At 48.6% G+C, this 72,089-nt stretch overlaps 1 long non-coding RNA gene across 1 annotated transcript; it reads left to right on the forward strand.

The window, feature by feature from the left end:
- The first annotated feature begins 9,368 nt into the window (after window positions 1-9,368).
- Window positions 9,369-23,359, forward strand: LOC132598392 (uncharacterized). The gene is made up of 3 exons (XR_009566525.1): window positions 9,369-9,450; window positions 16,148-16,205; window positions 22,474-23,359. It is a non-coding gene; the product is annotated as an uncharacterized lncRNA (long non-coding RNA).
- Window positions 23,360-72,089: the final 48,730 nt, after the last annotated feature.

Raw genomic sequence — 72,089 nt, forward strand, 5'->3', positions numbered from 1 at the left:
CTTGGCTGTTAGAGTCTCCCAGATCTGTGTGGCTTTGCTTTTTCACAACAGCTAGTTATGCCTCAAAAACTTGTGCCTTGGTTTCTCCATCTGCAGAATGAGGGCAATAATATCTATGAAAGGAAGATAGTTGGATTGTAAAAAAAAAAAAAAAAGGCACGTTAAGTGTTTCAGAGATAATTTAACTATCTTCCTTTAGGTTTTAGGAAGACAGAAGATGATTAATTTATGCCTGTTCCCATCTGCCCCTCAACCCCCTACTCCCTGCTCACCAAGAGGATTCTAGCTTAGGAAGGTGATGGTCCTCTCCTCCCCCAGGGGTGCCTTTGGGCAGAGCTTCTCCAGATGTGTTCAGCTCTGCGACCGAGCCCCGTAGGTACCTGTGCCTCCTGTGTGCACAGACTGGACCCACACAAGAAGGTGGCAGCTCACTGGCACGAGTCCTGGTAGGGACCATGGGCCCTGGTTTTAGATATAGGATGACAGTGTTAGATACAGATAATAATTTCTTGCCCCCATTTTGCAGATAGGGAGACTGAGGCTTGAGGTCTTATAGTTGTTCAAAAGATGCAAAGCCATATCGATCTGCGATGTAGGAAAACTCCAGTTTGGAAAACAGCTTTGACGGTGACTGTCTTTCTTTTCAAAAACACAGCTGCCTTTGAGAAAAGTTTCATCACGGTCCACGATGAAGTCTTTCCAAGCTCTGCCCTCCCTGGAGCAGAGCATTGGACTGGGGTTGGCAGATGGGACAGGGTGTGAGGAAGCCAGAAGTGGGTTGCAGGCTGCTTCCCAAAAGGTCCTGCTGGGCACTATACATGGGAGAACACAGCCTGTCCAGGTCCTGGGATGCTCATGGACCCTGTAAGATAGAGGTCATTTAGTCCAGCTCTCCCCTCTGAAACCCTCCTTCTCAGCCATTTTACAGATGATGAAAGAGACTGGCCAGGGCCATCCATTCAATGAGATCAGACAGCCAGGGCTCCCACCTCTCTGCCTCTTCTGATATCCTCATGATGACACAATACAGGGGGTGGATTTCGGCCCTATTCATGTATTTATTCAATAAGCACAGATAGAACATTTATCTTTTGCTAGTTCTGGTGCTTTCCAGACATTAGTTCATTTTATCCCAGTCAGATCAATCCTTAAAAGTAGGTACTATTATCATCCCCATTTCACAGATGTGTTAACCACGGCCTAGAGAGTTAAGTCCTTGGCCAAGGTCGTACATGGCTAGTGAGCCACAAGCAGCTGGGCCCCCAGGTCTCCATCCCAACTACCAGATGCTATTCTGTGTGGCTTCTCACGAACAGAAAGAAACTCATTCCATCTTGACTTCTCATTCATTTTCTTCTGACTTCGTCAAGGAGAAAGCTTCAACTTGATGTCACTCTGTCTTTAGCACCTCTCCAATGCTTACTAATATTTTTTAACAAAGAGAGAGTGAGCCTCGGGCTTAGTGCCTTCCTGACAACCGTGTTTAAAAGGAAGCGCTATTAAGGTGGTTACGTCTGGGATGAAATTTGCAAAATGCTACCCTTTGTAGAAACGGATTCCGAGGGATTCTGAGACCTGCTCGAGACCTCAGAAAAGGCAGGTCACTCCGCAAGAACTGAAAGAATTGGTCTTTTGACCCCCTGCCATCTTGAGCTTTTTCAATCCAATTCAGTTCAAAAACGATTTGACGAACAGCTTGAGAGCAGCAAGCAGGAGCCACAAAGATGTGAGAATCCGGTGAGGATCCTAAACGTGACACAAATGGAACGTATCGTGGTTTTATTTTATTTTTACTGGGGGAATGATTCCTTGCGCTATCCTTCCTTTTCCTTCAGTCACTTGATCCCGAAAGGGTTACAATCTGAAGAAGGGCTTTTTCGTAAGCACAAAGAACTAATATTAGATTGGGGTTTCTGTAAATATTCATTGTAATCTGTGGCTTGGTGAGCATCAAATTCCACCCTCCCGAAAGCTGCACGTTTATAACTTGTGAATTCATAAATATTTACGAATTCACACAATCATCACTGACAAATTATTTCATCTGACAGCTCCACACAGGCTCTGCCTGGTTTCGTGAAATTCTGAACAAATCTCGCGTAAACTTTGCGGGTGACAAGCAAAGACCAAGCACAGGGAAAATCACAACCAGATCCTACAGATTCCAGTGGGTCAGTAGCTGATATTTACAACAATCACCACCACCACCTGGACGAGAGGGATTTTGTTGTCTGATGGGCCGCCAGATGTTCTCAACAACTGTACATATATTTATAGCAATGCATCTTCAAAGGTGTCAAAAAATGGGACCTTGTCGGTAGGGATATAAGAGTGGAAGGAGGCCAGGTTGGGAGCTGGACAGGCTGGGTTTGAATCCAGAGTCGGCTGTTGGGATCCGTGTGATCTTTAACAAGTTTGCAATCCTTGCTGAACTCAATTTCTTAGCTTCGAATTGGGGATAATAAAAGCAGCAACACAACAGGGCTGTTGTCGTAATTGTAGGTGCTGCTGGTGAAACCCCAGGTCCAGGGTCTGCCCCAGAGCAGGAGATTCAATAAATCCTGGTTTTAGTATTACTGTTGCAAAGAGTCGTTTGAATAATCACTGTTTCTGGCATGACCACATTTTCAGTGATTTCTGAACACAAAAGCGGTCCTGCTCCCAAATCCTTTTCCTCTGTTGTTACCTAAGCACGCTTGACAGGGACATTTCCATGTGTGGTTTTAATTTTTGAGCCTCCCCAAAAAGAAATCACGTGCCTGCCACACCCAGACTGCAGGTCACCCTAAGAATCCACTTACCCATTGGAGTTTTTCTTCCATCCATCCCCCTTCCGCATGAACGAGAAATAACTCGCTTTTTTTCCTCCCTCTCTCTCTGATTTGCTGATTGAATGGCACCCTGGTAAAAATGAGTTTACCTCCAGACGAGTGGGAATAAATCCCCGCCATCATTCCGTGGGTCTGAGTCAGGGTGCTTCGAGCCCTGTATGGACAAGAAAAGCTGATTTTTATGACGGGAGCTGGGCCTGCCTTCTGCTCCATCGTACGCAGGCCAGTCTATTAACAGTGATTACGGGTTTCACTGACTCAATGCCGGATACAGGGTTCCAGCAGGGGCAGCTATACAGGCTAAATGCTATTCCCTGGCTTAAGACTCCCTGTCAGCTTCCCACAGCACCCCACCAAGCCCTGCCCCCCACAGTGCCCTCCAGCTGCCCTGGATGCCTTCTATTCGTTGAACAAACCCAAGCTCATGACCACCCCAGGGATTTTGCACTTCCCATTCCCTCTGCCTGAATGCCCTTCACCCACCCCCTGGAATCTTCAGGGAGCTGCCCCCTTCTTGTCACCTAGGTTTCCTCCTCTGCCACCTTCTCAGAGAGCCCTTCCTGACCCCTTACCTAGAGTCATCACTCTTCATCAAATCACCCTCTTTTTATTCCCCGTATCTAGTTTCCTTCATAGCACTTATTAATGGAAGCTAGCTAATACCTTTTCTTTTTTCTTCATTTCCAGAGCCTTCCACACACTAGGAGGTCCACCCGGGCAGAAGCTTGTCTGTTACCCATAGCTGTATCCCTACGACCTAGAGCAGCATCTGGCATATATTAAACGTTCAATAAATATTTGTTCGGCTGAACAAGTAAATGAATGTAGTTACAGACAGGACAGGCGCAAGATGAAAACAGATGGTGGGTGAGCGCTAGGCTTAACCACAGGGTAGTTTTGTGATCTTGGGCAACTTAAACCTGGATGAGCCTCAGTCTCTTCAACTGTAAAATGGGTATAGTAACTTGCCATCTTTCACAGCATGGTGGGATTCTGAGATCCCAGATACATAAAGGGTCGAGCTGTTCCCATGGGGAAGTCATGTATGGCTGACTCTTGGTTAAAATGAATACTATGTACCTGATGGAGTCCTGGGTTTGAAGAAGTGTGGGGACTTAAAGACTGCATTTCTTTTAGCCCCTCTGACCTTTCCTTCCATGTCAGACTTCCAGCACCTGCCAAGTGTGTTTCTGGGGAAACCCTGTCCTATTTTGAGAAAACAAGCTTGCACCTTAACTGCAGGAGCAGTAAGGGCAGAGGGACGTCACCAGAGAGATGCTGACAATAGGACTGAAGACGACATTCCGTGGGAAAATCGACTGAGTTGAAGTTTTGCAAGGTGAATTTTCCAATTGCAAAGTCTCCGCCCTGGGTGTGTTCAGCATTGCACTAAAGTACATACGCATGTGAGCATGTATACATGCTTGCACACACACACGCATACACATTTTTCATAGTTGCTTTCAGCAGAAGTTAAGGAGCAAAAAAGATTTGTTTCTTTCTAAACTTACGCAATTTCAACATCTGCCTGTTTGGGTAAATTTGACAAGGACGATCTCTTTTGTCTTCTCTCTCGTTTATGATTTTTTTCCCCTCCCGAACGCAGAAATTCCATGAGAAGTGTTTTTAAGAGTACTCACTGACAAGTGTACACATGCCGTCCGTAGCCAGGGAGCAAGCGGCTCAGTCGCTAACTTGCGAGACAGGAGCTAGATTACAATCATAAATAAATGATTTGCTGTCTCCTCGCATTCAGACTTGTAGCTTTTAAAGTGTGCCTGTCATCGTGGAATCAGATTTAGTCAAATGCTGTGTAACTACAAAATTATCCTATCCTTACCTTTTTATTCTCCCTATAATGGACAGTTAAATTGGATTTTCAAATTTGAAGTGCATATGTTTTTCAAATCCCCAGAGGCTGTCTATTTTTTCATTTCTAAAGCAACTCGCTAATGTTTATCATTACCACACAGAAATATTACAATTCTTAAGGGGCGCCTTACAAAATCAGCACGGGAGAAATGTGCTTTATCGTCTCAAAATGAAACCAATTTCTCAGCTGATTTGCAATTTATTTACATGTTAGCATTTGATTTCCAGTTGATTTATAACCCCATACAGCTCCGTCTCAGGGTTTATTTAGAAAGCAGATGACGGTGGTCGGGGGAGGATGTGGCATGGGATGTCTCCTTCCTCCTTGGGGAGTTGGAAATGCTAGTCCTGAGTCTCTTGTTTTCGTTCCATCTTCAGAGAATTCAATGCCCCAGCCAGTGCAAATACACAGGGTGCTAGGCCCAGCCACTGCATGGAGATGAGATGCTGAAAGACGGCCTTTCCAAAAGAATACATTACCTCCTCTGCAGTGAGCAGGGAGCTGGATGGAGGAAGGGGAGAAGATGGCTGGAATATAGCGGGCTTGCATCCCTGGGCTCATTCACAAAGCTCTAATGGCAAGTGTGGTACCCAGATTCAGAGAAGTATTGGAATGGACAGTGGGGAGGGAGTTTACTGCTTCATCTGTCTGACCATTCGTCCACTGATTCATTCTTCCATCCATCCATCCAGCCAGCCAGCCAGCTAGCCAGCTAACCCTTCATCCTTCTAACCATTCTCACATCCATTCCTCCATAACTCTCACCCCCAATCCATCCCTTCATTCATCCATCCATCCAGCCAGCCATCCACCTTATCATCTACCTATCCACCCATCCACCTACCAATCCATTCACTGTCCCTTCATGCATTCATCCATCCATCTGTGCGTCCCTCCATCCATCCGTCTACCCATCTACCCACCCAGGCATTACCCATCCACCTATCCACCCATCCACCCACCCACCCACCCATCTATCCATCCATCCATCCATCCATCCATCCAACACCTTAAAGATGAATGCTAAGGTTACAAATGACTAAGAAACTGACATGGTCCTCATAAAGCTCATGGTTAAGTGAAGGAGACTAACATATACCTCTCTGGGTCATCGTGAAACTCAAATAACTTAATACATGTAAAAATGCTTAATAAACTGTAAATCATCTTAAAAATACAACCTACAGGTGGAATGATGTAACGGGTTAGAGCAGGGGCTCTGCTTCCTTCTAGCTGTGGAGCCATGGGCAAACAACTTTATCTCACCAAGTGATGATTTCCTTGTCTATAAAACGGCAGAAGAGGGTAATTATTATGATGACATCTACTTTGAAGGGATATTGGGAGTATTTGATGAGGTAGATATCAAATGCTTAGCATGGTGCTGGGGCCATAGTTAGCGCTCCTTACTATTATGATTATTACATACTATTGAATTATTACATGTTATTGTACATTATTACATACAGGAAGACAGAGTAATTATGTCTGAGAAGATAAGAAAAGATGTTACAGAAGAAATGACTTCTAAACTGGGTTTATGGAGGAGGGAAGCTTTTCTCAGATGCCAAAGGAATGGCATTTCCAGCAGGGAGAACGGCATGCACGAAAGTCTTGTGGCATGAGGTGCACCCAAAGGTTCAACAAAAGGAGCGGGGTGTGTGGCTGGAGCTCAGGACCCGTGGGGCAGAAAGGAGGAAGTGCCTTTGCATATTAGGATATGGAACTTGGGTTTGTCCTGGGGATGACAGGCAGCCATTGGAAGCTCTTAAGCAAGGACATGGCCCCATCCAATTGGCACCTTAGGAAGCTCTACTGTGCAGAGGACAAATCTGGAGACAGGAAGCCCAGGGCAGGGACTGGAGAAATAGCTCCCTGGAGAACACATGAGACAGGACCCAGTGCACTGGTGCAGGGCTGGTGAGAAGGGGCGGATTCGAGAGACGGGTGTTCAGGTAGAATCAGCCAGGACTTGGGGGCCAGTTGGAGAAAAGAAGAGGAATAATGAGGGTTTCACAGGCATCTCGAGGAGCACCCTATCAGAGGTAAAATCCCTGGGACTGAGATGAATTTTCCTCCTTACTTTGCTTATATCTGCCCATGCCATGCAGAGTTTCTCTGAATAAATTTGCATGTATTTATGCTACAGGCAGCCAGCACTCACTCCTGCAAAAGGAGCATCCCTCTCTCTCTGTCTCTCTCTGTCTCTCTTTTCCACTCCCTCCCTCCCTGTCTCTCCAAATATGTGCGCACATCCAGCACGATTCCCCTTCTGGGCAGTCAGGAGCCAGGAACTTCCTGGGACTTCCTGATTGAACTTGGAGGAGTCCCTTATCTCTCCTGGCTTCAGACAGGATAATCTCATGTCTCTGGGGTCTCTAACTCTAGGATACTGACAGAGGTCTAGTCCCCTGATGTATAAGTGGTGTACCAATGAGGACAATTTATGTCATGAGTAATAGAAAATCTGATTCCAATTAGCTTAAAAATGAAGGGTCTTAGGTTCATGAAACAGAAATGTTGGAGATTTCAGCTATCCGGTGAAATCTGGTCCAGCAGTTCAAGGACGTCACCCATGAAGAACACCATTATCTTCTGTCATCTGTTTCCCACAGTGTCAACTTCATTCTCAGTCTGGTTACCCCCAGGCTCTTTGCAGGGCCCATAAGCACATGTTCTTGTGTTCCCACCCAGCAAGGAGGAGAGGGAGTGTCTTAGTCTGGGCACTGCCCCCAAAGCCCTGAGATCCACCCTGATTGAACAGCTCAGTTCCCATGCCCACCTCTGAGTCAATCTCTGTGGTCAGAAGGAGGGGCGTGCTGATAGGCTCCTCCTGGGTCACGTGCTCGTGCTCCTACTTATGGCTGCCTGTGTATCTCCACACAGAACCCAGGGCTTTCAGGGAAAGGGCAGAATGCTGGGACAGAACCAGCACATGCCCAGGACACGTGCCATTGGAGAAAACTTTCTACTGTCTTCCTTCATTCCAAGGAGAGAGGAGATAGCTTCAAAAACAGACATGGTCTCTGGAAAACTTCCTTGTTATCTACATAAAGTGCATCAAAAAAGTCAAATAATAGTGCTTGACCCAGCAAGTTTAAGTGTCCAAGAGCTAGCTGCTTATGAGGAGATAAAGAGAGTCAGCGTCCTTTCCAGGGGCCTAGGCTTTGTAACGTACACTTGATGGCCCAGTCCAGACCTCCTGGGACCCTCTACTGACCACAAGCATCAGCCCTCCTATGCTGGAGATTTGAAGTGCCAGGTGGGAGCACCCTGGGGCTTAGGGAGGATGAAGGGGATTCAAAGTTGGTTGTATTAGACAGGATAGGTCAGACTGTGCTGCAGTAACAGGAAGTCCCCCAAACCTTAGTGACCTAACAAAGCAATGATTATTTCTTTTTTAAAAAAAATGTATTTATTTATTTTGGGCTGTGTTGGGTCTTTGTTGCTGTGCGTGGGCTTTCTCTAGTTGCGGTGAGCGGGGGCTACTCTTCGTTGCGGTGCGCGAGCTTCTCACTGCGGTGGCTTCTCTTGTTGAGGAGCATGGGCTCTAGGGTGCACAGGCTTCAGTAGTCGTGGCGCACGGGCTCAGTTGCTCTACAGCATGTGGGATCTTCCCGGACCAGGGCTCAAACCCGTGTCCCCTGCATTGGCGGGCACATTCTTAACCACTGCACCACCAGGGAAGTCCCTAATGCCTACTTCTTGTTCTCACAAAGTCCATGGTGAGCTCGGGTGTCTCTCCAGGAGCTGTCCTTTACACAGCAAGTCAATAATCCAGGGACCTTCAATCTTATGGTACCTCCACAGCACATGTGCCCAGCAGTGGGGCAAAAAAAGAATGGATAATTGGGCCTAGCTCTTAATTTCTCCTGCCCGGAGGTCACACACGTTCCATCTGCTTGTATGACCATACCCATCCTCAAGTAATCTTCCCATGTTCCCTAAAGGAGACATGAATTGGAAATAACCAGGGAGAAGTAAAACTATCTGCCTTGCAAGCGGGAAATGACTCACCTTCACGTTCTCCCCAAAAGTGAGAAAGAGAAACCGTTATTATCTGCTCTCTACCAGGTGCTCTGGATTAAAAGACGAACTGCCTTCTAGCAGTTCACATTCCACGTGGGGAGACAGGGCCAATCGTTAAAAAAAAGGCGGGGGGTGGGAGAGAGACAGGGAGAAAAGTAATTTTAGAACTGCTTTCTGAGTTTATTGTGAGGATAAAAAAGGAGATGAAGCGTATGACATCCTTGGCAAGTCGCCTGGCAGGAATAAGGGCTCTATAAATACAAGCTATTATTGCCATTTTACAGATGAGGCAATCAAGGCTCATGGTGGTTGAGTAACTCTCTTGAGGTCATCCAGTGACGGTCACCCAGTGATCGGCTGGCTGCAGGGTCTTCTGTTAGTTATCTTGCCCTTGACCTCACTCACATGAGAAACTCTCTTCCTCCTGCATTGCTCCTTCAAAGCCTGTTAAGGGTTTCCTGACCAACGCTGGGCACCAGGTCCTCTAGTTAACATGGATGGAGGCTGATCCTGATGGGTCCAAAGGTGAGATGCTCTGCCACTTGCTTGCCTCTTTCTCCAGGTTTGGATACTTCTGTGACCCCCAATCCCCACCTTGTAGGTAGCCATGATTTAATGGTAACGTTTGTCATTTCAAGGTGATGGGAGAAGTGCTGTTCCACTTCCTGACCAAGACTATCTTGGGAGTCCATCGTACTAAGATGCCAACATTCTGAGGTGACGTATCCCACCTTTCTAAGACTCCACTATTTCTCAGCTCTAAGATGGATTCAACTTCTAAGACTTTAGCCCCGTACTGTCCATGAGAACTTTCTACAACAATGGAAATATTCTATATCAGTGTTACCCAACATGGTAGCCATTAGCTTTGAAATTGTGGCTCATGTAAAGGAAGAACTGAATTTTAATTTTATTTAATTGTAATTCATTTGAATCAGAGTAGTCACATGTGGCTAGTGGCTACTGTAACGGGAACCAGAACTTGAAACCCTCTTATTCCAATTTTGTATGGTGCTTTGGTTCCTACTTGCCCATGAGAAGCACAGCTGAAGAAGTTCTCAGCAGCACCACGACCCCAGTTTGGGTAACTTAATCTGAAATTCAGTAAAAGAAACGTGAAGCTTATGTGTACCATTCAAAGAAAAGATGTTACACTGCAGTAACAAGCAACCTCCAGCTCTCAGTGGCTTGAAACAGCAAAGGTTTGTTTCTCACTCATACTGTGTTCATCTCAAGTTGGCAAGAAGCTCTGCTCCTCACAGCCATTTGGGCACCCAGGCTAATGGGAAGTTACCTTCTCAAAAGTTGCTGGTCAGAGGGCCAGAGGGAAAAGTGAGCTGTGAAAGGTCCTGCATTGGTTATTATATCACCCAGAATTGATACCCATCCATTCTTCCCCCTAGTTCACTGGCCAGAACTATTCACATGTCCTTACCCCAGTGCAGGGATGCAGAAAGTTCAACACTGAGTATTCTGGAAGGGAGGAAAACCAGAACTATTTGGTCATCTACACTAATGATTACATTGCATGCAAGGTCAAAAACTGGGATAGAAGTGGAAGGAAAGTACCAAGTCTGGGGGGAAAAAAACAGCCTGAGATACTTGAAAGAGCACTGGACTTGGAGTCCAGAGACAGAGACCCAATTCCTGGGGTTGCTGCTTATTTATTTACTCTGTGATCTTCAATCTGTAACTCCTTTTCCCTGGGCTTCTAACATTTATATTTTGAATAATAATTGAATGTATGTACATAATAGTTCAATATTTATATAATATCTATTGTATATCTCTATTATATATACACACACACAGGACCATAGGAGTTATTGTGACTTTATAGTTACTATCCTTTTCTACGCCTAATCAAACAAGAACCCTGGATCCCTGGGTTAATATTTGTGCTTTGGGATACTGTTGGCCATACATATCTATTTACCTGTTCTATCTAGAGAACATTTATTTTTCAGAGGATGAGTAATAATTTTCCCAATTAAAAAACTACATTTTTCCACCTTACTTGCATGTAGGATGGCCATGTGACAACTTCTGTCTAAAAACTTGTAAGTAGAAGAAATTGTTGTTGGGTGTATCTTCCAGAAAATCTCCCTTTGTAAAGAAGGCAATCTGAGCTATCGCTTGTCTCTTCATCATCGGACTCCCCCTTTCTTCTAGTCTGGATGGAGGGTGTGATGGCTGGAGCTCCAACAGTCATTTTGAGAACATTAGGATGCAGGTCACACTTTAAAGGTGGTAGCACAACAGCTAGAAAGAGCCTGGATCTCTCACGGCATCATGGACACCATTCTTCTGACTTTTTTTACATGAGGAAAAAGTAATTCCCTACCACGATAGTGAGATTTATATTTGGATTTTTAATTACGTGTGATCAATCCCTGATGATAAAACATTGCACAAGTTGATTGCTTTGCTGATGACCAAGAAGTGACTCTCTTCCAGGGGTAATAAGGAGAATATGGGCATTGGAACCACATAGACCTGAGTTCTCACTCTACTGTTCACGAGCTGTGTGACCTCAGGCAGGGGACTCAGCCTCTCTGAGTTCAAGTTTCCTCATCTGTAAAATGGGTATGAAAACAAAGCACCCATCCCCCAAATGCACAGGATGCTTATATGGATTCAGCGAGATGACATCCACAGAGTTCTTATTGTCTGGAACGTAGTAGGTGTTCAGAAAGCAGCGACCACAATAATAGCTCACATTATTTTGCACTGACTCTGTGCCTTGTGCTGTTCTAAGGGCTTTACATCCACCAACTCATTTAATCCTCACTAAACCCCAGGAGCGGGTATTTCATCGCCCCTGTTTTACAGATAAGAGAACTACAACAATAAAGTATGTGTTGAATAATGAGTTGAATATCATGTTGAATAAATGAGTCGGGACTCCAGAGGCCCCTGAATATCAGCCACTGGGCACGCTGCCTCCATGGTCTTTGTCACATCCCACTGTTACCTTGTCGCCAGTACTATTATAGACTTCATGGTTTTCTTTAACTTAATTTTAGATAGAATCACTTTTAAAAATATATTCTCACTCTAAGCAATAAAATATGCCTGGAGTCACTGCAGATATAGACAGACAGATAGATAGATAGATAGATAGACAGATAGATAGATAGATAGATAGACAGATAGATAGATAGATAGATAGATAGATAGATAGATAGACAGATAGATAGATAGATATAGACAGATAGATAGATAGATAGATAGATAGATAGACAGATAGACAGATAGATAGACAGATAGATAGACAGATAGATAGATAGATAGATAGATAGATAGACAGATAGACAGATAGATAGACAGATAGATAGACAGATAGATAGATAGATAGATAGACAGATAGATAGATAGATAGATAGATAGATAGACAGATAGATAGATAGATATAGACAGATAGATAGATAGATAGATAGATAGATAGATAGATAGACAGATAGACAGATAGACAGATAGATGATCGATCTATATATATCCTCACAAAACATACGGCACCACCTACCAGAGCTAAACACACATTTATGCTATATGCTCATGTGCTATACTTTGGCCCAGCAATTCCAGTCTTGGATATATAAACTACAGGAAAAAAAAAATTCTTGTAACCACCGAAGACACAAGATAGAATTTTATAGCAGCTCTTTATTTGGACAACTCAAATGCCCATCAGTAGTGGAATGGAGATATAAATTGTGATATATTCATTCAATGGAATACTACTCAACAGTAAAAAGTATAAACTACTGATTCATGAAACAACAAGATGAAGACATAACATTAGGGGAAAGTGTGATACCAAGGAGTGTACACTGGATAAATCTATTCATACGACATTCAGAGGCAGGTGAGAAGTGATAGAGGTCAGGATAGTGGTTATGTCAGGGCAGGTGTTAACAGGGAGGGACACGAGGGTGCTGCCTGGGGGTCTGGAAATGGGCTACATCTTGACCTGGGTGGTGGGTATGCCCATGCAAAACTTAACTGAGTTCTTCACTTCATATTGGGACCCTTTATGATAATTAAGTTACATCTGAATAAAAAATGTTTATTAGAATGTATTTAAAAGGATCAAGTAAGTCATGGAACCACATGGAGTCATCCTACACAAGGGGAGGCAGAGTGTTCCCCACAGGAAGCAGGGTGTTCCTGGTAAATACCAACCGAACGGGAGACGTGGTGGCCCCAGGGACCAATACCCTGTAGGAGAACCAGCCAATTCTGTGCCGCATCCCTGGTCTGGCCAGGTTCTGTGGGGAGGGCTGCGCTCCCCAGCTACTGAATCCTTTGTCCCGAGGCTCTGCCAGTTACAGCCAAGCTCTCGGCCTACTGGCTGCCAGCTCCTCGCTTCTTTCTTCTTGACGACGGCTCTGGCTGGATCTGCCTCTTTCTCCCTCCCCGGCTCCTTCTGACGAGGGTGTTTGTCTTGGCCACATGCTAAGACTGAAGCAGATCTTGGTACTCGGGGGGAATTCTCTCCTTTACTGAGCCCAGTGGGTGGAAAAGCAAAGGGAAGGAAGGGAAGATGGAAGGTGGGGAGGCAGGATCCCGATGGATGTATGCCACTTTAGGGAGGATGGAGAAAGTTGTCGAGAAGGGACAGTGTCGGGAGCAAAGTCATGTACATCATTCACTTTTAAAGTCTCAATGTGTGTGTGTGTGTGCGTGCGTGTGTAGATGGACAAATAGACACAGACAGTAAGACAGAAATAGGAGACAGTGACAGAGAGAGGCAGAGAGAAGGAGAAGCACAGAGAGAAGGTACAAAGAGGGAGACAGCGCACACATCTTCTCTAATGCATGACCTCTTTCCTAACACTTTTCAAGGATTCACAAAAATATTTGAGACTACTCCTCCCGCCCCAGCAAATTCATTGGCTACAAAATATTAAAAGACAACTGCAGAATTAAAATCAAGAAAAGTTTAACCAATGGTCTATAACTCTCCTGTGTCAATTTGTCCCCACCTTCCTGCTCAGCATCAGCTTCGAGACGCTGAGAGCTGGTGACAGAGCCAATGAGGAGGGTGACCAGTATGGCATCCCCCGCCTGTGCCCCCAGGGCTCTGGAACCCCCTACACACAGCCAGGTCACCTCTAAGTCTAAGCTTGGGCTGAATGCCAGACATCAGGCCCAGAGAGGGGCTGAGGTTGCCCAGAGACACATAGCAAATCATTCCTTCCTTCATTCATAAACCTTTACTGGATCTCTTCCAGCTGTCAACCTCTATGTTGGCTGCTGGGAACAGAGAGGTGACGAAATCTCCCAACCTATCCCCTGGACCTCCAATCTAGTAAGAAAGGGAGAGAACAGATTAAATTGGTCATTCATTTCTGAACATGCACAGCAAATGTAAAAATATGGTAGAGGATGTGTGAATGGAGGGGGTGTAATTTACCCTGCATGGACTTGAGATGGTTCGCTCCTGAAAGCCCCAAGGGGGAGGCGGCATTCGGCCTGGGTAGGTGTTAGCAAGGGAAGAAGGAATGCTCCAGGCTGCAGGAATGACATGTGCAAAGGAGTCTAGAGTCTGAAAGGGTGAGACGGGTTGAGGGAGCTTGTATGGCACAGAGCTCTGTGTTTGGCATGCATCTCATTGGATCCTGCTCAATGAGTTAGTATTATACCCATTTCCTGGATATCAAAACTGAGGCCCTGGTCCTGGAGAAATGTGCCTGAGATCACACAGCTACTAAGTTCCCACTGGGGTTCACACTCTCGTTTCTCTAATCCAGAATTCATGATCTTTTTGAGCAAGGCTTAACTCCATTCCTTTTGACATTCTGCCTTCCTCCCTTAAGGATCCACCCTTTCCCACACCCAGGCATGTTGATAAAAGTTCTCATGGCTCCAGTTCCAGTGGTAACTCTGACTGCATGCTAAGTGACTGCCTGGGGTACTTAGATGGCTGCCCTGGGTCGAGTGTTCTAGGATTGATTAGCAATGTCTGCCCTGGGCACTGGGTAAAGGAGGAGAGGTACACACGCCATGGACTTACTAAATCTGGGGTAGTGGCTTCATGAAAGAATTTCATTTTTCTCTGGGCTTTCAGGACCAAATCTTCCATCCCCGAGTGTCCCCCATTACACAGTAAGGAAGCTGAGATTTTTATGAGGAAGGGTGACTTAATAGTTGGGAGTCCTACAAGGACAACCTTGCCTCCTACTGGGTCCTAATTTTGGAAAGTCCCTCAGTATCATCTAGCCTTATACCCTTTCTCAAGCCCTGCTTCCTCCTACGACCTCTTTCTGGCTCCACTTATTCAAAGAATTTCCATTCCATCCTCTTGAGTTTCACACACTCCAAACTGCAGAAAGCAACGATCCTACTCAAAGATAACCAGCTCATTTCTAACGGGAAGCAGAGGCATGAATCAAACAAGCAAATATTTGTGACACAACACCCCCCACCCCGCCCCACCCTTTCTGCTATTCTTCCAAGGGAAAAGGCAGGGGAAGGCGTTGAGAAAACGGCCTCGCCATCAACACATTTCAGACCCTTACTCGTCTGGCTCAACACCACGAGTGGCAAACCAACCGGCACACACCACCAAAAAAAAAAAAAAAAAACAAATTCTAACAAGACATTAATAGATCAATAAAAATAGCTTCCACAAGAAACGATGAGGAATCACGCAACAAAATGATTTCTTTCTGTGAGCGTAAACTCATGAATAATCAAATTCACAGTCCCCAAACGAGCCAAGCGCAGGTCTTGTCAACCTCATCCCAGTGTCCTCGTGGAAGGTCACCTCAAACCTTTGCAGGCCTGGGTGGCTCTGCCCCTCACGTCTCCTCCCCACCCCCTGCCCCCTCCCAGCACCACCACCTCTTCCTTAGACGGGAGAAATTAATTCCCAGTGCTATGGAAACGTGCAGCAAATCTGACTGGAAGGCTGGGGCAGCACTCATGAATCATCAAGCAGAAAGGGGAGTTCGATAAAATATTGGGGGGAGGTCCTCAGGCCACGGCTTTTGTGAGCTGAACCCGAGCCCTTGCTTCAAGCTCCTTTAGTGTCACATTTTAACCTACCAGCTGCCTCGAGAAGCAAGATGATCTTCCCTGTCTTTTTTCTTCTCCCTTTAAAAAAAAATTATTTAAAAAATTTTTTTATTTTCCCTCATGTGTTAAGGGAGGAAACAGTGACAGGGACAAGTGACAGCTCGCTAATTATTCCCTTACTGCCACTGCTGTTCTGGCTTTGGACGCATTGCTCATTTCTCCCCGTCTTCGCACTGAATAATGCATGGGTCCCTATCTGTATTCAAGCGGCACCTCCAGGGACCGCCAGCCTAACTAGCTGATAACTGATTCAGTTTGTAAGCAGGGCCTCTGGGAGTTGCAAGGAAAAGTAGCCAAGAACAAATTTAACACTTCTTTCTCATTTCTTCAGAACATCAAGGAGAGGCCAGTTGGGAAGCAGGTGGAGATGCGTGCTAGGTCCTTGAAAGGTACGTGACCTCGAGTTAGGGGAAGGGAACCTTGGCTCTAGCTGTGGGGAGAGGGTCTACTGATGAAGATGATGAGAATGTGATGAAAATAGTTAAGGTTAGTTGAAGGTTTACTATGTATCTACCGTTATACTAAACACTTTGCATGCATTCTTTCTTATAATCATCACCAGAATCCTTTGCTGGCAATGCCTTGTCAGATGTATCAGTTAGCTATTACCATGATAATGCTGTGTAAAGAATGGCCTCCACATTTCAGTAGCTGTCAGCAATACATAGAAGGGCAAGCACATTTCCAGCCTCTGCCTGCATCATGTCTGCTAATAGTCCATTAGCCAGAGAAAATTACGTGGCATGTTCAGTGTCTAGAAGAGAGGAAGCAAGTGTTGCCCACATGAGTCCATGGCCAAGGTGTGGTGTCTGATGCTGTTACAGGGGAGTGAAGAGTTAAGTACCAAGAGGGAGCCTCCAGCACAATCTCTTCTGGGAATCAGGACCTCTCATCCCACTGCCCCAACTTTTGCAAAAAGACTTATACCCGTGTTGATCTCCAGACTGGGCTCTTCATTAAATAATGCCAGAAGTCTATGACTCAAATGATAATGATCGTCAAAAATGGCAAATTCTTACCCACTGTCTACAGTACCAAGTACTATTCTAAGTGCTTTACATGTATCAACTCATTTTCTCCTCCTAATAACCCAATAAGGTAGATGCTATTATTATCCCTGTTTTACAGATGAAGCAAGAACAGAGAGGCTAAGCAATTTGCCTGAGGTCACACAGTCGGTAGGGAGCAAAGCCAGGATTTGAACCTAGGTTGGTGGCAGGGAGCAAGCTCTGATCCATTATAGGTGAAAATGGGTTGTCACAGACAAGGTTGAATTTTGGATGCATATGTTATATTTGCAATGGCAGAGTGCAGTTGGCTTTGAGAGATATAATTGGGCAGGGTTAGGTTGGTACCTGAGCCAGGGCCAACCAGTCTCTGAGGATCTGGACACACACACTGCTCCCTGCCAAGGGGTGACACGTTCAGGAACCTACTGGTGGAATTGATGACCTTCTCCCAACTGGCCAGGTGGACCCTGGCTTCTCAAGGAACCACGGGCACTGGGACCACACGTGGCTCTCCACCACCAAATGCTCCCTTCATGCTGCTTGGACTAGGGACCACCATACTCCTTTATCCCCCCTTCTTCCCCAACTAGATCTGGCGATGGCTGGCCATGGCAACAAGGCTGGCTCTTGTTTTATGAATGGTGATGAGACTGGGTATAGATCCACCTGTTTGGAGGTCAAATAATCTCTAATTTTGTCCACTTTTAGAATTAGTAATTTAATCCTTAATCGGATGAAAACAGACCCAGTCTGGACATTGTGGGCCATTCACGTTTGCACAGTTTTGGTTCTTAGAGCCTCGCACAGTGCTTGGGGCATAGTAGGAGCTCAGTGACTCATGGGTGAATGAATGGATGAATGAAGGCTTTACAGATGAGAAACGAAGTCTTAGAGAGGTGAAACTATATAACAAGGACCATTCTTTTCATTCATGATCTACTTACGAGCACCTCCTATAGTGTCAGGCACTGTTAGACGCTAAGGATCCAGAGTCTCTGCTGTCACAGTCCAAGGAATATCCAACATAATGTCAGGTTGGGAGGAATAAGGCAGGGTAAGTGGGGGGAGCGTGCTGGTGGTTGGTACAGATGCTCTCACCTCCTAACATGTGCCAGGCACAGTGCTGGTCCCTTACATATCTGATCGCCTGAAGAGCTCCCCCGGCATCCTGTGAGGCAGCATGATTATTTCATCATTATACCCATTTTACAGATGAGGAAAAACAGAGGCTCTGAGAAGAGAGACGTCTTACCACATATGTAAGACCAGAGGTTAGCCCCCAGGTCTGCCTGCCTTGTCTGAGCGGGGCAGGATGTGGGTTCCCCCCAGCCCCACCCCCAGGCTAGTGGGTCAAGGATGCTGGGCGCTAGGGGTAGGAAGGTGCTTGGGGTCCCCACAGCTGTCACCTGCCCAGGTGTGCATCTGCATCCAGCCGCCCAGCGCTGTCTGCTGGGGTGACACTGGGTTCGCTGCCAGGAGCCGCGTGTCAAGACAGCAGTGGGGGAGGCAGGCGGGCTGTTGGCAGGTGGCTTAAAATAGCAGTGTCCTCATGGCTGCAGGAGCGCTGTTCTCCCGGCTGAGAACACCCAGGGAGAAGATATCTCAGCCCTGCAGCTGCCCCCTCGCTGGTGGCTCCATGCAGAGAAATGGTGCTCAAATGCAAGGTGCCCCCTTGCTCCTAGGGCCTGTGGGATGAAAGCCAAACTCTACTCCAGAACCCTTGTGAGCTGCTTCCCCTGCCCCCAGCTCTGTTCTCCTCATACTCCTTTCTCTTGTCACCCTTGCTACACTGCATTCAAGATGTCCCTTGTACCTTGCTGCCTGAAAGGTCCTCCCTGACATCTTCTCCATCTGAAAAATATACGGAATACACTAAGTGTTCAGGATATGTCAATGGGAATCACTTATAAGATACTGAAATCTTATCCGTCAAGCTCAGCTCACTTGTCAGTACTTCTGGGAGCCTTCTAGACTCTCCCAGGAGCAGAAATCCTACCTTCCTCCAAGGCATGTAGACCGTGCTCAGATCAGGATTGCAAAAATCCTGTTTATGGCTTCCTTCAACCTTTCTGACTGGGCAGGCTGTCACACCTACAAAGAGTAGCATTGCTCAACCGGGGGTAGCAGGTAATTGGCACACAGAGCAGAACTCTCCTAGCCGTGCACACGGCAGACATTGCTAATCAATCATAGCATCCTTTCTTTCCAAGCCCTTGAGCTTCGAGGAGGCCATGAGCAATTGACTGGAGTTGACACCAAGATGATGCCTTAATGGCTTCTCACTTCCAAGTGTCATTAACTACAGCCTTTAGATAAATGGCCTCCAGAAGCTTGTCTTCAGGGCTCCCTCAGCCATCAGACTGGTAGGCTCTTGAGGGCATAACAATGACATTTGTTTCAGCATCTCCTCCTCTTGGCACAGAGCCTGGCGAACACTAGGCACTGAAGAATGTCTGTCAAACAGGGGGAACTGGGGAGAACGCATCAGGTGGTGCTGACAAATGCAGAAGTACCTCACTGAGGCTACTCCAAGCCCTAGGAGCTCTCCTGGACCCTGCTTCCCACTCTCTCTCCTTTGGTCTCCAGGGAGCAGAGAGTCTGGAGCCCAGGAAACCCAAGCCATAGGCTCACTGAGATCAGCCCCAAATCAAACAATGGTTTCCCCACGACTAACTGCACAGAGATACAAGGTCAAAGATAAAAGATCCTCAGACCAAGAAGAGAACAATGAGAAGGAGAGAAATCATCTCACCAGGTCCTAGCACCTCCCCAAGGCTCCGTGTTTTTATTTTAAAATGGGGATAATAGGAGTCTCTACCCGGCAGGACTGTTGAGAGATAATGAACGGAAAGTCCTCATTGGTGTCTGATAAATAGGAGTTGATGTGGATGATGAAGATGATGATGATGGTGTCACGCTGCTCACAGAGACTCCCTACGGAGAGAAAAGTACCTTCAGAGAAGCCTGAGCTCCAGCCTCTCCCTGATTCCCAACCTCCTGAGACCTCCCACCCCTGGGAGAGGTGCCAGGAAGAAGGCCAAAGAGGCAGCCTTCCCCTCAGAAGAGGAGGACTGAGTCCCTTGGCAGGGAGAAGGGAAGGAGCCTTTTCTCTGGAGATAGTATGTCCTGCCATGATCACTCTTGGTCCCATTTTATAGCTGGGAAAACTAAGACCCATGAAACAATGGAATTAGCCTAGTCTCATGGAGTAACAATCCTCTGCATCTGAACCCAGGATCTGTTGATTGCAGTGCCCATGGCATTTGCACAGAACCATTCTACCTTGTTGGAAAGGTACCCACACCGGTCACTCACTCACCCATTTACCCTCTTTGGTGTTATTGAGCATGCTCTGGAGGAGTTCACAGTCTACTCGGGGAAATGGGGTGTGATCTGACATGCCATTAAATTATTTCAGTATCACAAGGAAGAGCTTTCTAGCTCAGTTTGGGGAAAATTTCATAGAAGGGCTATGTTGGTTGGGTTTTGCAGTATGAGTAGGGGTTCATTGGGGGCTAAATGGAGGAAGGGCATTTTGGGCAGAGGAGATGGTAGGAGCAAAGGCAGGGATCCATGAAAAAGCATGATGTGTTTGGAGACCATTGAGCAGAATTGAGTGTCCCATCTTAGGCAGTTATGGTGGTGTAGCTGCAGGAGACAAGACCAGGAGATAGATCAAACCAGAGCCTGGAGGTCCTCCCATAGCATTTAGGCTTTTCCCTGTGGGCAGAGGAGTCATGAAGATGTGTCCCAGTTCAACTGTTTCCACTTCCCCTTACACTCAGCTGCCTGGCACCGGGATGCTCTCACCAAGGTCAAATGGAAACGTGGGATGGGGCAAAGATCAGCATGGACCTTTCTGCACGGATCATGCTGCTCTCCTGGAGAGATCGTGCCCAGCTTCTACTCCAGGAATTTAAACCACAGAGACTCAGAAGCACAGAATCCCACCATTAAGACCTCTCCAACTCATGGACCCAACGATTTAGAGAACTGTAGCATTCATCTACTCATTTAGTCATTTGGTTAATAAAGTTGAAAAGCCCCCAGCAGATAGTGTATCAGTCAGTTACTGCTGTGAAACAAACCACCCCAAATCAGTGAGTTATATCAACAATCACTTATTGATTGGTTATTTGCCTGGGACTCATCTTGGCTGGACTCATTCATGCCAAGATGAGGGAGTGTACATGACCCTCTCAAGAAATCTGGCTCTGAGGACACAGAATCTGTGAACCATAGCCACTGCGATCACTCGCGGCTTCCTAAGGGGTGAGCTGGGGCTTGTGCCAGTGGGGTCCCCAGCCCTGGTTGGGGTGGGGAGAATCAGGAACACCCAGACATGGTCATGTCTGGATGGGAGAAATCCTCATTCGGATTGGGGGATCCAATTGTTGCTTGAGGCTGGCTCCATCTCATCCAGTGGTCAAGACCCCACCCCAGGTCCACATTGCTCAGCAGTCCCACCCTCAGAACACCCCCCCAATGGCTGCCCACCCAGCTGCGACAGCACGCAGGCTCCCCCTCTATCTTCAGCGGCAACCCCCTTGGGGAGGAGAGAGCAGATAGCAAAACCGTGCTATTTACAAGCTTTCAAATGGGTTATTGAATCATAAACCGAAATCACAGGCTGTAACCAAATCAGCAAGGACCAGATTCAATAAAGTGAAAAAGGAGGGGGAATAAAAATCCCACCTAGAAGCTTGTTAAAGCCTTCTCTGCCTCTCCTGGCCTTGTTTCTGAACATCTCACTCTTTCTGGTGAATAAACCCAGCCGGGTCTGGTTTGATGCTGGTGCTATTAATTCCATATGTGGTTTATGAGTGGAGGAAAAGGCTGTCATTACATGCCGCTGGAACTTGAAAAGAACCCAGTGGGCACTTCATTGCCGCCTTGCTGGAGCGGCCGATGCCTCTGCTGAGTTGGGAGTGTCTCAAATTCTAACACAAGAAAACTTTTAGGGTGGGGGGCGTGCACGCCACCGTCTTGTGGTGACTGTGACATCTCCATGTATGGGGGCTCTCTGCTCCTAAGGAGGTCCTGGGGTCATCCAATGACCTTCCTCTGGTGCCATATATGTGTGCACCGGACTTTACAGTTTACAAAGCACCTTTGTGTGGTTTATCTGAATTATGATACAAGCTCAGAAGGCACAGTGCCCGGCCTGAAGGAGTCACCCCAGACTATCAGCTGGGATGTTATCATCATTATTTCCTATTAACTGCGTGTCTACTCTGCATGAGATGCTAAATGTATGTTACCTATAATTCTTCAATCAAATTCTGTAAAACCGGAATTATCGTGCCCATTTTACAGATGAAGACTCAGACTCAGACTTGCACAAAGGCATCTTCGGGGCAGATTTAGGAATCAAGCTCCGGCTGCAGTGCTCCAAAGCCACATTCCCGGCACACGCGATAACTCTGAGAGGGAGGCAGAGCCCCACTTGGATTTATTCTGCCTGTTTATTAGGCGAGTAAACTGAGTCTCAGTAAGTTTAGGTGGCCACAGGGCACAGTCCAACGGGTCCCGGGGAGACATCATTTCCTTTTTCTGAGCTAGCTGCACGGACACTTATTACTTAAGAGGTTACATTGGTGCTGGAAATTTCCTTTCACTTAGGCTAACCAGACGTCTCATTTCACAGGTGGGAAAACCGAGGCTTGGAGATGTTTGTGCCTCGTCCAAGGTCACTCGGCCCGGAGGTGGTCAGAGCTAGGATCTGCACCTACAGCTGTCTGTCTCCAGAGTTTATACTCCTGCCATAGCTATTCCATTTCTGGAAAAGCAATTGTCGTGGCTCAGATGCCAAGCCCTGCCTCCCTGGATGGGCCTGCCAAAACCAGCCCTGCTTTGATGAAGGCCAAGTACACCCTTTGCCAGCCTGAAATTGGATTCCCCGGCCTAGAATCACCTGCATGTATCCCTGACTTTCAGGTTCAGATCAGACATTGTGTAGCACAACAGATAAGAACTCAGGATCTGGCTTCAAATCCCAGCTCTACCAACTTCCATCTGAACCTTTTTCAAGCCTCAACTTTCTTACCTTTAAAGTAGAGATGATAATAACAGCATCTTTCTTATAGGGTTGCTGTGAAATCTACACGCATAGCTAATATCTAATGAGTACCAGACACTCTTTTAAGCCCTGTACGTGTGTTAGTCCTAATCCTAGATGTATCACCATTTTAGAGATGAGAAAACCAAGACAGTGATTTGCCCAAGGTCTCGTGGAGTTGGAGTCTGTACCCAGGTAGGCTTGCTCCAGGGCCCCGTTGTTTGCAGTGACCCTAAGCTGCCTCTTGGTTTAATGAAGCAATGTGGTAGTCAGACATGGGAAAACCTAATGACCATCACATCTTTTTGTATTCTGGAGGATGTTAATGTTTTATCATGCAAAAGGAGGATTCCAGTTAACAATGACAAAAGCCATCCCCTGCAGGGCTGGAATGTTTGCCAGAGAACTGAGATCCACTCCCACAGAAGGTCCAACTGACCCAGGCCTCTAGGCCAGCCCTGCTCCCTGCACTTAACTCTCCACTCAAACCAACACTTCTTCAATTCGTGAGTATGCCCAACGCAGTTTCATGCCCCTGGTCCTTTGCACATGCCTCTCCTGATGCCTGATTTTCTTTCCTTCCTTTGTACTACCAGCAAACACATACCTAAGAGATTCAGCTCAAAAACTACCTCCTTCTTAAAGCCTCTCAAAACCGCCCAAGCAGAATGAATTCTCCTTTCTCTGTGCTTCCTACAGCTGTAGTGAATTCCCCTCGGATCCTTACCAATCCTGGGTTCTCATGGCAGGTCTGTGTGTCTGTCTCCTTCACCAAGGAGTCCTTGAGGGCAGGAACTGGGATATATTCATTTCTGTGGGATCAAACAATGCTGATTGAGTGAATGAATGAATGAAGTTTCTGCCCTGGCTGGACTGTAGCTGACATCTCATCATCGGTCCTATGAGAACTGAATTCTGGTCCCGGCTTCGCCACGGCCTCCCTGTGTTCTCTTGGAAAAGGCATGTTGCTTTTAAGCGCCTCAGTTTCCCCATCTGTAAGATGACAGGTGCGGACCAGCTGGCCTCCAAGAGCTTTCTGTGACTGCAGCTTTTTCATCACCCCACTCCGCCCCGTGCCTCCAGGGACCCCATCACAGTAGTGGGGCTTCCCTGCACCCTTGTCTCCCTTACCCCTCCCCCCCGCACCACCCAGCAGGTCCTGGAGGTTTTCCTGCCAAAATCTCTCTCGAATCTGTCTTCTTCTCGCCGTTTCCCGCTGCCTTCCTGATGCCGGCAGCCCTCATCTCTCGCCTGGATGCCTGCAGTAGCCTTAACACATCTCTGCCAGCTCCCTCCAGCCATTGCACACTCAGCAATACGTGTGATCTTTTCAAAACACAAACTCAGCCATGTCTCAGCCCTGATGAGCCCCTCCCATGCCTCCTCCGGGCCCCAGGCTGTGGACCAGAGACCTTCCAGAAGGGGATGGCTAGCCCTCTCCACCACGCATGCCCCTTCCATGACTCTGGTCATGTTGACCTTCCCGTGATTTGCACTGACTTGCTTGGTCCACACGCCAGCCTTCGCACATGGCTTTCCCTCTGTCTAGAAAGTTCTCTTCCCCCTCCCGGTGATCAGATTTCAGCCTGATTTTCAGAAGCGTTAATCTGAGGAAGCTCAGAGACGCCTTGCAGGACCTCCCCAGACCAGACCAATCGTTCCTACTATATCAGCTCTCCGAGCTCCCTTTCCTCTCTTTCACAGCCCTTATCCCGGTTTCCAGTTTAATTTTACTTGAGAGATTTTGCTGAACTCTTTTCTCCACCCCTGTACTGTGAGCCAGATAAAGGTAGGACACGCTTGCCGGATCCCTCCCACCCCACCCGCCTCATTATATCTGCAGCATCCAGCCCTGTGCCTGGCAAGAACTCACAAATATTTACAAAATGAATGAATGTGTCCTCCAGCTCCGGGAAATGGGCTGAAGGAGCAGTCACATCATCTGTCTGGTGCAGACCTCAGTTTCACTAACTCTGAAATGGGCTCGTGATCGCCCATCTCTCTGCACTTGTCACTGCTCTGCTGGAGGCTCCAAAACCGCCCAGAGCAGAGTGAGATGCTCCGAGGCCTAGAAGGCACAAAAGCCAAGGGCTGGAGTTGGGAGGGACCCCGGGCATCGTCAGGATGACCGGGCCACCACCGGTTTTTGTGACCATCTGCTCACCTCACTGAGAGCTGGGCAGTGGAGCCAGGACTCCAAGTCCTGAGAAGGACTGGAGAAATGTATGTTCAGTTTGCAGACCTGCCGAAGGGACAGAGTCAGTCACTGCGTCCTGGTCGCTGTGCTCATTGCTCTGCAGAGTCAAGGTCAGGAGGAGATGTCAAGGGGCTTCTCCGGGACTTTCAGAAGAAACTGCGGGGTCTGTGCTTCATTCCCCAGATGAGAACCACAGGGCTTTCAGCCTTGGGCTTGTCCAGTGTGGTTCAGCGAACCAGATTTTCAAATGCCCCGGGGAAACTCTCTTTTCTAATCATTTACGTTTAAACAGACGGCATTCTGGTTTATCTGTAGCTGGTGTCATTCATTCAGAATGATCTCCTGAATGCGGGTGCTGGGCTGGCCCTGGGGGGTGGGGCACCCTGGGGGGTGCTGGGCTGGCCCTCAGGGGTGGAGGCAGGCAAGGCCACTGTCTTTTCCGGGCCCAGAGGTGAAGCCCGTGTTTTCCGGGTGCAGAGGTGGGCAAGAGGAAGCAGGGGCCTCTGTGGGAGCAGGCTTGTTTGGGGGTGAGTGGGGAGTCGCAAATATCTCCATGAAGAAGTGATTTTTTTAAATTATGGTGAAACAGAGGTAACGAAATTTACCCTTTTAACCATTTTTAAGTGTACAGCTCAGTTGCACTTGGTTGTGCAAACATCACCACAATCCATGTCCAGAACTTTGTCATCACACCAAGCCGAAACTCTGTATCCACTAAATTATAACTGTTTATTATGCCCTCCCCTCACCCCTGACAACCTCCTCTCTACTTTCTGTCTCTATGAATTTGACTGCTTTCTGTACCCCATATAAATGCACTCATACAGTGTCTGGTTTATTTCACTCAGCATCATGTCTTCAAGGTTCATCCCTGTTGTAGCACATGTCCTAATTTCCTTCCTTGCTGAGGCTGAATAATATTCCATTGTATGGACAGACCGAATTTTATTTAGCCATTTACCCATCAGTGGACACCTGGATGCTTTTTACTGTTTGGTTCTTGTGAACTGTGTTGCTGTGAACGTTAGCGGGAAATAGTAACATTCATGGTAATAAGGCTACGAGGGGTTACAGAAAGGGCTTTAGGATTAGACCTGTGTTCCAATCCTCATGCTGCCATTAACCAGCTGTGTGACCTCAGGCAAGTTACTTAACCTCTCTGAGCCTCCATTTTCTCTTCTCTAAGAAGAGGGAAATAACACACGTCTCCTAGTGTCAATGGGCGTGGAGGGTGGTGACGGACTCAGAGCAGGTGCTCAGTAATGTACTAGGAATCACCCCCTTCATGCTCCTGCCCAGGACTGCCAAGTGTGAATACGCGTGTTGCTCACTGCCCAAGGGCACCTGGCCCAAGTACTTGACTTGCTGGTTTGAATCCAGGGGACAGTTTCTGCCTGGAAGGGGCACCTGTGTCCCACCCACCCAAAGGCACATATATGCTTGCTCAGCCCCCAGTCTCAATCAACATAGGCACCCAGGTTTACACCTGCTTGACAAGTGAGGGGTGGTAAAAAAAAAAAAGCACAGAGAGGCTAATTAATCAGCCCAAGGCCACACAGTGGCACTTGGACCCCTTCAGGTATGAGAACCTGGCTCCAGGCCCGGAGAACAGAGCGATATGTGCAGCCCTGAACCTCATGCAGGCGAGCAGAGAGGAGGGACCCGGGCTGCCCCTCAGCCTCCCACCCCCTCCCCCTCTCCTATTAAGAAGCGGAAACTGAAATGAAAAATTCAAACCTCCGTCTGGTTCATGGTTAGGCCCCACCTTAGGGAGGTGGCCTCGGAGTGGCTGCTGATACAGGGCTCCGTGTTGTTAAATGTGCCCCCCTCTCAGCCCCTCCCCGACGGGTTCTTTCCATCCTGGGATCATTTTCCAGACAGCCCAGAGCCTGGCTCGCCAGACTATTTAGTCTGGGTTTGGTGACCCCCGTCTGACTGCAGGCAGGACGTGCTCAGGTTTCTGGCCTCCTTGGTACAATCACTGCGGCCCCCCTCCTGCCCCCGCCCTGACTTCTTACACAAACACTTACCTTCAGGCCCAGGACTTCCTGGCACGCTTGCATCAGACCCGGCCACCGGCTTCCAGAAGGGCGCTCCATCCAATGCCCGACAACGCAGCCCTCTGTCCAGAGTTCTGTAGGCCCAAGCATCATTCTCAAACACAGAAACTTAGCTGGATGGCATTCCCATCGCTGCTATCCCTCCTCGAGTCTCTCCGACCCTGCCCACTGGATAGATAAGTTCATTCAAAGAAAAATAAGTGATGGGAATTCAAAATATCTTTCCATCTGTTCACGGGTGCTAGATTAGCTATTTGTCTTGCTCCATGTCTCAGGTGGGGAAACTGAGGCCCCAGAGGGCGAGAGAAAGGAAAGAGTCAAGCCCCTGAGGTGGGAAGGGGCAAAACCAGGAACCGGAAGTCAGATCTTCGGGCTCCCAGGTCATGTCAATGTCAACGCAATTCAGCTTTTGTCTGTACTCCCTCTGGGTTCTGCACTGCCTTTCAACGATGCTTTCTGAGAATCTTCTGACACTTCCTGAGACACTTGGGTATCCTGGAAGTAGAACTACCTTATTTATGGCATCTTACTTGGGTGCACCGAAGTAGGAGAGGGAGATGTTGGTGGCCTCTGCATCCTATGGGGTTTTGATGCCAGAAGTCAAGCTCCTTTAAAAACCTGCATGCTTGGCACCCTGCCAGAAGTGTGGACAGTAACCAGTACTAATGACTCCCATTTGATAAGCGCTCACCATGCGCCGGGCATTGTGGGAAGTTCTCTACGTGCAATTCTCTCAGTAGGTTGAGGTAAGGATTATGTCTACAACCCATTTTACAGGTAAAGAAACTGAGGCCCTGCATGGGAAAATGACTTGGAGAAGGTCACACAGCCGGCAAGCAGAAGAGCCTGCATTCAGGTGTATTTGACATCTTTCTGTATTTCTTTCTTTACCATGAACGTGTTTGATTTTTATCGTACAAAAACAAAACAATATAATCCACAGTAACAATAGCAGGGAGCAATGTTATCCATCTTGGTGCCCAAATACATTACATGTTATCTAGCCTCCTTCAATTCTCCCTTTCACACACACACACTGGGGCTAACTGCTGTGGACAGTTTGGTGTCTATTCCTGCTGATTCCCCCCACCCCATCAGATACTAATTTATATGCAGATGTATAATTTTATAGGGCTTTCTAAGCCATACATATTTGCAAGATTTGATTTTTAAAAATCAATAGGAAATGTATTGCTTTTGCTATTGGGGAGAGAATAAAGATATTAAAAATTAAATCAAATTTCAAAACAGGACTGGGTTGGGCATTTCAAAGCTGCCAAGGCAAAGTTCTATTCCAGAAAGTTCCGCACCAGCGAAGCTGGAGTCCCCCACAGAGATGCTCAGATCCCAGTGGCTAACCAGTTGTATTTGGCTGGGGTGGGGAGGGAGGGATGTCTCTAATTCCCACCAGCTCGCCTAGCCATCCCCTCCCCACTGCCCCTGGTCGATGAGCATTGTGTTCAGTTTGTGGACTCAGCAAAACACGCCCGCCCCGCTCGCTCCCTCCTCGGATAGGAAGGTGGTTGCCTACTAGCCCATTAATTCTGCTTTAATTGCTCCAGCTCTCAAGTGGAGGCCTGAGCCCTAATCGGGCTGAGGCGGGTTCGCCTGGCAGCCGCTGTTCTACCAGCTCTGGGGAGATGCTCAAAGAGTCTGAGAAAAAGGAGTGATTCTCCGCGGGTCCCTCTGGGTGGTCTGGAGGGGAGGGGCCACTGACCAGTGGGGATGTAGCCCAGAAAATGGACCCAAGAAGCGGCCACCAGCAAGAGAAGCCAAAGGGAGCAGTGGAAGGTAGAGTGGTAGTCTAGGCACCGTCCACCGCCACTCCTCTGGCATTTATCGCTGACATCATCTTTGTTCTTTTCTTCCGGGGGCCTGCCTTCCCCATCCAAATGTCAGCTGTATCAATGTTCACCTGGTGCCCAGTGTAGAGTAGGTGCCCAATAAATCGAGGTTAATTTAATAAACATATTCTGCCCTTTCCACATCGTCTCCTGCCTGCAACTGCCAGGGAAGTCTTGGGAGAATCTCAAGAGATGGATAGGGAAACTGAGACCTGGAGAAGGGGCTTAGTTTCTTCAGGCCAGTGCCTGGCTCGGGCTGCCTTTCAACTTCGCTCGTATGAATGGCCCTCGCTTATCTTTGCGGGAGTGGTGTGACTCATCACCAGCTGCACAGAACAGGAGGGGCTGGGGAGCGTCCACGCTACTTTCTTTTGAAAGTAGCTTCTGTATGGAACCCCTCCCTGCCCTGAAAACAGCCTCATTATGCTCGAAGAACAGAATTCTCCTCCCCTCTGTCTGGGAGGTGGCTAAGAACCTGCTCTCCAGGGGACCAGCAGGGCAGGCCCTGGAGAGGAAAATGATAGGTATCTAATCTCTGACCTTCAAATGAAGGCAGGGATTCATCAAGGATTTCAGATGGAGGAGTGGGGTGGCTGCACAAGTGGGGGGCCTTGCCTAATTCGGTCCTCACCTCAAGTCGCTGCTGCAGATGCTCTCCAGGGTGTTGGGCCGGGGAAGAAAGGGGGTCCAGAATGAGAAAGGAGGAGGTGAGGCGGGAGCGGAAGGGACAAGCAAAGCAGGGTGGGAACAAAGGGGGCAGGAAGCAGAGGAAGAAAAAAAGACAATAGACAAGGATGCCAGCCCATTTGGGGTGGTGGGAAGCACGGGAGGAAACCTGCAAAGGAAACATAAAGAGGAAGAAATAAAGGGTAAGAAGAAACTCAACAGGGCTTGAAACAAAGCCACGGAGAAAACAAAGGGAAAGAAAAAATGCAAGCAGAGTAAGAAGCAGCAGCACAAACAAGGAGAGAAGCCTGCGGAGGCCTCCAGAATGTCATGTGTCTATCCTGGGTGGGGGGGGGGGTGCATGCATCTGAGCCAACAGCGTGGCCCCAGCCTCGCTCTGGTCCCTCACCTCAGCCCTCGTACCCACCAGCTCCCAGGAGCCTCTGGGGGCAGACAGCTGGGCCTCCTCCTGCCTCTTCAGCCCAGCCTACTCCGACTGGCCAGTCTCCTAGGGCAGGGAGGCAGGCCACGCCCACCCATCTTTGCTCCACCGAGGTAGAAGCCCCAGAGACCCACGGGCTTCCTGAAGTGTTCTGAGCCACCCCAAGCCCTCCCTCTCCCTCCTTCCCCACCACCTAGAAAGCTGTCCAAGTGGAACAGCCTGCAGCTATTACAATAAACACCTCAGCCACAACCTGTCTCTGTTTTGCATATTAGCAGCCTTAATTCTGATGAAATATGCAAATGTATGCAAAATGAAATTCATCTCATAATGACACAAGGCGATTAAACAATTTTTATGCTTAAATATTCTGTTTAATGAAATCAAACAGACCTGCGCGTGTGACAAATTCTCCACAGCATGGAGAAATTAGCGGGGATATAAAAAAAGAATACCAAACCAGTAGCACCCTCCAGCACGGCCCAGATCTCCTTCACCTTTCTGGTGCGAAGAAAGGGGGGAAGCGTGCATTTTTGATAACCAAATGAACTGAAAATTATATTACTGAAAACTGCTAAAATAAGTTAGAAGCAACATGCCTTTGTTTCTGGCTTTTGAGAGGAACCCCCAAGCCCCACCCCATACCTCCACAGTATGGCCATAATATATTTATACTCCAAGCTGATGGAAGAAGAGGAGGTATGTGTGGACAGCAGGGAGGCCAATTCAGCCATCGTCTCGGTGCCCAGGAAATGGAGTGAGGAGCCCTTTGCCCACTTACCACCAGGAGGCTGGCTAGCAGCATCTCTCAGCCAAACTTTCTTGTTTTGCTTACCTGGGCAGAACGAGTTCTTGCTTTGGCCACTGGGAGATAGTTTGAGGGCACTGATGTTCTTAGCCCTGCTCGGGTAGAATCTATTTTGATATTTACCTGGAGGAGGAGAAGATGAAGAATCAAGAAAGAGGAGTAGGAGGAGGAAGAAAAAAGGGAATAAATAGCAGAGAAAAGAAAAGGATGAAAAGAAAGCAGTATAAGATGGGGGATAGAGTGAAGGAGGTATATAAAAAAGAGGGGTGAAAGGAGAAGGAGGTGGAAAGGTAAAGAAAAAGAATAAATAATGGCTAACATTTTTGAACCACAGGTGTGTGTTTTCTTATATATGATCTCCTTGAATTCTCCTATCCTCTCTGAGTTTGGTATTATTATCATAACCACGTTGCATTAGTGATGAGGAAGCCAAGCTTCAGAGAGGTTAAGTAAGCTGTCCAAAATCACACGGCAGAGATGAGGGAAGGAGGATTCAGGATTTGAAGGCAGATGCGTTGAAGCATTCTCCAAGGGGGTTGGGGATGGGCTGCTGGTCTACAAATTCCCCTTAAGAACTCTGGGATATTTGGGCAAATCTCCAAGTGCTAATTTGCATATGAACCCTTAGGGCTCCTGGGAAAAAGCCTTTTGGAGATTGAATGGAGGCCTGGGCATTGCATGTGCGCAGTCAACAGCATTGCTTTCTCTGATCTCCTCATCTAGAGGGCCCAGCACCCAACCGGCTCTACTTCATCGTCATTTTACTATTGACTTGTTTGTTGCCATATTCCAATAGAATGTGCTTTCCAGGAGGGCAGGTGCCCTGTGTGGCCTACACTCAGCAAGTGTGCATTCTTCACTTCCCTTCCAGAGGCAAAAGCACCTTGAAATTGTCTGGGGGTGTTCCTCCAGGACCCCTAAAAATCCCCCCACTCATGGCTATGATTTATCAGGCACTGCTTACATGCCTGCCACTATTCTAAGACCTAGTTCACATTATTATCTCATTTAATCCTCACAACAACCCTGTGAGGTAGGAACTAATATTACCCTCTTGGGCAAATGAGGAAAGAGAGACTCAGGTTACCTGTCTGAGGTTACCCAGCTTGGCAAGGCCAAGATTGAAACCCAGGCAGTCAGGCTCCAACTGCCCTACTAATAACAACAACAATAATATTGATAATAACTTCTGTGACTTGCCACGTGCTTAGCACTGCCTGGAGCCCTCTCATAGCAGCCTTGTAAGGCAAGTAGTATATTTATTTCCATGTTATCAGCGGGGAGATGGAGGCTCAGAGGAGGTCATTGATATGTCCAAGTTCATACAGCAAATTGCTGGCTATGGAGACAAGTACTCAGCCTTGAGGCCAACATCTGTGGTGGTAAGGAAGCCACCTTGAATCCTCCAAGGGATTTCTAGAGAGTCTTGGCCATTTATCATTTCTATCTCCTGGTTCTAAGGTTGATGGACTTTGAGACAAGGACATTTCATTAGAAAATGAGAAGTAGTTATAATTAATATTTCAATTATAAAACAGATCACGGATGAGCTATCAGCTTCATCACACTGCTGGTGACAGTCAAAGAAAGAGGGCATATTGCTTTCCTGGAAGTGAGAGACACGGAGGGCTAGCCCCTTCCTATCTGCTTAGTGAGGAGGGGTCACAGGCATTGGAATAGAAAAGTTAGCACTGTTATCTTCAGGTGAGCACCATTATGATAAGATTGGCAGTCAGATGTCTCTGTTTCTAAGCTTGGTGCTGAAGGAGGCAGCTTAATATGATGGTTGTCATTTCAGCATAAAGTTATGAGAATATCCACAAATTCAAATTCATTTAACAAATATTTATCTATGTGAAGCTCTAGGGAAGCACAGCTAAATAGGACATAGCTACTGCCTTCAAGCACGCCAGTGTAGTTGGGGAGACACATTAAAAGATTACAACAATAAACGTAAATGGCACAAATGCAGTGCAGGAACAAGGCAGGCATTTCTTCACCATGGGGTATCAGGGAAGGCAGCCTGGAGGACATCTGAACTGTCTCCCAATACAACTTGGAACTTGCCAGAAAGGACAGAGAACTTCCAAAGAGAGGAAAGCACATAAGCAACAGTGTGGAAATGAGGAACAGTAGAGTGGAAGGCATGCATGATTCACAACTGGTACTGGACAAAGCCCTGGGGTAGAATAGTGGGAAATGCAGTTAGAGAAATAAGAGCAAAGACCAGACGTGAGAAAGTCTGTGTACTTATCCTTCGTCTATCACTGAATAAACTTGTGACCTTGAGGCAGTCACTTCCAATCCCAGAGCCTCAGTTTTCTCCATTTTGAGAAGGAGGAAGGATTAAACCCTCAGCTTTGGTGAATATCAAGCACTCCTGAGAGTGCTGTGCCATTGGACACTCTCCCTCTGTATAACCGAACATCTCAAATTCTAATTAGGAGGTTATTATCAGAGACAAAAAATGGAGGAGAAAATTATTCCCTATTTAGGCTTCCAGATGCTGCTTACCTTTCCATGTACCAGAAACAAGTGGCACCAGCTTGCCTAGGGCACGAATGAAAATCAAAGCCCTGTGTCCCCATTTCCCACCCCTGCCCTTCTCCTCCTGCAAGTTTCTTCTATGAATCACAGATACTATACTCTGCCTGCTTTCTCCCTCCATGGAAGCTCCCAAGGCTATGTAGGAAGTGGACCCAGGCACTACGAGCCACCTTCAGGGAATAGCACCAGATCTGGGAGTGTGGGCACACTTGGTTTCCAAACCAATTGGATGTGAATGGCCCTCCTAGGAAAATCCTGAGCTCACCATGTTTTTCCCTACAGGACCATCTTCCCCCTTAATGAAGATCCTGGGGGTACAAGTGGGAAACAGTTCCCCCCACCCCCACCTCAAAGGATTTACAGTATAGAAAGTCTAATTCAGAAGCCCTAAAGATGACTTTTTCTTTCTTCCTTGAACTTTTCAGCATCTGTTCTTCCTTTCTCTCTTCCTCCCCTCTCTTCTTCCCTCCCTCCCTCCTTCCCTCCCTCCCTCCTATTTTCTTACACAACTGGAAAGTGTCAATTTCACAAAAACAATAAATCTACTTCCAAAAACAATATCAGTCGTCACCACACACTGGGACGTTTTTGCCAAACTCCCCATCTCCAGGCAGCGGAGGGCTGTCAGGACCACTGCCCCTTGGCCGGACAATGTCCCAGTGGAACGTCCAACTCTCCCTTCAGAACCCCAGTTCTTAGCAATTGCTCTCAACACCTCCCAGCTTCTCTTTGAACTCTGTGTCTTCGAGGTGACCACACAATGGAACTGAGTGTTCAGAACATCCATCGTCCCTCTATTCTGCCCTCATCCTGGCGGGGAATAGCCTGTTCTCCCCAAAAGTGATGAGAGGAAATCTGGACACAGTCCCACTTTGATTGGGGCCCACCCTTCCTTCCACTGGGTCTGCTGAAAGCCAACGTTTCTTCTGGAACTGACCAAATAAAAAAAGAAGAAGAAGAAGAAAATCCCCAGCAAACCCCAAACCCCCAACCACCACCATGTTTCTGCTTTTCCATGGCAAGGACAAGCAGAAATCCGATCCCAATGCTTCATGGGCCAAACTAACTCCGTGTGGATTGTCAGTGAGGAGGGCTGAGCCCCAGGCTGAGTATCCTGCCTGGTGAGGGGGCTTAATGATTTGTGCAGACCTGCGGCACTCCTGCTGGGGTCCAGAACGCTGTGCACTGATTTGGGAGGATTGAAAGACCCCACGCCTGTCCCTTCACGTGTCGTTGCCTTCTTTGCTGTTGCATAGTTCTCCCTGCCCCCCAATGACTCCCGAGAAGCGTGAGAAAACCAAGGTGGATATAATCACATTCCCAGGCCTTAATTAATTTGGCATCATTTACTAATTAGCGACAGGTATCATTCAGTATATCAGAGACTCCGGGGTTGCTCAAGCTAGAAGGGTCCTCAGGACCATCACACTCGATCCCCTTCAGTCCACAGAGGGGAAGATTGGGCCAAGGAGGAAAGGGAATGGCCCAGGATTACCCCGCGAGTGAGGGGGCTAGCCTGGGATTTGAGGCTGGGTCTCCTGATTTCAAGTCTTGTGTTCCTAGCTCTAATTCTCACTCATTTGATTTCCTTCTGTTTCTTCGTGCACTGTATTTGTTCACTGTGTCATCCCACCCTCCCTCTGTTCAATATACTTCAGTCCCACAGGGCTTTTAAATTTTTCTGCAAACTCATAACTACCTCAGGGGCTTTGCACTTGCTGTTCCTGGCTGCCTCCCCATGTCTTTGCATGGTTGTCTCCTAGGTATTCAGGTTTTAGCTTAACTGTCATCTCTTCTGAAAGACCTTCTTCAACAAAATCTGCGTGGTAGACAGATCCTAGTATGTCCCCCAATAATTCTTTTTTTTTAATTGAGATATAATTGACATATAACATTGTATTCTTTTCAGGTATACAACATAATGATTCAATATTTGTATATATTGAAAGGCGATCACTACAATAACTCTAGTTGGACCATAAGTCCACCACAACAATAGTTACAAACTTTTATTCTCGTGATGAGAAGTTTTACCATCTATGCAACTTTCAAATATGCAATACAGTATTATTAACTATAGTCATCATGCTGTATATTACATTAGAGCTGCACCATCGTTTTCACCTGTTGTCTGGGCAAAGTTCAGCAGTGTGCTGACACCATGTTGGTGAGGGTGCTGGGAGCAAAGTCCTGATCACCTGGAGAAGCAACTGCCAGCCCAGGGAAGTCATGAAAAGTACCAGGCGGCACCCAAAGCCCCCCTGCCGCCTCCCAGGACAGCCTCTGCTCAGATTCGCTGTACCCTACCTTGCTTTCTTCAACGCTCCCTTCCTGCTACATGGCAGATCTGAACGAAGACAGTTCTAGCCACCCAGCAGTGGACTCCAGTGGACCCCAGGCTCACCATTAACAACCCACCTGTCTTCAGGTCATCAGAGGGAGGGACATTGGTCTGTACAGTGGAAAGACGAGGTCTTTACTGGACGAGGCAAAACATTTTGCAAAGGGTGGGGCCACTCCATGTGGAGCCAGAGAATAGAGTTGGGACCCAGACTTGAGTTCCAATGGTGGCTCTGCAACTAACCAACAGGGCAACTAACCAGTGTGCAAGGGGTGAGGGGGGCTTGCCTCACCAACCCTCAGTGTATATGAAATGGGGACACCAGACTTGGGTCTCCCTGAGGCTCCTCCCAGCTGGGGTGATTCTGCGGTTTCCGAAGAGCATTTGGAGTTCACTCTGGGCCCCTTGGTCTCAGACAGATGTAGACAAATTGGCTTGGGGCCAGCACACTCCGGCTGCCATGATTAAGGGGAAGGGGAGATTGGCGCCGCGGAAGATTAAAGGTGCTGACACCTCCGTGCTTGGCTGGGCCGCAGTTAAAGGGCGGCTGACAAACGTCTGGTCGAGGCGGGCAGGAGATACGACTCTGGCTGGGAGCGGGGGGGATGGGGCGGGCAGCCACTACCGGCAGGATGGGCTAACAAGGGGGCAACCTGAGGCAGTGCCTACCACGAGGCCCCACACGAGACACATATGCAATAGCTTGGTAAGCTAGGCAACGATAATATTCACCCCTCACCGCCGTCACCATCACCTTCACCTCTTTCCTGGACCACGGCCTCCTAACAGTGTCCCTGGGCCCCATGTTTCCCCTTTAGTCTGTGCTTAACACAGCAGTCAAAGTACTCTTTTCAGAACATGTCAAATCACACAATTGCTGTGTTGAAAATCCTCTGATAGGTCCTGTTTTACTCCGAGAAAAGCCCTTGTGATGTCCACAACGATCTGCCCAATCATCCCCCTGACCCCATCCTCTGCTTCTCTCCTCCTCATCTCCCAGGATGCATCCCAGGGCCTTTGCACTGATCATACCTCTGCTTAGACCACTTTTATCCCAGATAATTCCCTGTCTCATGCTCTTGCTGCCTTTGGCTCTCTACTCAATGCCACATTTACACCGAGGCCTGGCCACCCCGTCAAGATTTCAACCCCCTTCAACACTCTCTATCCTCTCCACCTGCTTTATTTTCTCCCAAAGCACTTACCTTCATTAACTTATTCTATAGTTTATTTCATCGTATCTGTGCCTATCTCTCCCATTTGATCGTAAGCTCCAGGAGAGCTGTTTTCTTCCCTGCTCTATCACAAGTGCCTAGAAAGGTGATCGGCCCTTAGTAGGTGCTCAAAAAACACTCGTTGACCATTGACTATATGTTACTTACCACTTAGAGAGCCCTTGCTCCCCTCTAGGTGCTGTGCTGTGTTTGTGGTCTAGTATTTCCTCTATCTCTCACAACAGACCAAGGATGCAGGGAAGGTTTCCATTATCCCTGCTTTACAGATGGGGAAGCTGAGGCCCAGAGAGGTGAGGTCTGGGGATATGCCCAGTGCCTTGTGGTTGGAAACGAGTGGCACTGGGTTTTGAGCCCAGCCCAGCGCCACTCCTGAGCCTGGTCCTGCCCCTTGTTGACATGCTCTGCTGTCTTTGATGAAGGGCCACTCAACTAACGGCCTTTGCATACGGCTTATTGCACCAAACCTCACACGGGTTCTGGGAAGTGAGATTACTCTTTCTATCATAGCGATGGGGAAACTGAAGACACAGAGAAGTTGCTTCTCAAAGGTCACACAGCCAGCAAGGAATCTGGGACTTGAGCTGTGGTCTTGGATGCCCAAACCAGGCTCGCTCTCCACTTTGCCTCCTTCCCTGGGTAACCTGTAGGACACAGACATGCCTGGAGCATCCCCTCTGTACCCTAGAGGCCCATAGTTCCCCTGAGAGTCACAGAAGTGGAAACAGAGGCCAGAGAGGGCCTCAGCTGGACAAGAGGGCTGTGATTTGCAGTTGGGGTTGAGTCACCATCCAGGCCTTTCCAGCTCAGCCACTGCTGCTTCCCACTCCATGCACCGCCCAGCTTTTGGCTCTGTGGCCTTGATGGTGGGGGTCTCTGCCTTGATGTCACGTGAGTACACTGGCCAAGGGCACTGCCTCCCAAAATGCCCCGGCAGGTCCTAGGACAACGAGCCCTTGGATCACAAGATTGGGTATCCTGGGGCCACGCGGGGGCCACAGGGGCTGCAGCCACATCTCACACCAGGCCTTTCCTTGGAGCTGCGATTAAAGAGGCATCTGTGCCAATGGCCCTCCATATCCATCCTTGTGCCCAGGTTGTGCACTTGGGGACCTCTTCTGTCTTGTTCACCCCAGTAACCAACATTCAGTGGATGTTTGATTCATGTCTGTTGAATGAATATTAAACCGAAAGGACTCATCCTCTCTAGTAATAAACAGACTTCCCGAGAGCTTGTTATTCTCCAGGTCCTGTGCTAACGCACTCACGTGTACTCACCCAGTGTAATTCTCACAACGATCCTGTAAAGTCAGTTCCACATTGTCTCCATTTTACTGTTGAAGACACTGGACCAGAGAGGCTCAGTAACACGTCTAAGACCACACAGCCAGGGACTGTGGGTAAGGGTCAGAATCCAAGCATTCAGACTTCACAGTCCTTGCTCTTAACCACCTCCTCCCGATACCACTAGACAACCCCTCAGCATCTTTATCTGGAGTCGGGGACCCCAGCACAGGTTGTCCCTGAAACATGATCCCCGTGGCAGAACTTGCAGCCGGCACAGCGTATCCAGCAGCAAGAGCAGAAGTGAATGGAGTCTGGTTTTCCCAGGCCACCACACGGTCATATTCTCCTCCATAAAGGCCATTTGAGAAATGAATAACTAAATGCAATGTCAGTTTTATACCTATGTAAGATGTTGTACATAAAGAAATTCATAAATCAGGGGAATAGCCCTCATCCTTATTTTTGCATTGTAAAATGTGGTCTCGGCAGGCATCCCTCCTTTCCTCCAGGGCTAGTGTCAGCCCAGCCGCTTGCCGCAAGCAGACTGTCCCTGGACCCAGGGAGCCAGTGGCATATGGGAGGACACTCAAGTTCTTATGTGCTGTGCTGTGGTTTCCCCTGTGAGTTCAGAAATGAGGAGGAAGTTGTTAACAAAAGTGAGCGTAGCAGCTGCAAGCTTTCGGGGGCTCACCCTGGGCCGGGCATAGTTAACATCTTACAGGTATTTCTTACGTACATTTTACAGATGGGAACACCGAGGCTCAGTTTAAATCCTGGCCTGAAGGTAGACTGTACAGCTGCTGAGTGGGCAGCAGAGACAGACTTCCGCCTACTCTCCCCCTGGCCACTACCATTCACTGGTGCGCCCTCGGGGCCAGCCCTTCTCCCAGCCATGCTTCTGCCAAGGCTGCCCGCTGGGGAGCTCGGCAGTGGCTTGAGGCAGTGTCTGCACACAGCTTGGGAGAAACCCAAGCGCCATTTCCACCTGATAATAAATATGTCTCAGAGAGGACTCGATCCAAGTGACCTTGGGCTACGGGGCCACTGGACCGTGAAAAGCCTTTGACAAAATCCTTTTGCCTCGAGAGGCTGAATCCAAATTACAGACGATTATGGACGCTTGGCATGAATTCCCCAGTTGGCCTTTTATGTCTCATGGGCTGGAATGTCTCCTCTGCGTTGGAAAGGATCCCAGCCAGGCCTGGGACCGGCCGCCGCACCCTCCCTGGCAGCGTCCACTTCCTCCAGAGCCAGAGGGGAGCCCCCAACCTGCTTCTCAGGTTCATCAGATAATCATGACTGGTGGTCACACCAGCACTGCAAAATCCAACCACCACCACCGTGACATTCACCAGTTACAGAGCGCCTACTGTATGCCAGGCCCTTCACAGCCCCACTGGGTCTCTGAACAAGTCTATGAGGAAAGTACCTACTGGTTCTGTTTCTCTGGAGAACCCAGGCTAATACAAAGTATTGTTATTCATGTGCCCATTTAGCGGATGGGGCAATTGAGGCTTGCCCAACTGCAGTGACTTTCTGCAGGACCAGAGCTGGCACAGGGCTGAGGAGGCGTATGAATCCATCCCGAGAGAGACCAAATGACTCAGGGTCGGGGGCATTCGGGAACATTTTTTCCCAGGGAGGCGAGCTCGGTCTGGCTTTCCAGGTCTTCCCCAGAGTGGCCTCAAGTTGCCTTCCCTGGGTGCTCCCCCTGCCTTCTGAATATCTGCTCTCACCCTTGCGGCCCTCCCTCCATGGGTATATCCTGGCTTGCAGTCACTGCTGCACATCTGTCCCTTCCTCCTTGCACTTACCACGCGGTCCTTATCTCCAGGAAAGCCGTACTCCTGGCATCCTGGCTTGAGCTCCCCTTTCCCAGAAGCCTTGACTGGTCCCCACTCCCTTTGCTGGCTCTGATGCTGTCATATCTCCACGTGCCCACGTCTCCCCAGCTGCTCTGTGAAGGGTGGACCCTGTCCTCTACACCCTCGCTTCACTTTCCCCCAGGGCGAGGGCACTTGGAAGTGCAAAGGCATCTTATTAATAGATGACTTAACTGATGGATGAGGAGCGATGCGCTCCCAGGAATCACACTGTGACTTCTTCTCCCGCCCAGAGACCAGCCCACTGGTCCAGTGCCCCGGGGTGATGTGCGTTACTGTATGTGTGTTGGCGCAAGAGAGAAACAGAGAGGTAGAGAGAGAAAGAAGAGACCCTTAAGCAGCAGGAAAAACTCCCTAAGTCACAAGAAGCTCTGAGTTCCCCCAAATGCTTAACCAAGATAAGAGGGACGCAGCTGATGTCAGAAAGGTTGTTAGGAGATTAACATGAGATTCGGTGGGGAGGGTGCAGTGAGAGAGAAGAGATGAGAAGTGGGGAAGAGGCAGGACTCGGGAGGGACTTGAAGTGAAACCCAGAAGATGAACAGGGAATTTTTAGGCCAAGAAAGGCAGCCACTGACCCCTCAGCCCTGAGGAAGGGAAATCAGTGGCTGCGGGGACCTGGAACAATGAGGCAAGAACAAAGAGAGGGGCCAGAAGGGAGAGAAGCAAAGAAGGAGCTCGGGGGGCAGCGCTGCAGACCCCGCCCCGCCGCCCCATCCCCGGACAAGCTCGGCCTCCGCTGTCATCTCTGTCAACCCTCTGTGCAAACCTGCAAGACGAGAGTTGTGATGCCCATTTTACAGATGCAGAAACTGAGGCTCAGAGATGAGCAAATGCTGCTCAGGCGACCCCGCCTGCAGGTGGCAGAGCCAGGAATGAACCTGGGTCTGTGTGGCCCGGTGCCCAGGCTCCCGCTGCCAGGGATGCAGAGCTGAGAGGGGAAAGGGTTAGAGATGAAGGGGTGAGTCGGGGGTGACAAGAGAGTGGACCCAGGGCATGAGGGGAAGAAAACCTGGGGGAAGTATGTCCTCTCCAGGGCCTCTCACATGCCTGCCTGTCCCCTCCACCCTCGGCCAGGACAGAATTAAGGAAACGGCATTGCCCCTCCTGGCTTGGACGGGTACTGAGGGAGCACCCTCCCCCAGGACCTGGTGGGAACAGAGCTGCCTGGGCCCCAGCTGCCTGCCCAGCTAACGAGCCCAGGAAGAAGCTGATCCAGCCCCATAAAGCTGGACACAGGGCGGCAGGCAGGAGGGGGCTGGAGCCACTGGGCTGCTCACCCTTGAACCTGGTGAGATGCCTGCTGAGGCCAAAAAGGTCCCCAGGAATTTGGCAGACAAGGGAGCCTTATCAATCCCAGTTCCTGGGGCCTTTTTCTCCCCACTCGGGGGCCAGATCTGGGCCCTTCTCACACAGACCATCTCCTCACTGCCTTGAAATACCACACGTTGCTGATGGGGAGGTCAAGGGTTCAGTTTAGAGCTGCCAGGACCCTCAGAGAGCAACAGTTCCCTTTTCTTTGTTGAGATGGGGCAACTATGGCCCAGAGACAGCAAGCTACTTGGGTTAGGGCACACTGCAAGATGGGGCAGGGCTGGGATTCAAGCTCGCACGTTTGTCCTCCTAGACTCCTAGAGGTTCTTTGCAGCCCTAGGCATGTCTCTCCTGGGGAGGAGGTTTTCCATTTGCCCTGGGAGTGAGTAGAGCATGTGATGTGATTTGCTTTTGTAAAGGCAGGAGATGAGAAAGTTAAGAACCTGGCTGTTGCCAGCACTTACATAAGGCTCACTCTACCAGAAATTGTTCTAAGAAATTGAAGTGTATTAGCTTATTTAATCCTCCCCCAAACCCCACTACAGCACGACTATTATCCCAGTTTTCAAGTGAAGAATATGAAGCCCAGAGAGGTTAAGTAACTTGTCCAAGGTCACACAGCCAATTAGTGGCAAAGTTGGCTCTTGATCCAGAGTCCCCACTTTATTATGTATGTAGCCTCCCCATGGAGGATGGGGTCAAGCTTCCCTCGGGGAGGGCAGATTCAGGGCCCGAGCCAAGGACCTTCTGGGCAGGTAAGACCCTGGGGTAGCTCACAGCCTGGGGCAGTGGCTAGCGGTCATGAATTACCCTCCGGTCTGATATTCTGATGACTATCAAGGCTGGGCACAGAGTTAATCTCACTGTCCAATACCTAATGCGAAAATTGTTCGGGGCAGTTGAGCCCCAGCCTCATGTCTGTTCATCACCAAGAGCTTGTCCTGGGCCCCTGGTCTTGCAGTGGGTGGTGACATCGGGGGCTCTAAGGCCAGCCTACCCAGATCTGCCTTTGGCCAACTGTGCGGCCTTGGCCAGGTTACTTAACCTCTCTGGGCTTTACTTCCATCATCTGTAAACTGGGGATAAGACTACTTGCCTCTTGGGATGAAGATGAAAGTCGTGATTAAACGTAAAGTGCTTAGAACAATGCCAGGCCATCCTGGTACTCCACACATTTCACTCTGACTATCGCTACTTCAGCTGCTATCCCGGACGGGGGCTGTGGTACAAAGGGAAGGTACCATTGCAGAGACCCCAGCAGGATGAGATCTCTGCCACCCGCTGGCAACCACAAATATTTATTGGGTATCCACTGAGTGCTAGGCCCTGTGCGTCGAGGGCCTTGGGGAACAAGTGGGCACCATCCCTCCCCCACAGACCTCCCAGCGCGGTGGGGAGGTGGATGAATCGGTGGTCCCCGAGTGACCAGGGCTGCAGAGAGAGCCCTGAGGAGACCCCCGAGACAGCCGGGGTGAGAGCTGGGCAGCTGCCTGAAGGAGAGACCTGCAGGACGGGTTGGACGTGGTCAGAAGAAGGGGAGTGAGGAGAGGCTGCGGGGACCTGCAGAGGCATTCCACGCAGCCACCTCCCCTACAGTGGCATCCCTGGACAGGACTGCGGGGGCACCCTGAGGCCGTGCTTATCGCTCTCCCGGAGTGTCTGGAGCGGCCCGGTTCCTGTCGGCTGTCCATCCAGACGGGCTCTGAATCAGTGGGCTCTTCTCTCCCCCGGATGCAGTCGGCACAGAGCCTGGACCCCAGCCAACACTGTAGCCCAGAAGCCCATCCTTCAGCGTGTCTGCCTTCCAGGCTCACGGACTGTCGGCTCTGAGACGCACCCGCCCAGGGCAGCAGGGGCAGTTGGACCCCTGGCCTGGCTCGTATCAGCCAAGAGATGCTGCAACACGGGAACGGCATGGATCAGACAGGCCCGGGCCTGAAGTCAGACTCTGTCAGGCTGGAAGATTGCCTCAGTTTCCTCATCTCAAAAATGGGTCCCAGTCACAGGACCCATCTCCTTGGGAGGCTGAGGATTAAATGAGGCACTGGATGGGATCGCCCCTGATAGGGTCTGGCATATCCTGCCTCTCTCATCAAACACACACCCGCAAGCGCTAAAGCTTGTTTTATGGGGTCAGTGCGATTACCCATAGGTAGCTTTGGACAGAGTCCACTTCTGGGTTAATGTCTCCAGATGATTCCATAAACTGCTCCCAGTATATCTTCTTAATGCGTTTGTATTTGTTGGCCAGTTTTACAGGAACCTGTTTATTTGGAAACGGAGGAGGAACCCCGGTCCTAGAGGTGCAGTATCTGGTCTTCCCGTCCCTCCGGCCTGACTTCTCAGCCCCGGAGAATGCAGAAGTTTTAAATCACAAGTCATAGACTACATTTGAAGGTGAACAGTGTCATCAGAAAGAAACAAGCCCATCAGGGCAGGTGGGATTTTCTGTCCTGTGGGTGGGAGGGCGTGTTAGAATTTTAATAAAACTACTATATATAGTTTAGCTTTTAAAATTTCCACTTTTGTCATCTTATGATGTACATAATCTGTGGATACAGTAGTCCACGATCACATAATAAACATGTGTATATGTTTATACATATGTATCAGCACACGTGTATATGTCCACGTATCCATTTATTGGGGTTGAGTTTGAATAGCTTGGACACCCCTGTATCATACAGACACAGTAGCACGGCTCTAAAGTTAAGGAGAGCTGGAAGACCCAGGCTTCACCTCTAGGGCACGTCTGCCCCCCGAGGTGGTCTTAGAAATCAGCCCTCTCCCTGTAAATTCTGCATCATCGCTCAGTGCCCTTTTGAAGGCACTGATCCTCAACCTGTCCATTTCACAGATGGGAAATCAAGGCTCAGCCAGGAGCCGCACCTCACCCAAGGACCCGCAGCTGGTGAGTGGCACAGTGGGGACTATAACCTGGCCTTTGGATTCCCAGGGGCTCTTTCCTGGGAACCATGTGCCAGAACCGTGTGACACTGCCTGGAAACGCTGGCCCAAGACCGAGGCAGTAGAAATGCAGGAAGATGAAGACCCAGGCCCAGGCCTGAGATTTTTCTTCTCGTCCCTCGCCTGCCCAAGAGGCCACTTAAGCAGCATATAACTGCCCTGTGATGTATCGAACCCTCTCTCTGTGCATAAATGCAGCAGGTCAAGCGCCAGGCAGAAATGCCACATATATTTCCTCCCATTAGATGAAATATACCCCTAATTTGGCTGGGCTTTTGTTTTATTAGACCTATGGCAGCGTGGGGGCCCTGCTGCAGAATAACCTTCCCCTGATTGCTTAGTTCTCTCTCGAGGATGCTGAGGACCCGCGCAAGGGGGAAAAGAAATGCCCCGGCCTATTACTTCTCAGCACGCATTCCCAGAACAAAGATCTTTTCCGGCCAAGGAGATGTCGGTGTGGCAATTCAAAGACACCCCTCCTGGAAGAATGTTCTTGGGGCTGGGGGGGCGGGAGACCACGTTCCAGTGCCAACTCTCTCAGTTACAGACGGGAGACTGGGGCACGTGGCCTCACCCCCCTCCCTGCAACCCCCCCAACTGCCTCAGTTTCTCCATCAAAATGGTTGACAACAGAACCTCCCTCTTAGACTTGCCTCGAAGATTAAATAAAGGAAAAAACGCACAGCGCTTAGCCAGTGACCGGCCCAGAGAGGGTATTCGTATACCCACAAAGTGAAGTCATTGTTTGCAAAGAGATGTGAGTTTCTTGACCCCCTATTGGTGAATTCTGCTGGACTGAGTGACTTTTTTTCCTACTTTTTTCCCTTAGGGTGGCCTTATACTAACTAGTTAACCCCACAGAAGACCAATGCGTGTGCCTCAGGGCCACTGATTTGTCATGGGAGCGGGGGAGCTATGACAGTCATGGGGGTGGTCTAAGCCCTGGTGCATCCTCCCAGGAGTCCCACGCCAGCAGCCACGACTGCAGGGCTCAGGTGTTCAAGATACCTGATCAGTGATGCCAAAGCCGAAGGGCACCGGGCTCGGGTGGGCTCTCCGTCATTCCGGGGTTTGGGGGACACTGGTCACCTTTCTTTGTTTTAGCTCCGAGGACCTTGCCCTTTGCTGCACATTATCATCACCCGGGGTACTATAAAAAATACCCAGCCCCATCCCAGACCAATAAAAATTAAGTCAGACCGGGGCTGTGGGAAAGGAGGGGTCCTACTTTTTAAAGCCCCCCTGCGTGTTTCTAACGAGTGGCGGGGTAAGAGTCACAGCTTAGCCATTTTAATGTGATTGAGACTAGCCCTTAATTCTGTTTATTCGTCCTGCAAAGGTTTGAGTGGGAGATTTTCCTGGTCAAGTTGGACCTGGGTCAAATCTTACCCTTGTGTGGTTCCCCTAGTTCCTACCCCATTCACCTCCCTAAATCTCAGCTTCCACACCCCTAAGGGGGTGGTTTAGTAACCTGTATCCTGGGACAGGTGGGAGGACCCAGCACGGCAGTGCAGATACTGCGCTCTGAATAGCGCCTGGCACCCAGGACATTCCATCCCCCGTAGGGGCGTTACTATCATTGATCCATACCAGGACTTGGGCAAACTCACCGTCAAGGCCAGGTAGTAAGTATTTTTCAGTTTGCAAGCCAGACCTTCTTGGTCACAGCTACTCAACTCTGTCCTTGCAACCCAAAGCCACAGACAATATGCAAATGGGTGGCTGTGTTCCAATAAAGACTTGTTGACAAAACAGGTGGCAGGACGGATCTGGCCCATGGTTTTGGGACACCTGGTCTAGGAGATGTTCTGATTTTGAACCCCAGAACACAGACAGGCTGGTTTTATCTGTTACGTTTCGAGTTTATGGTCCAATACCGGCAGTTTTGAGGGGAACTTGGTGTCTTTATCTGTGTTTATTACACACAACACTCATCGTAGAGGATATTTACATGAGTACCTTATGAAATAAGTTTTGTTGAAATGCCTCGTACATCATAGGCTCTTTGAAAGTGTTGTTTTCCAATTCTTTCAACTTCCTTTTTTTCCAATGATTAGACCTTAGGAAAAGGATGATTCAAGCCTTGTTTACCTGGCACCCACTGTGTGTCATTATTTTACACACATCATCGTATTTAATTCTCTAGCAACCCTACAAGTGCACACCATCTTCCTCCCCTTTGTCCAGACGGGGAAACCAACGCTTCGAGAGGCACAGACTTGCCTCAGGTCACACAGAGGTGGGATTCAACCCAGTCTGTGTAACCCCAGAGTATACATGTTTCCATGCCTCCTTTCTGCCATCAGCTAAGGGCTCCGGCACTTGGACGTGGACCGGCAGGAAAAGCCACGATGCTTTATCCACACCTGGAGGAGGCAGTAAATAAGTTGACAAACAAGGAACAAACCTATCTCTTTCATTTTGAGTGTCTATAAGCCAGGCTCTGCACCCTGCAGGAAGCTGGGGTTTCCACGCAGTTATCCAGCAAGCATCCTTCTGGAGTCTGGGAAGGGGAAAACTGTGTTTTGGAGTTCCTCTTCACCAGCCCAAATCATCCCTCTATTTTCAAGAGCCTCATGGAACCCAAACATGTGGGGAGATGCTATTCATCAGAATGAGGCTCCCCAGCACGACCTCCTATTTCTCATTGTGAGCAGTAAGGGGGGGGCAATAATCCAGATAGATATTTTTCCTCTATGTAATTCCATTTCTGTCTCGGCTTATCTGATCCTCTAATTCTACCAGGGGCTTTATTTCCTTCTCATGTGAAAGCCTCAGAGCTCAAAATCCTTTTTCTTTTAAGCTTCCAGAAACTGAAGACCCTATTAGGGGCTGAGCCAGAGATCTATCGGCCCTGGTGGAGGAGAATTATCCCCAAGTCATCGCACTTGCTTACAAATCTGCTGAAGAGGTTCCTCTCCTTTTTTTTCTTTTTCTTCTTTTTTTTAAAAAAATTTTATTAGAGTGTAGTTGATTTACTCTGTTGTGTTACTCAATATCCTTTTCTTTCTCTTTTAAGGAGTTGGGTGACACATAACAACCGAGGAGGGACGATGGGTTCCAGGGGAATGAGCTTTGAGGGCTGAGTCCGGGGTTCACTGCCAATTGCTGTCTGGCCACTGTGGGCCTCAGTTTCCCCTGCTCTGAATCTCTGGTATATGTTGTTCTCTTTCTCTGACTCAGAGGACCTCTTATCCCCGTCTGAGGGCATGAGCTCCTTGAAAGCAGAGAGACGTTCTTTAATTTCACTTCTCTGGTCCTCCACCCATCTCTGCAAACAGCATCGCCCCACACCGAGCACCTGGATGTATCTCTTTGCTCCTGTACCTCACTGCTCACATTCAACCCCGCCTTGGGCGGGATTGGCGGATTCCACCTCTACGTGAGTCTCCAGTGTATCTAGTTTGCCCCACCCCTGTTGCCACCCTCGGATCAGGGCCACCATCATGTCCTTTCTCTCCCAGACACTACGGCAGCCTCCTGAGAGGTCTCCAGGCTTCCCCCCCATCCCCAATCCATTCTCCAGCCTGAGGGCATTTTCAGATTTTCTCTCAGCTCTCCTTGGCCTAAAACCTTTTAATAGCTTCTTCATACATTTAGAACCAGGGCTAGCAAACTACAGCCCGTGGACCAAATCCAGCCCGCCGCCTGTTTTTGTAAATAAACTTTTATTGGAATACAGCCACGGTCATTTGTCTGAGATTTTTATCCACCTGCTTTTGCACTACAAAGGCAGAGCTGAGCATTTGCAAGAGAGACCATATGATCCGTCAAACCTGAACTATTTATTATCTGGCCCTTTACGGAAAATGTTTGCAGAACCCTGACTTGGAATAATACCCAAATTCCTCACCAGGGCTTTAGTAAGGTGATCCCCATGTGCTAAATTACTTTTGTCAAAGACCCTACGTTTCCAAACATTCCAATTCTCCACGCACCCATGGCAATGTGACTTTGTAACTCCTCTTATCTAGAAGTGAGTCTGTTTCCCCATCCTTTGACTCTCAACCAGCCACGTGACTTACTTGGACCGACAGAACACAGCAGAAGCAACGCCATGTCAATTCCAAGCCTAGGACTCAAGAGGTCTCGCACACTTCCTGCTTCTCTCATGGAACCCTGCCTGCTGCCCTGAGAACCAGCCCGAGCTAGCTTCCTAGAGGATGAGACACATTAGGGAGCACAGCCGTGCTCAGCAGGAACCCCCACTGAGACACAGACTCAGGAGCTAAATAATTACTTGTCATTGGAAGCCACAACATTTATGGAATATAAATTTGTAAAAGAAAAAACTGATAGTTTGCACTTCTGGTTAGAAGTGAATGAAAATGATTAGTGCAGGAGGTAGACAGGAACAGGGTGACAGAATGGAGATAGGAGTGAATGTCCCTTGGGACTTCTTTTTATATAATATATACTCTTGAACCACGGGAATGGTTTTATAGATTCAAAGAAAAAAATCAAGAAGGTTGAAAATGACATCAAACCCTAAAATTGAACACAAACAAACAGAGGAATCTAACTGTATATCAAACTGCTAAGTCTGGAAGGTAAACTTCTAAACTGGTTCCCAGGGGTCCCTAGTTCCTAGAGCTCATGCTATATAGTATAATCCTTTCTCCTGTGAATATGGGCCGGATCTAGGGACTCGCTTCTAGTGGACAGAATACGGCAAAGGTGGTGGGATGTGATTTCAGAGACTAAGTCATAAAAAACTATGACTTCTGTCTTGTTAGAACCCTCCATTTCTGGCTCTCCTCATGTGCTTATCTTGGTTGAAAAGACCGCCTGGCAAAGAATGGGGTGGCAACTGGCCAACAGCCAGTGAGGAATTGGGACTTTCAGCCCCATGCCCTCAAGGAGTTGAATCTCACCGACAACCACAGGAGTGAGGGTGGAAGTGGACCCTGCACTCTGGTCAAGCCTTCCATAAGGACCCAGCTCTGGCTGACACCTTGATGGAAGCCCGGGAGAGACCCTGAAGCCAAGTACCCAGGTAAGTCAAACCTGCATCCACAGAAACTGTGAACTAATTAATATTGTTTTAAGCTACTACATTTTGCATAGTTCTTATGCAGCCACAGACATTATAGAAAGAGAATCACTCAGACAGGGAATTAGTTCAAGTAACCTTTGAACACAGTTCTTTAACCGTACCCTCTTAATTGAATATACACTAAAAGCAAGAAGAACTGCAAAGAAATCTTAAACTTTAATGAATAGGTTGTCACTCATAGTTGGATTGGTGTGATTCTGAAACTATTTCATGTGGCTTATAGGACAGAACAGATGAACATATGCATTTGATATTTGGGGAAATGGGGTTCTTATGGTGGAATCAGAGAGATGGCAGGAAGGAATCGGGGAAATGTGAGGATGAACCTTGTGATGTTGGAGTTGAATTGGTGGCATTGCAATGAGTTTATGTGTGTCTTCTCTCCTCTGACACATCCTAGAAACAGTGACACCCTAGCAGGAATGAGCACACCTTGGACTCGTATCTTTGTTTCTAAATACCATTCTCCGCTGAAAGGAGCTGGGTGGTCTTGTGGAAACAGCTGATTCTGGGTTGGTGTAAAGAAAATGCAAGATGAGCCTGAAATATTCTTTTCTATCAGAAAGTTAGAAAGTTCTCCAAGAATGAGGGAGACATGTGCAAACAGACCCAAGGGCCGGCTTGGAGGAGCTCCCACTGGCCATTTCTGAGGCCATTTGAGCAGTAAAAAATGCTAACGGATAACATATGACATAAAAAAGAAGGGGGGGAGGCAGTGGGAAACTCTTTACCAAAAGTTATTGATGAACAAGTGTAAAAAAAAGAATGATAAACTTAAAACAATCTCCATGTTGCAACCACCACTGCAATATTTATTTCTGGCAAGGACTATTAATGGATACCAAAAAAGCCCACAAAAAACAGAAGACTACTGGGTAAAAATTTACCAATTTATGGGATGTTGACACAGTCCCCAAGTGTCACCTCACAGATTTTGTATTATTTATACAAGGAAAAGGGTAGACCAAGTGGACCTCACCTTAACCAACTAACCAACTTAGCATCCCCAGTAACAGGGCCGAGTGGCGTCGTGTTTTCTCAGAAGAGATGAAGTGGGAAGCACGCATATACATTTGTGACATGACTGCCCGAAAGGTCTGCCCTGAATCTGACCACGAGGAAGCAGCTAAACACACCTAGACTGTGAGCCATTCTACGATACAATTGGTCTGGAGCCTTCAAAAATGTCCATGTCATCAAAAAAAAAAGAAAAGAAAAAGAAAAAGAAAGAAAAGAAAAAAAGGTGAAACTGTTCTAGAGAAAAGGAGACAAAAGAGGCATGAAAACCAAATGCCATGCGTGATCCTGGATTTTAAAAAAATAATCGCTTAAAGGAGGTGTTTGGGACAATTGGGTGCACTTGGCAATGGACTACACATTAGATAATGTTATGATTGTATCAGTGTAAAAGTTCTCGGGTGTGATGACTGTGCTGTGGTTACCAGAGATGTTCCTTATTCTTAGGCAATGCCTGTTGAAGTATTTAGGAATAAGTACCCTGAGGTCTGCAGTTTACTTTTAAATGCAGGGGAGGGTTGTGGAGGGAGAGAAGGAAGAAAGAGAAAGCGGGCAAGGCAAAATAAAGTGAAGGTAAACAAGCACTGTTCTTTCACCTTTTCTGTATGTTTGATATTGAGGAGGGATAGCGTCGCTCTCTCCATCCCTGGAATTTAAGAGGCTCAACTAAGACATGCGGGGTAGCTTTGCTTGATGGCTTAAGGCTGCTTGGACACTCGCTGCCACTTTCCAGCTGAGTGACAGTGGGCTGGTGACTGGCTCTCTCTGAACTCCACTTTCTTTGCCTGAAAATGAGGATCTTACCGAACACCTGATGCTATGAGGGGATTGGGGGGAGGGGTGTGAATGAGACCAGGTGTAGATGGTGTGGAGGGAGCTCGGGTAGGTACTTCTTTAGCCAAGGGGAGACGGACCCATCAGGCACACAGTAGGTACCTGGGGAAGGTCAGATCCGTCCCCTTCTCCCTCAACACCCCACTCCTTCATGCGAGGTGGGCTACGGTTTGAAGCCACGCTCTGTCACCCTCTGGTCCCCTGCCAGGGCTCCTCGGAGACTCCAGCCTCACGTGGGCTGGTCTAGACAGGTGTCCTCCCACTCACTGGGGACCACTGCCCATCCAGATGTCCTTCCTCCAGCCCCAAGCTCAGAAAAACCCTCCTCACCCCCATGACTAGGATAACTTGGGGCTATGGATGGAGGAGGGAATCCGAAAGCTATTTTGCTAAACTTTCTTCAGCCGTTCCCTCCCTCTCCCTGGCCACTCCACCCCAATTTCCTGGCAGGCAAGCCTTCTGGCTGCTATTTCATCTGGAATTACTGGAATTGCACTGTCTCCTGTCAGCTTCCTCTCCCTCCCCCAGCTCTCCTGCAAGACGGGAGATGAATGGCGGAGCTGCCAGGGCCCTGGCACCGCCCAGAGCACACACACCGCACACATGCACACCCCAGGCATGCAGAAGCCCCCACCACCACCACTCCTCTGCCTCCCACTGTCTCCATGTCTGTGTCTCTTGCTTTATTTTTCCTGCCACCTCCTTGTGCCTGTCTGCCTAAAGATTCCCCATTCCGAATCCTCTTCTATCTCCCCTTCTGTCTTTCTCCATTTATATTTCTGGGTCTCTCATTCTCTCTTATGTTTTGTATCTCCCTCTGCCTCTATTGGTCTTCTTTGCCTTTTTCTTTGCCTTTTTCTCTTCAGAGGCATTTTTCACCCTAATTTCTCTATATGCTAAAGGCAACATTCACTCCATAGGATTTTGGGATTGTTGCTTTTCGGGCCACCTGCCTGAGTTCAAATCCCTGGCTCTGGATTCACAGGTGGGTGTGTGATCTTCCTTAACTTCTCTGTTCCTCAGTATTCTCACTTCGTCTACCCTGGAAATAATAAGAGAACCTCCTGCATGAGGTTCTTGAGTGGTTACAGAGTGGCATGTGCGAGCACTCAATAAAATCGCCAGTTGTTCAGAATCCACGCTGTGCACCTTCATCTACAGAGTCCTGCTCCTGCCTCTCTTCAACCTCATCTCCTCTGACACACCTTGCTTTCAAAGGGAAAGCTCCATTGCCCTCCCCCTTGAGTGTGGGCTAGACTCTGCCACTTGCTCCTGAGGAATAGAATATGGCAAACGGGACAGTGTGCCACTCCTGAGACGAGGTCGTAAGAGGCTTTGGAGCTTCCCTCTGCTTTCTCTTGGATCATTCTTAAGAGTGGGACGAGCCCCCATGCTCTCAGGATGCTCAAGCAGCCTCCTGGAGATGTACACATGGAGAGGAACTGAGGCCTCCTGCCCAGAACCAGCATGAACTTGCCAGGCATGTTTGTGCACCACCTTGGAAGTGACCCCTTCAGCCCCAGTTGAGCCTTCAAATGAGACAGCAGCCCTGACCGACTTCTTGACTGTAACTTCACAGGAGACCCTGAGCCAGAGTCACACAGTGGCACAGAAACAGTGCCACTAAGTTTTGGGTGATTCATTATGCAGCAATAGATAATTAACACACTCTCAATTCTTTTACTCTGCTGTCACACTATATTTTTGTTCAAGGATTTTTGTCTTTCCCCCCAGCTAGACAGCAAGTTCCATGAGGACAGTGGCTGTCTCTGTGCAAATCCCCACTGTGTCCCCAAGGCCTGGCACACGGAGTTCACTAAGTAACAGTGGGATGAGTGACTGGATGTCAGCAGTTTCAGGCTCAGCCCAAGAAACCCTTCTCCTGTGGATCTCTGTCTCCCTAGGGAAGGCAGGAAAGCTTGCCCAGTTCCCTTTTCTGTCTTTCTGTGTTGGGTTTCTTGTACTTTCTGTGGCTTTCTGCTCAGTTTTATTCCTGGATGCCTGACAGAGGGGGGATTGTACAGCTGAAGAGGCACCCGTGGGAGGAAAGGGCTCTGCGTGCTTTCTCCTCTAACAAGCTGTGTCCAAAAAAGATAGCTCCCCTTCACAGCGGGGACAAAAATAGTCTGACTGCAGGATTCTGATGGAGGTGGGAGGCGGGTGCTGCATGGCTGAGGACCAAGGCGGCTCTGCTCTCCCTGGGCAGCCGGAAAGGTGGGCCAATCTGATGAACCACCGCCCTCTTCATTTCTCCATCTTTGCACCCCGTCAGCTGTTAATGCATTGTCTACGGATGATTTGCTTATCTATTTATATCTACATTAATTAATTCAGCCACCCTGCACCTTTGTACTTACTAAGAAATCTAGGCAGCCACCCATTCTGCATTCCTCCATTACCATCCACCTAGCTTTTAATTTCATCCAAACATCCTAGTGCCCTTAATTAGTGAAACTATTCACCTAACCTGTGTCTATTTATTATATATTTTAATTAACTTATTCACTCACTATCTCAATAAACCTGCAATTCAGTTCAAGCTCCCAAGTATTCACTGTGAGTCTCTTCTGCATGAGGTGCTATGCCAGGCTCTGGGATTATGGGGTGAACAAGACAGACCTGGGCCCCACCCACGTGCAGTTCACTGGAATAATTTTTTTTTTTTTTTTTGCGGTACGCGGGCCTCTCACTGTTGTGGCCTCTCCCGTTGTGGAGCACAGGCTCCGGACGCACAGGCTCAGCGGCCATGGCTCACGGGCCCAGCCGCTCCGCGGCATGTTGGATCCTCCCGGACTGGGGCACGAACCCGTGTCCCCTGCATTGGCAGGAGGACTCTCAACCACTGTGCCACCAGGGAAGCCCCCACCTGAATAATTTCTTTGGATTCAAGTGAGGTGCTGGTCATGGGGGATCCTGCAGTGAGAACGACATGCCCACTCTCTGAAGACTCATGATGAGCTGGGGCCGTAGGAGGGCAAACACAGTGCAGAATCCTGGGACCTGTTGCCAGTTCTACCACCGGAATCCTTAACCTTGCTAAGCCTCAGTTTCTTCCTCTGGGAAATGGGGACAATGCAGATATATGCATCACACATGGCCTCTGGGTGAATGTGTGAATGCGGTGAGGCAGTGCCTTTATAAACTCTGAAGTGCACTGCAATTGTGAGTGTGTGTGTGTGCGTGCAGTAGCTTTTGGACTTTCTATCATGTACACATCACCCCACCAGGGATCCTTCCCCTGCAGCTGGGGTCATCTCTGGCATTTTGCTGGGACACCAGATGGCAGCTGGCATCCTGCCTCTGGAGACCCATCCAGGGGTCCATAGGGAGCTGAGAGTCCTTTCTCCTCGGGAAGGAGATACTTCTTGTCTGTTTCATCAGGGGACTTATTTAGATGTCTTTAAACTTCAGTTCCCTGGGTGGAGTGCATCTTCCAATTTCCTTGTCCAAGAACCACTGTGGCTTAGGGGAATGTTGGTGCCTCTGGAATAAGACAGGCTTGGCTTCTAACCCCTTCTGAACTCTTTGTTTGCTGTGCAACTCCAGGCAGATGGCTTCACTTCTCTGAGCCTCCATTTCCCCCCCTGAGAGGTGGAGCTTAGCAGTACTTGCAAGGCTGTTGCTGGGAACATCGCAAGGGCCGTGTGAGTGCCCGGGAACGGGTGGCTGTTACTGGTAGTTCTAGAGGATGGTGAGTCAGCAGGGGAGAGACGTCCAGGACTCTGCCCAGAACCAGTGGGAAAATCAGATGTGGTCCTTTTTCCCAGCTTATCAAGTCAGAGGCCCCAATGGCATGGAAGGAGGTGGGAGATTCTTCCTCATGACCAACGCCTATACAATGGTCTTTCCGCTCAGCTTTGTGGTTTATGAAGCGGGCTCAGGGCTTCAGCTCGTGTGTGTGGTGGTGCTGGGGGGTGTCCCTGAGCCCCTTTCTCCACCAGGGCCTTAACCTTGAAGCAAGAAGGGCTCTTAGAGCTGATCTGGCTCAGGGCCCTCAGACTAGAGAACGGCAGGCTGGCAACTCTGATCTGATCCAAACCAGTTTCGAAGATTCCAGACTCAGTGAAGCCACACAGAGAAGCTGGTGAGAAAGCTGGGGCCCCAGGGCCTTCTGGACAGAGTCCAAGAGTGTTGGTGGCCCCACTGTCCTGTTTATCCCTGCCTCACCTGCTTCCTCATTCCCAAGCCCATCCTGGACTCTGCACACATCCCAGAACCAGCCCACTGTGCCTTGCACAGGCTGTTCCTTATTCCTAAAATTCCCCTCCCCTCACTTTTTACCCAGATAATCCCTCGTCATCTCTTAAGTCTCAATCCAAGATGACATTCTGGGAAAGGCTCCCCTGACCCGTCCAGGGGCTGGGGGAGAAGGGGTGTTCCTGCTTTGTAATCCCACAGCCCACCGGGCCCCCAATGAAGAGCCCTCGCCGGTCTGCCTCGAGGCTGTCTGTGTCTGTTTGCTTGTCTGCCCCTCCCCCTGGACTGAGGGGGCCTGGAGACTTGGTGTGGGTCTCATTCATTCCATGTCCTTAGGTCCTAGGATAACAATATCATAGAGACATGTCCAGAGATGTTTATTGAGTAAATGAGGAAAGTGGGAGAGAAAGGAAAGAAAGAAAGAGAGAGAGAGAGAGAGAAGAAAGAAAGAAAGAAAGGAAGGACGGAAGGAAGGAAGGAAGGAAAGAAGGAAAGAGAGGAGGAAAAGAGGGAGGGAGGGACGGAGGGAGGAAGGAAAAAAGGAAAGAAGGAAAGGGAAAGAAAGAATTTTAGCACGAAAATATGGGTCTCATTTCTTTCCAGCCAGTGTACTTTTTACAGCACCATCATTGGAATGAGCCTCAGAGAAATTATGCAACTTCCCTAAGGTTCCCCCAGCAGGTGAGAAGCAGGGCCCACCTTCAGTGCCCTTTAACTGTCAAATACACCAGAGGTTCCCAGTACCGGTCCGTGGCCTGTTAGGACCTAGGCCGCACAGCAGGAGGTGAGTGGTGGGCCAGCGAGCGAAGCTTCCTCTGCCGCCCCCCATTGCTCCCCATCGCTTGTATTACCACCTGAACCATACCCCGGCCCTGTTCCCAGCCCCCATCCATGGAAAAATTGTCTTCCACGAAACTGGTCCTTGGAGCCAAAAAGGTTGGGGACCGCTGAAATAGACCACATTTGGCAATGAAGAGGGACCCGGTGTTGGAGTCCAGAGACCCGGCTTGCAGGTTCCTCCAGGACCTCAGAGAAACCCCCTCCTCCTCTCTGGGTTCAGTTTCTATATCTGTAAAGTGGGAGCTGCATTCAGATGCCCTGTTCTGAGTGTCTGGTTCTCTGGGGATGCTCGGGGACACCTTCACAGGGGAGGGAAGCCTGTGTGGGTGAGGGGACACATTCTAGACAAAAGCAGGGGAGCTGGACCCAGGGGGGCAGGAGAACAGGAGGGAAATAGGCTGGAATGCCAGCAGCAGGAAGTAGAGGCTGGGGCTGGGGAGGGCAGCTAGGGGGAGCCCTGCATCTCTAGGTAGGCCCCATTCCTCTCCTTGACCTTGGCTCTGACCTCAAGATGTTTTCAGATGAGGGACGTCCGATCCACCTTGTGGGATCTGAAAGCGCAATTCCATCCCTCTGGATTTGCATAGAAAACGTCTCCCGGGCCCTGCTTCATCTTGCTCTCCCAGCCAAGTCTCCGAGCTCAGTTCACTCAAGGCGAAATATTTGGACACCAGGAAAGCATTAAGTAATTGGTGGATTTTTTCCCCCTTTTCCACTTGCGTCTGTTTGTTTCCTGCAGGGTTGCCTGACACCAGCCGGCCTTGAATTTGGTCCTGCTCCCTCCACAGCAGGGACCCGGGGGCTCAGCCCAGGTAGCCTGCCCGGCAGCCAAGGTACACAGACAGCAGGGGGTGCTAAAGAGCCCCTGGGGTCTTCAGGCAAAGTGAGAAAGTGGGAGCAGACCCCTGAAAACTTTAGCAGACTGTACCCCCATCATGACCTACAGAGGAGAGTTCCGTTGATCAAAAGAGCAACTTCCTCTGAGAAAACACCCCTCTGCTAGCTACACCCAGGGCAGTGGATGAGCCTGAGGGTCCTGGACCCGAGAGAGCCCACTAGGGTCTGCCTCTTCCAGCCCTGGACAAGTCGCTTCAGCTTTCTGCATGTTTCTGGATTGTTGTTATGGTTGCTAGATGTAGCAAATAAAACACAGATTTGGATTTCAGAGACACGATGAATAATGTTTTTAGTGTAAGTATATCTCATGCAATATTGGGGATATACTTATACTAAAAACATATTCTTTGTTTCTCTGAAATTCAAACTTAATGGGGCATTCTGTACTTTATCTGGCACCCCCAGCTGCTACAATAAGGTGAAATGATGTGTACGTGAACTTCACGGTGTGCCCAGCTCCACAGAAAGTGATCAGAAACTGGTAGCCATTTCTATTGTAGTAAGATCAGGAATACTAAATATTAAATACTAACACTAATTAATATTCACTAGCTAATATTAATGGACTAATATCAATATTAAAACACATGATTTACTGAGTAGCTACTATATTCCAGGCATGTCCTTTGCATTATTTCCGTTTCATCACATTACTCAGGGTGGGACTCAGCACGATTAATCGCTATACAGGCTGTGACCTAGACTGTTAATAGTTTGGAGTGCCGTTCTGAGTGCCTTGCAAAGGTCACTTCCTTGAATGCCCTCACCAACTCTCTGAATAGATATGATTGGTCTCCTATGACAAATATCTCTATTTTGCAAACAGGGGAACCAAATTCTAAGACTTGCCCAAGGCCAAGTGGCTCATCAGTGGCTGAATAAATCTTCATATCCAAGCAGCCTGGCTCCATCTTGACCCTAGGCTGCCTCCCCTGCCTCCTATACAGATAGGATAAGGGTAACTAGGAAATGTGTCCCAAGATAGAACACAGGGTCACCAGCCTGTGGCACAGAGCACACCAGGCATGTCACTAGCTGTGTCTCATTTAACCCTCCCCTTCTCATTTCAGATGGGGCCAGAGGTGAGTGCTGGAGGAACCTGGGGTAACTCAAAAGGTAGAGGAAGTGGGAAGGGGTCAGCAGGTGGAATCCAGGCACCCACTCTTGCCTCCAACAGAGAAGCTCTAACATATCCTGGCTGTGTGAACTTGGGCAAGTTGCTTGGCCTCTCTGGGCCTGTGTCTCCCATCTGCAAAAGGAGCATGATAACTATCCCTTCCTCTAGGACTGCTGTAATCATTGAATGAGTCAATGCACGGCAATCACTTAGCACAGTGCCTCCTGGCACATAGAAACTGCAAAATAAATGTGAGCAGTTATGATCACTTCTATGCATCTGTCTTAGTTCAGGCTCCTACGGCGCAGAGCTTGCGATAAGGACTCCAGTGCTGGTGGCTTCTTTGGGAGGTGAACTCAGGACGTCCCCATAGGGTGGTGGGCAGGGGGAGAGGGACGGGAAGAAACCAATAACAGATATGCTAATCAGCAGATGTCTGCTGTGGGCAACTGGAACTTGGTCCTGCTGGGGACCTCTTAGGGACTGTGTAGGACATACCACACACTTGGTCCACCCTGGGGTGAGGGAGCTGGGGTATTTATCCTCCAGCTCCTGTCAGTTATTGGTTGAGGGGTGCTCCCAGGGAAGTGAGCGCCTCAATATCCCTGGCCTGACCCACTGCCCAGGCCCGGTGTGTCTTGTGGCCCTGAGAGAGCCCTTGGGCAAAGGCAATAGCCAGCTAAATGGCCAGTGGGCTTAGGGACAGTGAGTGACAAGCAGATCTGGGCAGGGCAGCACCGACTACATCTATGTAGCATCTCTGGAAGATATGAATTAATTTAAATTTAAAAGCATCCTTCTGTTAAAACCATAACAAGACAACAACAATAACACAAATTCAGGCTGAAAACCAGGGACTTGATTTGATGCCCCCGCACGGGACACCCAGCCCAGTGCTCTTTTCCAAAGGTGAAAATGGGGTGCCTAACTGTCCAGAGAAGTACTCCAGATCTCTCCCGGCTTCAAGGAGGATATGGGGCAGCTGTCTGGGTTCTAGGAGTCGGTGCCCCTGAGAGAAGAGGATGCTGCCTGGCCTTCAGGCCAGCACATCCCTCTGAGGCCGAGGCGCTAATTGCAGAGGCAGAGGGCCCATAAAGCATGCTGGACGGCCACTGGCGGCTGGCTGAAGGCAGCGCCTGTCAGGGACCAGCACTCAGCTTTGATCTAGCTTCTGAGCAAAGGCTGAGAAGAAAAAAAGACGAGAGGAGACTCCACTGGATTGGACAAAAATACTCTCTAAGTGGCTGGGCCATAAGTGTATCCATTCATTCTGTAAAAAGAAGAGAATCACCATTTAGATTACCTTGTAAAGTATCTTCCAAGTGTCTGGTGCTTTATGTGGGTCATTTCATTGTGTCCCTTTACACACTTAAACATAGGTATTATTTTTATGCCCATTTTCAAGATGGGGGAGGGGAGGCTCAGAGAGGGAAAGCAACTTGCTTAAAGCCACACAGCAAGGAATGGTCACAGCTGGGATAAGAACCCAGAACTGAGTTCAGAGCTTGTGCCGGGTAATAAGCAGCCCCCTCCCCAACACAGGTGATGGGAATAAAAGTTGGACACAGGACACACTGGGGGGCAGTGAAGGTAAGTGGTTAGCCCAGGGCCTCTGGAATCAGATTACCTGCTTTATTTCCAGGCTCTCCAGTTTTCGCTAGTTGTGTGGCTTCATCAATTGATATAAACTCTCTGGGACTCAGTTTCTTTATCTCTAAAATGGGGACATGACTAGTAGGTGCTTCCTTGGGTTGTTATCTGGGCTGTCAAGTCTCTAGAATAACTACCTGATGCTCCATAAATATTCCATCCCTCTAGAGGGGATTGATATTTTGCAGGGAACTCTTGGAGGCAGAAAAAAATGAGCTTTCAATGGTGGAAACCCAGCCACTGCGAAGGTCAGATGTGAGAGGCCAGCTGAGCCTGCCTGTGTACCTCCCTGCCCTCTCCACCAACCCCTTTCAGAGGCTTCTTGGAGGAAATCCTGGGTGCCACCCAGGGCAGGGTGGCGGACGGCTTCCTCAGCATCCTGTCATCCAGTGGGCTCTCACTGCACGGCATGCAGGTTCTGTCCTAAGCACCTTCCCGAATGTTAACTACAACCCCTGAGTGAGATCCTCTTAACTCTGCCATTTTACAGGGGAGCAAACTGGGGCTCAGAGAGGCAAGGTCCCTTGCCCAAGTCACACAGCTGGTAAGCACCAGAGCCAGAGATCCTGCCCAGGACCACCCAACTCCAGAGCCCAAGAGCCTACACACCACCAGCTAAACTAGGAAATGTGGACTTCTTCCTGCAAATGGCTGGTGAAGAGACTGAAAGCGGCCACTTTGCTCGGGCAGATGGCGACCGCACGAGCCTGCCACGCAGGCATTGAGGGAGACACTTGTCACAGCTAGTCAGCTGGACTGGATGCCCCCTTGTTATCCTGCTGGATGCTTCTCAGTGGAAACCAAATCCAAAGGCTTCACAATTTCCAGAGCCTCTGGCCTGCTCAGTCTCCCCCCGCCCCAGCCCCTAACCCAAGTACAACTCTGTTCAAAACATCCTGTCTCCGTGAGCACATCACTCAGATGCTTAAGACCTTGCAAGATTCAGGAAGCCATCTGTACATGAAAGAGAGAGAGAGAGAGAGAGAGAGAGAAAATAAAAAAGACAGAAAAAGAGAGAGCGAGTGATTTCACCCTGGATGCCGGGCGACATCAGCTCATGGCCCAGTTTTCTGGGTCAGGGATGGAGGTGCGTGATACTCTTATGCAAGGCATTTGGCGGCCGAGAGGCTTGAGTTCCTAAAGATTATTATTTTAACAAACCCAGCTTTGACGTGTCCAAAGGCAGCGGGAGGCTCTGAAGGGTTTTCCAAGAAAGTGTGTGTTTCTTGGGGTTATTATTTCAGACTCAAGTTCAGGGAGGAAGACTGTTTTGCTCAACTCGTGTTTCTGGAAAAACAGCCTCTTGGAAAATGTTGGACGAGGTGGGCAGGATGTGGAAGGGAGAGCTGCTGGCCTGGGGAGCTGGGACGGGGGAGTGTGGGAGGAGGAGGGCCAGCACCTCTGGGCAGCCTCTTCTTGGGAGTCAGAAGCCTGGCCCCTCTCCAAGGGTCTGAAAGTCTGGGGAGAGGAGGCTGCTTGAAGACAAGAGCTGGTTGATGTCTCTGTTGCCTCAGTCTTGAGGAATATGCCTTGTCCAGCCAGCCTTTCCCCTCTGGAGCAGGGATGAAGGGAGAGGAGTGGGCAATGGATGCAGGCCACCATCTTGGTTAGCTCTGCAAGGCATGAGCTAAGGCCTTTGGACGCTGCCCATATCACTGGCCCACTGCGGGCCTCAGTTTCCCCACTGGAATCAAAAGCCTTGGGAGTTTGTGTGGTCCAGCCCCGGCCTGTCCCTCCAACTTCCCCCCACACCAACTTCTTCCTCATTCACCGGGCTCCAACCTTCCAAATTTCATCCAGACCCTGGAAGTCCCACAGTCCTACCAGACTCAGGGCTATTCCTTCTGCGTGGAACCCTCCTGTTTGCTCTTAACCCACCCCTGTCTCATCCTCTGTGTGTCACTTAAATATCATCTCCTTGGGAGAGCCTTCCTCAATCCCCCAAAATAAGTCTGGGGCCCTTCTTGTAGATTGTTCTAGCATTTTACATTAATTACTTGGCCAATGTCTGTCTGCCTCACCCACTCCGAGGCCATGAAGAGCTGAACCATAGTCATCTTGTTCACTGTGGTTTCCCTGGCACTTGGCCTGACACACAGTAGGCACTCAAGGAGTGAATGGAAACATTCCCATTTGTGCGTGTCCCAGCCCAAGGGTGGGACAAAGCTCAGACTGGGTCTGCCAGATCCCAGGCCTGTGGTCAGCACATGACACCAGGCAGATAACAGACAGACTGAAGGACAGATGGAGACACCTCTGTACCTCCTATTTAGGAATGTGTGGAAGGCCATGCTCCAAGGAAGGATGCATCCCACCCACCTGCATCACTGGAGGCCACCAGCCAATCAAAGCACGTGCTTCAAAAGAATGGGTGTGATTGGACCAGGGTGGACCAGTTATGCCATCTCATGGACTCCCTTCTCCCCAAGCTTCCTCCACTTTCTCTTGGCCCCCGGCTTCATTCCAGGCATCACCCGAATTCACGGGGCAGAGACTCCTCCAATAATCTCCCTGTCAGGATACTACCTGAAGACCTTCCTTGCTCCTTGGCCTGTTTCCTTGTAGGACCTGCCATGCTTTCAAGTCCAGAGGTGAGTCATTGCCATGTCACGTGTCCCGGTGAATGTCAAGTGTCTCCCTCTTTAGAGCCTCGTGCCCTGACTTTGTTTTACGGGGTTGGGCTGTCTGGGGCCACCACCAATTTCATCCGTCAACTCGGGACCTTTCCAACAGTAATGCTGAATTTATAGAAGTGGTTAAGCAAAGTGTTGACAATATGGACGGCGTGTTTCTGATTAACACGGCGATTCCGAGGGAAACTGCCAACTGTGGGGAAGTCAGTAAAACACAGCAGCGATTTCCCAGGCTCGGTGAGCTCGGGCCTTGACATCACGGGATTAACAGATGTTGCGCAAGGAACTTGCAAAGCGTCTGGAGGCGTCGCTTGACGGGGAATGTAGGCTCATACACGAACCAGAGCTCCTCTCTCTGCCTCTCTCTCTTTCTTTCTCTCCTTCTTCTTGAGAGATTAAATCTGAATTCTCTTTTGGCCTGAAGAGTTTCCATTAGGAAATACTGTCAGCTTCCGCGAAGCTCCCAGAATCCATCTCCTACCAACCCCCTTTCCAAAAAGCTAACATATCTAGAATATTTAGAATATTTGCTGGGTGCCAGATACCCTACACAAATCATCTTGCGCCATCCACGTCGCAAGGTAGAGACTGTGACTATCTGCATTTTAAAAATAACTTTTTAACTCGAAATAGTTTGACTCATAAGAAGCTGCCAGAATAGGCCAAAGAGTTCCCACGTACCCTTCCCTCCACGACGAGAGTATCTTACACGGTCATAGTGCACGGTCGAAACCAGGAAACTGACTTTGCTACAGTGCTACACACCTTATTTGGAGTTTATCAGTTTGTACATGCACTCTTTACATCTCTATCTATCTATCTATCTGTCTCATGTTGTGTGTATGTGTGTTTGTGTGTATATGTATAGATATATAGATAATATCATCTATCTATCTATCCATCTATCTCATGTTGTGTATGTGTGCTTGTGTGTATATGTATAGATATATAGATAATATCATCTATCATCTATCCACCCAGTTCTATGACATTTTATCACAGCTATAGAGTAGAAGCAACCGTCACGCTCAGATTATACACAGCTCCATCCCCACAAAGAAATTCTCTCAGGCCACCCTGTAATAGTCACACACTCCCTTCAACCCCAGTCCCTGGGAACTACCGATCTGTTCTCCATCACTGTAATTTTGTCACTTCAAGAATATTATATAAATGGAATCACACAGCATAGAGCTTTGGGTAGCTTTCTGCACTCAGCATAACGCCCTTGACATCCACTCAAGTTGACGCGGGTATCCCTAGTTCTTCCTTTCTGTTGCTGAGCAGTATTGCCTTGTGTGGATGGGTCAGTTTATCCATTCACCTGCTGAAGGACATCCTGGTTGTTTCCAGTCTGGGGCTTTTATGCATAAAGTGTTACAAACACCCAAGTACAGGTTTTTATGTGCTTATTTACACTTACAAAATGAGACAGCTGACACAAGGAAGGTGAAATGATTTGCCCAAGGTCATGCAGCCAGCAATTTGAAGGAAAGTTTAAACTCAGATGGGAACTCCAGAGATTGCGTGCTCAGCCACCTGCAAGGCTGCAAATCACATAGTTATAAATAATAACCCTAAAAAGGTAATTAACGCTCCAGGAAGATGCACTGTGTTTATCCTGTGGTTTTGTGTTCCTGTAAAAATATGCCATGAGTCCCTCCAGGGTCTGCAAGACAAGTTGAAGAATCAAATCCCATGGGGTCATAATCAATCCCTTGGCCTTGGCATGCACACAGGTTTCCCAATACGGCCTCTGCCACCCTCTGGTTCTCATCCACTCTTCTCTGGCCGATCAGAAAGCCATTTGCTATTGCCGGTGGAACAGCCTCTGAATTTCCAGTCGCCTTGGTTCCGCTCACATCGTCTCTCTGCCTGGTATGCTCCTCCGTCCATGGCTACCATGCTGGCTGCAGCTCACACCTCTCTCTTCCTTTAGTGAGCACCTCCTTGGAGAGGCCATTTCATCCTCATCCCCTGCCCCCACTCCCAGTGACATTCTTGGCTCCATGAGTATTTATGTTTCTATAAACATGCATCTCTTCATTAAGCAAAGCTCTCTGAGGACCAAGGCTGTGCCAGGCATTGAGTTGACCCTGGTAAACAGAAAGAAATAATCTATAACCTCTGAGCCAAGCCTTGAAGTAAGTCAGTCTGCAGACAGAAACACACGCCAGACAGAGGGACGAATGGATAAAAATGGTGGGGGGAAAGCACTGGGCTTGGGAATTTGGAGGCCTGAGTTCAGGTCCTGGATGGGCCATATTTTAGTCTACTCAGCTTGCTCTAACAAAATACCATAGTCGGGGTGGCCTAAAGAATAGAAATTTGTTCTCTCATAGTTCTGGAGGCTGGAAATCTAAGATCAAGTTTCCAGCTGATTTGGTTTCTGGTGTGGACTGTAGTCCCGGCTTGCAGGTGGTCACTTTCTTGCTATGTGCTCCCACGGTCTTTCTTTGCTGCAAGTGCATGGAGAAGGTGGGGGGGGAGGGGAGAGAGAGACAGAGCACGCTCTGGTGTCTCTTCTTATAAGGACACAAACCATCAGATCAGGGCCCCACCCTTATGACCTCATTTAACTTTAATCACCTCATTATAGGCCTATTTCCAAATACAGTCACATTGAGGGTTAAAACTTTAATATATGAATTTGGTGGATGGGACATAATTCAGTCCACAGCAGGCTGCTATCTGGTGGTGGGACTTTCCTGGACTTGTTTACCACTGTCTGCTCCGCCTTCTTACAGAGGGCCTATGAAGAGGCATGGAGATGATTGATGATGCAGACATGCTTTCTCCCCAGACCTGGCTCCTGAAGTGAGGGGTTGGCCTCCCTCGCTCACATAAGGCAGCCAGACCTAAGATGCCTGAGTCACCAGGAGCCAGTGTCCTATTCTGTCTCGCTGCATGGAAGGGAGTACAGGTGCTTCACAGCGTCTGCAACATGGACCCTGGGAGAGGACAGCATCCAGTTGGAGTGGAGTTGGGGGGGCGACAACAGAGGGCCCCCTGGGAGGGACTGACCTTAAGTTCTGTGGCTCCATAAACAGCCGAGGCAGCCCACACTCCCACCTGCAGCTGAGCTTCCTCTGAGAACCTTTCATGCTTGCTCTGCATTTGATTTTCCCCCCTCCCCTGGCCTCCCACTCCCCATAAAACTCAATCTCCTTTTGTTTTCAATTCAATTAAGGGCCAATAATTCCACCCACAAGGCCACACATTGAAAGTGCTGTCAATAAACCAGCTGTGGACAAAGACAGGGCGGCCTGGAGGGAGGGATGCAGAGAGATCTCTGGGGTCCCAGCCCAGGTGAGTATAGACCTAGGGGTGAGAGGGAGAAAAGAGCCCCTGATGGGAGTCAGTCCCGACTTCTAGACTTGGCTGTGGCACTTGTTTGTTGCATGACCTTGGCCAGGAGCAGCCCTCCCTGGGCCTCAGTTCCTCCATCTATAAAATGGGACCAAGAAGTACTATTGTGAGTGTTTAGCTCTTTCTTCTACTCACCTAGACTGTAAGATTGTTATTTCAATGCTAATTTAATAACTGATTAAAAAAAGACCACACCCAGTGACCCAGCCAGAGGCCTGATTGTAAATGTTTGCATAGATATGCAAAGACATTTATCTAAGGATGTCCATCACTAGGGGGTTGATTAAGTAAATCATGCTACAGAAGTACTTTGGAATACCCTGCAGCTGTTAATAAGAATGGGGTAGATCTACATGTGCCGTTATGAAAAAATGATCAAACTATATTGTTAAGGGAAAGTTGCAGAAATTATATATACGTGTACATATATGTGTATATATGTAAATATGTATTTCTTTAATTAGGAAACAAACCATATTATAAACAGAATACAAATCAAAACAGAAACAAAGTGATACTATAAGAGTGCAGTACACGTGTGTGTGTGTGTGCGCGTGTGTGTGGGAGGCTGTGACCTGAAGGATGAACATCACACTTTAAAATAATGGGGTTTTGGGCTTCCCTGGTGGCTCAGTGGTTGAGAGTCCGCCTGCCGATGCAGGGGACGCAGGTTCGTGCCCTGGTCCGGGAAGATCCCACATGCCGCGGAGCGGCTGGGCCCGTGAGCCATGGCCGCTGAGCCTGCGCGTCCAGAGCCTGTGCTCCGCAACGGGAGAGGCCACAACAGTGAGAGGCCCGTGTACCGCAAAAAAATAAATAAATAAAATAAAATAAAAATGGGGTTTTGAGTGGGGAGAGGGGAGTTAGGGACTTTGGAGTTTCTCAATGAGTATAAATTGCTTTATAATTAAAATGTATATAAACCTATAAAACGAAATGAATACCTACTTGTGGTTGAGCACCGGAGCCTTGTGTTAAGGTAAAAGGAAGAATATTAAATTCCCGCAACTCTGCAATAACCACTGTTGACGTTTTTATGCATCTCCTTATGAGTCTTTTTCCCTAGTCACGTACACATATATTTTTATAATAAAGCTGGAATTATGCTCCATAAGAAATTCTGTAACCTGCTTTTTCACTTAGTGTTTTAGCATAAGAATTTCCCCAGGTCATTAAATTTACCCTGTAATCGTGCTAGGAGGCCCCATGATGGGATGGCCACCTGTATGTTCCCTAGCCCTGTGCGTGTTGGAATTACCCATGAATTGCTGGTCTGCTCTGATGAACTGATGCTCCCCCAGGCCAGGGATGCCACCATCCCATCCCCAGCTGCATCACCAGGATCTTTCCCAGCATTCTGTACATAGTAGGGGGTCAATAAATACTTGATGAGTAAATGAATCAACAGAACATAGAATAAATAAACGCACCTATTTTAAAATAGATGCAAAAGAGTGGCTGATGTGGAAACACTTTCCTACCGTCAGGCTCCGAGGCTGGCTCCCACTTCTCACGTTTAGAACGCATGGCAGTACATTTCTTGCACCACATATCTGAACGTAGGCAGGGCTCCATCTTCTCTCTTTTGAAACCTTTCATTTCATCTCTGATGCTCTGAGTCACTCCAGGGTGTGGGAAATCAGGCCCTCATCACTGAGCCTGGCTTTGAACACGGCCAAAACAAATTGCTGCGCTGGTCCCTGGAGGGGAGTGTCATTTCATCCACGTAAGTGTGATTGAAGCCGGGGAGTCACACAGTTGGGAAGTCGGTGTTTCCCAAGGCAGCCCTCCCTGTAGGGAGAGCCCACAGGAGTGATGGTGGGCAAGTTCGGGGTGGGATTCGAGACGCCCTGTGGTGTCACTCTGCAAACCCCAGAGTCCTTGACTCCCACAGCCAAGCGGACAGCAGCCAACCTCTAATAAAAGCCTTTGAGTCAGGCATGACTTAAGTCTTGGTTTAAAAGCTTCAACTTAACAGAACTGTGTTCAGATCCCATTTGGCCACTTCCTGTGTGACTCTGCACTCCGCGAGCCTAAGTTTCTTACCCGTAAAATGGGGACAATCATAGAAGTCATCTCTCAGGTCCTTGTGAAGATTAAATGACATAAGGCACGTGAAATCCTTAGCCCAATACCCAGAACCGAGATGGATGTGGTCAAGGTTGGCCTTGATTGGAGCCTCTCTGGGGACTTCTGGATCAAGTCTGTGCTCCTTCTTTGCCTGGTCAGTGAGGCCAACTCCATTTCATCAAATTTGTTTAGCACCCCTGCTTTTGCCTTTGTGGAAATACAGCCGCTCCATCAGAAGGACCCATGTGGCTCTGCCTTGACCACGGACTCCTGTTTTCTCGGTGGTTTGGGAGGAGACACCAAGTGCTCATGATCCAATGTGGGAGAGTGGGCTCCTGATGGGCAAAAGACTCAGGTCCCCAAAGGATCTCCGGTGATTGGAGATTGTACCAGATCTTGCAAAGTGAAAGTTAACAGAGAACTACGAAAATCCTAGCTCTAGGTCCAAAAGTTCAACTCCACAAATAACAATAAAAATAGCTCACAATTTCACACTCTAGGCCAAGAACTGTGCCCGGGGCTTTGCATACATATCTTATTTAACTTTCACAACTTCTCTCTTCCCTTAAGTTCTATTATTATTTGCAGAGGAGGAAGTTGAGGCTTGGTTCCCCCGCCCAAGGTCTTCCAGCTGGTAGACTGGTTGAGCAGAGATTCAAAGCCAGTAGAACTATGACTCTAGACCCACACTCTTAGCCCATGTGCCATCTTGGATGACACGGCTGTTACGTGTTGAACCACATCAGAATCGAGGTTGGTCTGGGAATACCAGAGAGGTTAACATGCCACTAAGGGCCTGAATGTCTGCCGAGAGGCCGGCTTCCATTCATTCCTGCATTCGTGCCTGTAACAGAATGCACTCAGACGCTACATGCGCCAGATGCCCTGCTAAGCCATGGATTCAGGGTAGACCAGCCAGAGACAGTCCCTGCCCTCATGGGGCTCACAGTCTAGTAAGAGAGATGGATGATAAATAAATGACCCCAGATGGGTCTGTTACGGGGGACTCAGTCTTCATCCAGTATTCCCCAGGCACCCTGGTGCTTTACCCGGCTGGACTCAGCCCCTTGCTGGGGGAATCCACTGCCTCTTTGGAGTAAAGTAACACATACAGATGCTCGGCGATATGGCTGGCACATAGCAAATACCCAACGTTAGCTGTAATAACAGTAAAAAATGCTGCCACTACAACTTACATCATTGAATTCTTGGACCCAGAAGGACAACTTCAGGCTTAGTCCTGTTCAACTTTACCTTGTTAAAGTCAGCACATAGCTCTGCCCACTCATAACTCCTCAAAACAAACACCCTCTGCCCTAAACTTGACGATTAATGGGAAAGATTTGTTCTGGGTCCTCTTTCTCATGATTCTTCTGACCCAAGTCTCCTTCACCTCTGAACTTGTTTCAGGGTGCAGCCTCGGCCCCTACATTTATCTACACCCAGTCCAAGGCTTCACCTGGATTCATCTGAATGTGACCGGGGACCTGGAAATGTCATTTGCAACCAAAAGGTAAAATAAGTATCCCTTTGGAAGGAAAAGAAATACCTTAAACAAGCTAAGTTAACTCTAACACGAGCCCTCACCCTTCGTAGGTATCTCCTGTGTGAACACGGGTTATCGCTTTTTTTCCGTCTAAGGATGCCCCTTTGAGCTCTGTTGGTCTCATGGTCCTATTTCACAGATGAAGAGATGGGGGCCACCAAGGGACATGATTTGGCCAGCAGTAAGTCCTGGCCTGATGTGTGATGAATTTGTTCTCAGTCACAGCAGCTCCACCTGCTTGGAGCTGGAAATCTCATCAGGCGGGGTTTCCCTTGGAGCCCCTACCTTTCCCGGGCCAGCTCTTGCAGGGGACGCTATAAAAACAGCCTCTCACAAGGTGCTTCAGAGTTTCTGCCTTCCGGCCTCGCTCCAGGCCAGGAAACCCTGAGAAGACAAATGCTGCTGGGCCTTGGCTTGGGTGGGAAAGTTCTTCAAAACTCAAGAAAGCATTTCTTTTATTTCCCACCCTCACTTCAAGCAAAACCAGCTTGAGTTCTTCTCACCTGCTAATGAGAATTCCTGATTCTTCTGCTTCACTTTCTCCAGTGAGTCAGGGTGTACAAAAGGAGTTGCGGCCACAGCTGCAGGGAAGTCCCAGGCCCAGCACTTCTTGAGCTCAAATAATGTATGGGCCTCTTTTAAGAAGTGAAAATGAAGAGGTCCCTAATATTTATTTAAGTCATTTTATTTTAAAATTGACTTAACACAGGGAGATCAGCTTGGTGCTTTGTGACCGCCTGGAGGGGTGGGATAGGGAGGCTGGGAGGGAGGGAGACGCAAGAGGGAAGAGATATGGGAACATATGCATATGTATAACTGATTCACTTTGTTATAAAGCAGAAACTAACACACCATTGTAAAGCAATTATACTCCAATAAAGATGTAAAAAAAAAACTGATACAAATGTTAAGCCAGCATATAAACTTCTTATATCTTATTTTTGTAGGAAGCCCCTTCACCTTATAATTATAAACATAACTATGAAACCACAAAACTTAAATTATCAACATTATTTTAATATGGCAGAAGATACTTCCTTCTTGAATCTAAACCACTTATGCCAGGTCTAATATAGAAAGATGGCATTCTAGATCTGCTTCTATATATAAACTCTATCAGCTGGGAATGGCAATGAAGACTAATAAAATGCACCCAGAATGACAATGCTTTAAATGAGTTGAGGTTTTATTTTTCACTTGTGTCAAAGAAATGAGGGAATGCCTAGTCTTTTCTATACTAACATCCTTAGCACATGGTCACCTAGTTCAAGGTGCCTCATAGTCACAATGTGGCTGCTGTGGTTCCAGCTATGGCATCTGTGCTCCCTACAAGAAGAAAACAGAAGGAAGCATGCCTCCCAGGTACATCTACCCTTTTTAAAGAACCTGGTCAGAAATACCACCTAATGACCTCAGCTTATGATGCATTGGCAACTTTATATCTAAGGGAAGCAAGGAATAAAACCTATTAGCTGGGCTTCCCTGGTGGCGCAGTGGTTGAGAGTCCGCCTGCCGATGCAGGGGACATGGGTTCGTGCCCCGGTCCGGGAAAATCCCACATGCTGCAGAACGGCTAGGCCCGTAAGCCATGGCCGCTGAGCCTGCGCATCCGGAGCTTGTGCTCCGCAACGGGAGAGGCCACAACAGTGAGAGGCCCGTGTGCCGCAAAAAAAAAAAAAAAAATCCTTTTAGCTGGGCATATCAGCACCTCATATAAAAGAAGGGGCCTGTCACTAGGGAAGAAAGGGAGAATGGACTTTGGGTAACAGAGTAACAGTGGTTGCCACATTCAAGGTCTGTTGGCTAACTTGTATACTTCCAAAGCAGAGAATGACTTTTAGGATTGAGGTGCTGTCTAAAATGGCAAACTTTACTTGTTAGCTCAGGATAATCAGACCTCACATTTAACTCAATCTACTGAGCTTAATGTTGCATCACTTGAGCAGACAAGATGGTGGTCAGCTTTGCATGAAACAGATTTTTGAAATCATTTAACGAGCACCTAGTACAATTCCTGCTGGCATCAGGAACACAGAGAGGTCTTCCCTGTGTATTTCCTACAGCCCTCCGTGCCAGTGAATGACTGCACATCAGTCGTGCGGAACTAGGGTCTAGTGACACATCCACTCACATGTGAGTCTCATGCTACATTGTGGGGCTGAGACTCCTTGTTGCTGAAGACCACCGTGCTTGTATCTGGCACTTGAAGAGACAACTCTGCATCCTACCCTTAAAACACCTGCAAAATCTTCATTGGAACCACACTGTGAGGCTGCTTGGTCTTTACGCAGCAAGTTCACAACTGTAAAAGCACACAGCAATCCAGGCTCCAAAGTCCCATAGAAGTCCTTGGTTATAAGATGATCGTTCAGGTTATAAAGAATTTTTTCC

The sequence above is a fragment of the Globicephala melas genome, chromosome 13 (genome assembly GCF_963455315.2).
Source record: "Globicephala melas chromosome 13, mGloMel1.2, whole genome shotgun sequence".
Taxonomy (NCBI): domain Eukaryota; kingdom Metazoa; phylum Chordata; class Mammalia; order Artiodactyla; family Delphinidae; genus Globicephala; species Globicephala melas.